This window comes from Carya illinoinensis, chromosome 3 (assembly GCF_018687715.1).
Source record: "Carya illinoinensis cultivar Pawnee chromosome 3, C.illinoinensisPawnee_v1, whole genome shotgun sequence".
Classification (NCBI taxonomy): domain Eukaryota; kingdom Viridiplantae; phylum Streptophyta; class Magnoliopsida; order Fagales; family Juglandaceae; genus Carya; species Carya illinoinensis.
The window spans coordinates 41650346-41711293 of record NC_056754.1 but is presented as its reverse complement, the minus strand read 5'-3'; the positions used below and the strand labels follow the sequence as shown (position 1 = coordinate 41711293).

The 60948-nt window shown below is 34.7% G+C and overlaps 3 protein-coding genes across 7 annotated transcripts in view; all 3 read left to right on the top strand.

The window, feature by feature from the left end:
• Positions 1–23114: 23114 nt before the first annotated feature.
• Positions 23115–27968, top strand: LOC122304262 (protein trichome birefringence-like 16). 4 transcript variants are annotated; one of them, XM_043116424.1, is made up of 6 exons: positions 23115–23186; positions 23958–24109; positions 24606–24779; positions 25179–25364; positions 26000–26195; positions 26636–27968. In XM_043116424.1, the coding sequence occupies exons 2-6, from the start codon at positions 23959–23961 to the stop codon at positions 27462–27464; spliced, it is 1536 nt and encodes a 511-aa protein (XP_042972358.1). In that variant the 5' UTR covers positions 23115–23186; position 23958; the 3' UTR covers positions 27465–27968. The 4 variants fall into 4 exon arrangements, with proteins under 4 accessions (XP_042972358.1, XP_042972357.1, XP_042972355.1 ...); XM_043116423.1 differs by having other exon boundaries at positions 23133–23554; XM_043116421.1 differs by having other exon boundaries at positions 23134–23498.
• A 4705-nt stretch (positions 27969–32673) lies between these two features.
• On the top strand, positions 32674–39544 carry LOC122304261. Its single transcript, XM_043116420.1, has 13 exons — positions 32674–33202; positions 33693–33845; positions 33945–34157; positions 34268–34357; positions 34570–34686; positions 34779–35048; positions 35236–35392; positions 35829–35906; positions 36618–36718; positions 37642–37812; positions 38065–38139; positions 38324–38431; positions 38993–39544. Exons 1-13 carry the CDS (start codon positions 32795–32797, stop codon positions 39341–39343), a joined length of 2292 nt encoding a protein of 763 aa, XP_042972354.1. The 5' UTR covers positions 32674–32794; the 3' UTR covers positions 39344–39544.
• Positions 39545–56256: 16712 nt separating this feature from the next.
• Positions 56257–60948, top strand: part of LOC122304259 (sm-like protein LSM1B) — an 8207-nt gene continuing 3515 nt past the window's right edge. Inside the window, exon 1 of one of the 2 annotated variants that reach the window (XM_043116419.1) lies at positions 56257–56686. In XM_043116419.1, the coding sequence (XP_042972353.1) occupies positions 56645–56686 (42 nt within the window). In that variant the 5' untranslated portion in view covers positions 56257–56644. The remainder of the gene's footprint in view (positions 56687–60948) is intronic. The other variant, XM_043116418.1, reaches the window with a different exon arrangement.

The following is a 60948-nucleotide window of genomic DNA, read 5'->3' as shown; positions in this document are numbered from 1 at the left end:
ATTACAGCCAACGCATGACATGTAATAAAATACTTGGTCAAATTCAATCACATTTATATTCGCCTTTATCCAGAATTTTACTTTCTACATTAAATCATAATCAATTTTTTGAATGAATGTTTGTGTAAATATTTTAATTTATTACTAATAAAATAATATTTACTAATAAAATAATATTTACCGTCATGGATTACAAATCTTTAATCAACTCTGCAATATTGCAATTCTTCACAATTTCCCGAATACCAACAGATGACAGTGGTGCATATGGATATGTCAATGATTTTGCAATGATACTTTTAATTATTAAATCATTATTCTCCACCCTTAAAATTTAGAAAAGAATAATAATGTAAGGAAATGAAATATATAGGTAAATTACATAAATCACATAATTAACTCTAATATAAATGCATTAATATGTAATTGTTAATTTGCGAGGATTACCATTGCTTCATTGCAGCTACCTCAAGAAGAAGATAATTGATTATAAAGGTACTTGATGGACGTGATGACAGAGACAATCTTTGTTAAAATTGAGATCAATATTAGTGCAAGTATATACAGTATGGAAAAATATCTAAACTGTTTTATTATTATAAATAGCGTTATATGATCCAACAGATATTTTTGTTCTAAGTATTATTGGCTTATCTTCAATAATATATGATATTTTCTGACATTCGTCTTGAAAAAATTGACCCCACATAGTCAAACATATGGGGTTCAAGCTACAAAATTGAAATAATAAAATGAATTAATAAAATTTTCATAAAATTAATATTGGAATTCAAGTTTAAAAGAAATGAGGAGTTATAAGAATTTTTTACCTTTAATCAATAACATATATCTCTTGAATTGTTACTGGTTCAAATGTTGTCGTTACCTTTTTAGTTGGCTTAATTTTGATTGCAATAGCTAAAATATATAAATATTTAAATATGAAATGTTAATTTATTGATAATTAATTTATAATAATTTAAATTAAATTACCTATTTTTCCAATCGACCCTCTATAAGCATCTAAGTCCTTGAATGTGACGATCTCATATTTCGGTAAATTTATTTGCTCTTCATTCTGTGGAACATCTTCTATTATTGTTTTCGAGTTCAAAGTCCATTGGTATTTATATTCTTCAATTTTGTACTTTGGATCCACTAGTTTGACATGTGCATTGATGATATAATACGATTGTAAAATTTTTAAAGTGTTGTCTCAGGGGTCAAGATCAGTTCCAAATATTGCAGCATGCACTCGATTTCCCTGGATCAACAAAAATAATAATTGTGATTAATAGTGTATTATATAAAATTTTGAGGATTATTTTACTATACTAATTTTTTTAAATAATTTTTGTATTTTTTTTAAACAAAATATGTTGTAAAGAGATAAATAAATAAATGTAACGTAATTAATATTTTTATATAATATGATAGAATTTAAGAACCTCTAATTTCGAAGAATATTGAAAATTGGAAACATAATAGATGCTAATAAATATCATACATCTTGATCAATTAATGTCAAATTTTGATACTTCACTATTGTGTGTTGGCTTATTCGCTTAGATAACTTTTCTGCAATGATCATCTTAATCTTCCAGTTTTTTGTATTTGGAGTGATATCCTTTTTTGATGTATACACCGTCCACATTTTTTTCCTTTTCAAATACAAAAATATCATATGTATAACTATAACAAATCTTAATTTAAATTCATAAAGTACTAAAACAATTGATGAAGACATTTAATTAAATGACCCAATATTAGACATATAGAGAAAAATATTATAATACACAATAAATCGAAATTATACAATATAATCTAGTTACCTGCATAACATTAATTCAAACATGATAATGTAAGTAATTCTATAAACACAATATTTTTTGTACAATTCTTTTCATGTTGTTCAGTGGACACTAGTCGTAGTAGAATCATCATCACTGCAGATACTGTCTTTGCCCTCGATAAAACTACATATAATTGACTATGTGAAAAAACTGGTTGAGGTAAATAAATCTCAAGATAATCCAATGTCTGCCCTTATGACTTATTTATAGTCATTGCGAAACTTAATCTTATAGGGAATTGTGTGCGTTTGAATGGAAAACCATTATTTTCATCAACATTTGGTAAGAATGGTATCCTTTGAATGAACACTCTTTTTCCGATATGATGTCCAACTGCAATTTTTGCATCTATGACATTTCGCTCAAAAGCCTGACAAATCAAATGGATTCCATTGCATAGTCCTTCTGAAGGATTAATGTTTCTAAGCAGCATGATGGGACAGTTTTTCTTGAGTAATAATTCATGAGGCGGAAGTCCGTTTGGAGTTAGAGTATTTAATAAATCTTCCATAACTGATTATTCAGATGCATCTATTGTCTCATCAAAACTGTAATATCGTTGAATTTCACCTAGGAACCTATGAATCAACAATGCATTTATTTGTCAACATAACCGTTCTTCAGTGTTAATATAGTCCGATTCATCATAGTTGAAATATTTATTAAATATTCATGAATATTGTGAAAAACATCTTCTATCAAATGATCTAAAGAAGTGATATCATCATCATAGAGAATAACCATCATATTCGGAATTTTTATGGTTTCATCAACTATGTTTGGCGGCATTCCGTTGTTTATTTCTAACACATAATTTGAAAAAACTAGATCCAATCTTGCTTGTTCGCATATTTTCAGTTAATTAGAACTTAGTCAATATAGGCCACAAATAGGAATAAACCAAACTGGAATTAACATGTTCTTGTCTTGTTCCTTTACGAATCACGGGTAAAACCTATCAAAAATCTCCACCGAAAACAACAACTTTCCCACCGAATGTTACATTTGAATCATTGATGTCTCATAGGATTTTATCTAATGTTTCAATGTGTTGTTTTCTTGTCATTGGAGCCTCATCCCAAATTATTAATTTTGCTGAACGTAATAGGTTTGCCAGTGCACTTTTTTTGCTGACACAACACGTGCTTCTTTCATCAGTATCAAGTAGAAGTTTAAAACGTGAGTATGCTATTCGACCTCCTGGAAGAATAAATGCAGCAACACCTGATGAAGTAGTTGCAAGTGCTACTAATTCTCTTAATCGTACTGTTGCAAGAAGTGCTTTGTATAGGAATGTTTTCCCTGTCCCATCCAGGCCATCCACAAAGAATGCAACATTTTGGTTTGCAAATACTTTTTCCAGCACTGCATTATAGACATGTTGTTGTTTATTATTAAGATATTGTGATTCGACAATATCCTCTTCTGGAATTTCAACAGCCAATTCATCATCGATTTCTCTAGATTAAAATTCTTCTTCATCGAAGTAAATGTCGTTATCAAGAAGATGGTAAGAATTAATGCATTTTCCCATTAATTCAATTGTAAAAGAGATTGACCTCAATACTTGGGTTCTTACATTTGATATAAAATCTTCTGTTGATTTAAAATCAACTAACATATCTTGCTTAAAACGTTTCCAAACCTCCATCGGATTGGTTGGATTACAATAAACCAATATTGTTGCAAATAACTATCTCAAATTGGATGGCATTTGATATAGAGATGCTCCGTGTAAACAATCTTCTAAGCTATTGTCTCTCTGTAGCAAATCATGCATTGTTGCTGCCTCGCAAAATGTTGGGGTCACAACAGCATCAACTGTCCTAAGATATTCAAACGACAAAGGTCCTCTTACATGGTTTAGCAATATCCGCAGATAATACCTTTTGCCCTCAAATGGATTTGCTATAACAATACGACCTATAACGGTTTTCTTTTTCCGAGGAGTCCAATCTTTGTTTGGTTGGCTCCAAATATAATATTCTAGAAATTCTTTATACAGTAATCTCTTTGCATTCTCGTCTACTCAATTTAATGCAAAGAATTTTGTTAGTATCGATTTTCTAGAACGATTTAAGTTGACAACATTGATTAGATTGTCATTTGCTCGGAAAGTCACTAGGTGTTGATCCTCCAGATATAAATGTAAGTTATATACTGCTGGGTACATTTCATTAATAATAAAGCCATATATTCTCCACATAGCTTCGGGAGGAGCAATACATTGGGCCGATTGGAATTGTCGGATTTCATCAACTTGTTGATTGTTTTGTTCAGAAATCAAGTTGAAAGCAACATGATCATGTCATTTATAAATGTATTTATAGGGATATTTGACTATTATTATCGTAGAACAAATCTCGACATTAATGTAACAATCAAATGTTGCAAGCAGATATGGACTATATGGAACAACCCAACGATTATCTAAGTTTTGGCCTCTGACTTTGACCACTATTCCATTGTTTGAATGACTATATATTAGAAAGCAATCATTTTCAACGATTGTAGCAGATGCATAATTCTTTGGATAATTATTTTAACAACAACCATTTTTTTTCATACAAGCATTTGATGGGTTTAAGACTTCACATAGTCCATACATCATATGTTTTACAACAGCGTTATGAAAGTACAAGTTTGTATTTTTATCAGGTATCTTTGCTGATACAATCTCATCAAAAGATTCAGGTGCATAAACCTTCCAATCCTTTTGTAAGATAATTAAAAAATGCGCATGTAGAAGACCTCTCTTTTGATGATTAATAACGTATACATATGCTGAGACTTTACCAAATATTTGCCTATTGAATAATTGATCATTTAATTCTTCTACTTTTGCACGAAATACTTGAGCAACCAAATCAGGTTGATTCTGACTCTCCTTATGCAGACTTAGTTCATTTGTAATTTCTTGCTAGTTTGGATTGCACATCATTGTTAACAAAATGTATGGTTTGCCAAAGCGCTGAACTAAAGTCATTGCTTCCATATATCTTTTTCTCATGTCTCTTGGAACTCCAATAAATGATGAAGGCAGTATAATCCATTTTCCAACATTAAAAGCGTTTGTTTCTCCAAACGTAATGGTATCAACAATACTTTCATATAACTCTGATCGAATATATTGTTACTTGTTTCTAAAATAATCTAATATTGACATCTCGATCTTAACATACATATTTACTATAAATTGTTGCAATAGTTGACCAAAAAATAGCAAAATTGATATGGCATTCTCTTTGATTTGCAATTTATAGCAATAATATTCACGACATGAAACAATTGGATGTTTCATTTTTCTGTTTAATACTACAAAAGTTGAATGTGAATGAAATGTTACTAAGTTGGACGTATATACTAAATGAAATTTTTGAATATTAATACTGCAATCTAACCCCGTTGTTCTCTTGCAAGTAATTCTTCTGCAATCACTGATTGTTGAGGATTTATTAATCGGTTTGTTTCGTTATATGTAGATTTGCTTCCTCTACTAACCCTTTCAATCCCTTGATGCCAACCAATATCGTCAAAAAGAAATAACAATGGATATTGTAATGGATCATAACACCCAAAATAATATTAAACTATATGACTTCTACCAGAATGGTTACAAAACAAAAATGTCATGTCCTCTTAGTTGATATTCATCATCATTTTCTACCCACATTGCTGCAACTTGGGAAGATGTGAGGGCATTAAATACACGTTGATCTAGGTCAGTATCTGATCTTATATGAATTATTCAATTTTTCAAATCTGGCAAATCACCAAGAGAGCAAAAAAAAAAAAATAGAATATGGATTGATGCGAACAATATCGATGAGTTGAGTTACAATTGATAGATCCATTCTATTTGAATCAGAAATGCAATTTTCTAATTCATGTTTTGTATTATAGAAATACAACTGGAGATAAGAATGACGATTATTTGAAGGAAGCAAATCATTAATATAGTGATAGATCTATCCCTGAGTTCTGAAAATATAGATTCCTCTATTTCTCCTACAAAGATCTTTATCAAATTTCACTCAAAATAATGTAAAAGCAAACTTATTATTATAAGTTCGAATGTATGTCCTAAAAAAAGAATAGAATGACTGTTGAATAAGGAATATGAAAAAATGATTAGAGGACAACCTGCTAGATAAAAAGTTGATTAGAAGATTCAGAGACATTATTTATCGATGAATTAGTCTCTGAATTAATGGCACATACTTCAATAGCAGGAATAACACATACTTCATGAGATGAATCCTCTTCAACGATATCAATATGAACATCAAAAGTTCGTTGTCTCTTTGATACTCTTCGAATAAGACTAAAGTCTTGAATGTTGTCTCTATATTGGACATCATTGTTTGAATATCGAGTAATCGACGTAGTCGTTTGATCACCAATAGATTTATCGAAATTATTTATACAAATCGAGTTCCTTTTGGATGCTTTTTGTTTAGCATATCTTTCTCTTTGTTTTTTACGGATCTATTCCTTTTTCTCTTCTGGTAAATTTTTATAAAAGATTTTTTTCGCGGGTTGTTTTCCATGATCTTCAAAAAATAGTTTACAAACTTAAATTTTACAGAAATTTATATTTTTGTTTGTAAAGTTTTTAAAAAAATTATTTACAGAATCTTACCACTTCTCATTATGTTAATAAAGGAAGTGATTGTTTCAACTGTTGGATACTATTCTACACAATCAAGATGAAAGAAATAAATAACAATTATTTCCTACGCTCAATTAAATAAATAATCAAATGATAAAATACTATGAAATTCGAATCTAACAAAAGCATATTTCAATATCACATACAAAAAATGTTTTAGAAACTATTTGTCAAACTTAATTCCCTATTCCAAGCAACTACCAACTATTTCTCTACTAATTATTTTAAAATATTTCTCTACTAAATTTTTATTTGGATGTTATGATTTTTTAGTTTTTTATTGTTAATTTTTAGAGAAAAAGGGATGATTTGAGTCTGGAGAAAATAAATCAATTAATGTGGCATATGATTTGTATCAATCGGTTTTTTATTATACCTAGATCATTTAAATTTACACATTTTTTTTATTTTTAATTAGTATCTTTTAAAATTTTGTATCTTTCGATTTATATAAATTAATTGTTTGGATTTATATATTAGTGTGTCATCAGTGGATATATATGAACTTAGCTAAATAATAATAATAATAATAAAGCTAGATGTGCGTCAATTAATCAGTAGATGTCATGATTCACTTCTGAGCCCTCTAGTTTGTGTAGATAAATCAATTGAATTTTCTTCTAACTTTAAATTTTGACTCAGAGAGTTTGTATCTTGGGAAAGTAAACAAATATCCCGAATCTTCTTCTTACTTTCACTCTCTCCCTCTCTCTCTCTCGCTCTCTCTGCATTGCTCTCAACTCATCATCTCTCGCCCTCATATGCTCACAATTTCAATGATCGCATCTCTCTATCTATTTTTCCTTCACGAATCTATATTTCCTAATCTAATCAATCTCCTAGGTATACAAAAGATGAAGAGAAGTCTACCATATGGATCGAAGAACTAAAAGTTGTCGTTGTCCCAAGGTCAAGTTCTTTTGCAGACTAAAAGCCTAAATAGGATGTTTGGGACAAACATGGCCACACTAAAATCGCCCTATAGAACGTTTGGGACAAACATGGCCAACATGAAGCAGAGTAATTTCATGGAACATCTTACAACAATCAATAAATCATTAACCATAAACATAAAAAATTTAAAAAATGATAATGATTACAGTATATGGTTTGCATAAAGAAAGAGGTCGAGGTATCAATATCTAACACACTAAAATTATGAAAAGCTGAAATTTAACAAATCTCATCTGCAATACAAATATGGTGAATGTGCAAGTTTCAATCTAGAGGCTTCAATAAGATTTAGAAATCATTTTGACATTTTAGAAATATTTTGGTGTAATAATAGTTAAGTAGAGTATAATAATTTAACCTAATCGAATTGCTTTTAGATTTTTTTTAAAATAAATTTTAAATGTTAGAATGCAATGTTTTTTAAATCGAATTACTTTCTATAATCCCCAAAAATAATAAAATATTTGTTTTAAAATATATTATTCTAATTATGGTTTATTTATTTCTCAATATATAGGAAAGAGTTTTGTTAGGTACAAACATGTTTGTGCACTAATTCATGCACCGATGATCTTTTTTATTTTAAAAAAATATATAAAAAAATTTTTAGAGAAGAAGAAAATCTCTTATCTTATGAAAATTATTTCCGTCTTCAATTCACATCGTTTCATTAAATATATATCTTACATATTAATATCAGTACTCAAATTGATGCATGAAATCTGCTTGCAAGAAGATTTTTCCATAAGGAATTTGGGATTTTTTTATCCAGATTATAAATTAGAATATTATTCTATAGTTATGAATATATTAATAAAAAGTAATACTTATGAGTAATTAAAAAAAAGGTATAAATAAATTTAAATCATAAAATATGTTTTGAAGTTGTTGGCCAAATTTACTCTATAATCCCAAAAAAATAAAATATTTATTTTAAAATATTTTATTTTAATTATGATTTATTTATTTTTCAATATATAGGAAATTCGGGTTTTTTTATTCTAATAAAAATTCATAATTAAAATAATATATTTTTTATGCTAATTATGATTTGATTTTTTATTTATAAGAAATTTGAAATTTTTAATTTTAGTGGGGATGGGTTGGATGTCAAAATTGGCAGATGTTTCAAGAGTAGTAATGAGAAATGTGATTGAAAAATAAAAATGACATTGATGCCACACCAGCTTTTCATGCTTTACTATTGATATGTCAGAGGCATTGGTTGAAAAGTAAAAAATCCATAGAATTTAGAGTTTCAAATTATGGCCGTTTGGTTAGCCAGTTAATTTCATCCATACAATTCAGATGAGATAATTTCATTTAAACTGACTAACTAAACCAGGTACTAAGTTAACTGTATATGTCATATATTTATCATTTCAAAAATAAATAAATAATGCATTAATTTAAAATTTATAAAATAATTTTTTAAGAATTAAATTATTTAATCATCTAATTAGAATAAAAATTTTATTATTGGGATTAAACTATATGTACCAAACAAATTGCTCTACCCTGCCAGCTTTTATTATTTAAAATATCATATATGCATATATATATATATACAAAGATTTAAGTGTACATATAATGCGAGTAAAAAAAAAGATTTTAGTGTACGTATGTATAGTTGTTTTCTAAAAGGGTAGGTATATCTGATAAATATGAATTAATGCATGAGGAAAAGTTATTTCAATTAGCTATGTAGCAGCAATATGGTGCGTACGTACAGATCAGACCATCAATTTTAAGCTTATCCACCAATAGGTCTAAAATATTCAATGAGACTTACAACTGTTCCCTATACCCCGCTACCCCACCCCCATTCGCCCTGCCCTCACATGGGAGAGGGCGAGGAGGGCCCAACCCCGCCCCGCCCCTACATATATATTATATAAAAACATAAATATTTATATATATTCGAAAGCATAAATATATGTTTATATATATAAATATAAATATATTTTTATATTTTACAAATTGTGTATATATAAATATATATTACAATTTGTTAGACTTGTTTACAAGTATGCATTAACAAATTTAAAAACTATATAGTTTAAAATTACTACACTACAACTTACATAAAATATACACTAATAAATTTAAAAATTATATAATTTTTAAATTATAGTCATATTTACAAAATTTAAATTTACAATTTGGATCTGAAAAATATTTTTGATCACTTTTGGATCTAGAAATAATTTTTAAATATAAAAAATAGTAATTTTTTAAAGGAAAAATGAGGCGGGGCGGGACAGGTATTCGCTTTGCACCCTGCCTACCCGCCCCCGAGATGAGGGGTCGGGAGACGGATGGAAAAACCCCACCCCCGTACCATGCGGGCGGGGTGCGGGAGGGGGCTACCTCGCACCGACCCGCACCCCTAGTTTCCTAACAAAGGTCAGAGAGTCCATTTTCAAGCGTGCTAGCCTACGTCAAGGTGGCCTTTGGATTCTTTATATTTGCGTCGGTTTGAAGGAGGGTATTTTAGTCTTTTGTAGGATTTGTGATCATGATGTTCTGGTAGGGATATTTTCCCCATATTAATTTCACTTCACACAAATCTCTCTCTCATCTTCCCGAACTTTCTCTATGAACTCAAACCCCTTTCATTCGCCGTGTAGCTCCTTGCAAAGAGAAAGGAACCACCTCTCTTGGTGAACTTGAGATTCTTTTCCCCTTGCCGATACTCCTACCCAGCCAACGTTAAACTGAAATACCACCCCTTGCCAATAACTCATTTTCACTCTCTTTTCGTTAGCCAATCTTGTTATTGTTTCCTTAGGACTCTTATAGGTTTGTGGGTTTTTTTTTTACTTTCTTCATTTCTATGGTTCTCTGAGTTTGACAAGAAACTTTCCCTTTGTTTTTTGTTTTCTCAAAAAATTTTCAAGTTCCAATTTTTTTACTCCATTCCTGTCTCCATGGTACTCTGAGTTTGCCAAGAAACTCTGCCTCTATTTTCTGTTTTTTTGTTGTGTTTGACAGATCTATATCTATTCCTTTAGATCTGTTAGTTTTCACTTGATTTTTGTTTGGCCCACCATGAAGCCCTTCGTTAATGGTGGAACATCTGGTATGCTCACTACGTGCGTCATCCAACCCATCGATATGATCAAGATGCGTCACGTTCCGTATAGATCAGTTTTCATGTTTTTAATCTCTATTTTTACTAACATCCATTAGAAAGTTATGATCTTTTTGTTTGCAATTTGGATTCTCTTATGGGTTTCAGATCTATGATCTAGTGGTCTTTTTTCCTGGAATTTGTCTTCTATCTTCAGTGGCATAGTATGTTTAAATATTTTATAGATTTGTGCTTTTATTTGTTTGTTTGTGTTTTGATTTGTGTAGGTGAGGATTCAATTGGGCTAGGGATCAGCAGGCCGAGTGGCGAGGACCATGCTTAAGGAGGAGGGCTTTGGTGCCTTTTACAAGGTTTGGATCTATAAACCCACAAAAATCTGCACTTTCTACTTGCAGAAAAAAAAAAGGTTAAATTTGCCATTATTTGAGTTGTTGATGTAGTTTTATAAAGATGCATGCTTTTTCAAGTACATAATTCGGTTTTTATTTTCACAAGATCTATATGAAAATATGGATGTCTATAATGATTTAGTGAAAAACTTGAGTTTCTTATGTTGGTGTGTCATTTGACTGGAGTATGAATTGGTCATTAATTGATAATTATTATCTTAATTGTTTTCAAATGAGCTATAATACAAGGTGGGGATTGTCTTACACTATTAGCTAGTTGTTAACTTTTTGGACAAGTTAGAATTTTGATCATAGATCACATCTGAGTGTTTTTGTTTTCTTTTTATTTTGTCATTGTTCTTTTTTAAGGTTGTTGTTTGTTTCGGTGTAGAGTTGTTTCTAGTGTTGCTTTATTTCCAGTGTAGAGTTGATCTTTTATTGCTTCGCTTTATTTTATTTGTTCTTATTTCTAGTGTTGTAAATATTTTTTTAAAATTTCTATTTTTTAGTATAAATATGCAATTAGTTATATATGGTTTTTTTTAAGCCTTGTTGTTTGTTATGGAGATGAGAGCTTACTGTTTTTTCTTTCTTTATCTTTTTTGGGGCAGGGAGTGAGGGGGTTGGGGGTTTGGAGTGTGTGTCAAGTAGAATTGTGAATGGGCCTCTTGTAAAGGCTTCCTCATTTGGAATTTCAAGAGTTTATGAGAGAAAGGTTTATTTTATTTTTGGGTTTTTTTTTTTTTGAGAAGGGGGGGGGGGGGGGTTTGTGATGTGATACTCATTCTCATACTATCATAGGATGGAATGTCATTAACACGATATCATGTTAATAGATTATGCATGTTTGGCCGATCATGTTAATAGATTCTACATGTTTGGCCTATACACCCATCGTTTTATAAGTTACTTTACAAAAATGCCCCTAATTTAAAACATAAATGTATGAAAGGTTGTAAAAAGTGTTGTATGTATATTATTTTCCTAACTTTCATATATCCAACCGTTGCCATAGGCTATTCCCTTTAGTGCTAGATAATCTCTTGCATGTCTGCCCTTAGTTGACCATAATCGATCTAACTTTCACTTGTGAATGATCCTGCCAGTATTTGATTTTGTTCTTATCTCTCTTTAAGGCATGCTTGAATATAATTGATGTATTAGGTTTGAAGTAATGATAGCTAAACTTGAGTAATAATATTATGTTTCTTGTTTATGAGATATTATGTTTTTGGGATGGAATTGTTGATATTATGTTTTATGCTCCTGTGCATTCAACTGGGTAGAGACACAGTAGTACATATGCTGTTGATTAAGCATATAATCTATTGAGAGCACGAATAAATAAGTTTTCAAGTAGCTAACTTTTGTGCCACATTCCAAACTTCAAATTCTAATTTGCTAAATAATATTGTTGATGATAGTACTATTTTCATGGTTCTACAATCTATTATTATAGGAAGAACCACTTTTCCAAGTACTTTCTGACTTTTTATTACCTCAGTTTTTGGGTTTGATTTTTTGATTATTTCTGCTACATTTTTTTTCTTCTTATTATTGCTTGACTATAGGGATTAGGTTTTATTTGTTTTTGAGTTTTTTTTTTATAAGTTTTTTAATAACTTCTATGGATCTCTAAGTTTTATGATATTAGTTGCTGAGAGCACGAATAAATAAGTTTTCAAGTAGCTGACTTTTGAGCCACATTCCAAACATCAAATTCTAATTTGCTAAATAATCTGAACAAACATATCTAATGCATAGATAGACTATATATAATATAAACACACAACAGGCAATACGACTGACTTTTTTAATATACGTTCAAACCTTTGCACCACTGTATTGCTTTGCCACACCTAATTTGAGAGTGACAGAACACAAATAAGTTTTCTGAATTGAGTTTTGTGATATGTTTTTTAATAAGTTTTATGAATTTCATGGTTTCATGGTATCAGTTCATTTCTTAGAAATATGAACAAACATATGTAATGCATAGCTAAACTTATACTATAAACACACAAAAGAAAGTTAGACTCACTTTTCAATCTTCCTTGAAACCGTAGCATCAATGCACTGAAAGTAATAAAAGGTATTAGTCACTTTTCAAATGTTTGCAGCACTGCACTAAAAGTAATATAAGGGGTTTCTTAAACCCAATTCAATGCCTCTTGGGTTCCTACGAAACATGTCTCTTGGTATTCAAACTTTGAATATAACTACTGCACTGCTTGGCCATTCGGCTACCTCATTAAGTGATTGAAAATTACTAATTTCTCCCTGCCTACACACACTGACATAAAAAGTAACTTATTATAAATTATAAGTTATACTGCATATTATAAATTTATAAGTTATTTCTATTATATGTGATTAAAATCTACCTCCACAGATTTATAACTTATATTTTCTCTCTGTTTGTAGCTTCCATTCATGGACAATATTCACAAATTCAATAGCTGGCAGACGTACAAAAGGGGGAAAAGAGAGCAAATGGGACTGTAGTTTTTCCAAATTGTAACATTATAATAACTGAGATAAAGGATTAAGGACAATAGTCGACAATCAGAGAGAAAAGATTAAGGACAATATCACCCTCTTTGTAATTATTGTCCTTCGACTGAACGACCCTTCCAATAGAAAATGTAGTGATTACCTATGTTACCACTTTCACATTTATCAATTTCTTACAGATTGCAAGTTATTAGATAATGGAATTCAAACGGACACAACATAAATGGTCACAAATGGTGGCTTAACTGCTATTTAACGGGAACAATAAAACTAACGGTAAAACAACATTTTCTATTAAAACAAGAAATTCTATTTTATAGACACTTTTTATATATAGAAGATATAATTTTATTTTATGGAAATATTAATTTTTTTTATATATTATTGGTCTAGATATTGATAATAAAATATTTTATTATGAATCCAATTGTAATTGTGAATTATTTATATAGTTATCTTTATATTATATATGAAATTGTATTAATTGAGTTAAAAATAAATATATAGTCAGCTCAACCCATTTATATGAAGCGGGTTAAACTGTTTGTATCCAAGTTAACCTAATAAAAGTTCATTATTAAATTGGTTAAGTGGATCGTATCGTGTCATCCATTATTTATATGGGTTATGTTAGGGTTTATAGTAGGACATGTTTAATTAAACGAGCCATGTTTGAGTTGACCTATATAATATAATACACATAATTTGATACGATACGAACATGACCTACAAACACGAATTACCACTTTCACTGCAAACTCGGTTAGTATTCTAATCAAATAAAAAAACTGATCCAACAAATAGAAACTATGTCATGATTAATAATAAAAGAAAACATTCTTATTATATAAAATAAGTATTTTAAAAATATATATATATATATACACAAGTTGCATGCAGTGACAAAACTAGGAATTTGTTTCAGGTGGGGCTAAGTAAAGCTAAAAGTATAGCAATATGTTTTTTATTCTATTTCTATACTTTTTTATTTTTATTTTTATTTTTGCAGTATAGAACTATCAGATAGTAAGATCTAAAATAAAAATAAAATACATTTAATACAACCTATGTATTAAAAATATATATCATGTGTCAAAGAACAATATATCATTAAAATAACAAAAAACTATAAGTAAATAATCTATAAGATCAAAATAATTTTGTAAAGGGGGGCCAAATGACATTGCTATAAGCATATTCCTACAACAAGCTAATGGATAAAGGAGAGAAGGTTGGCCAATTTTTTATAATTAAAATTAGGGGTGCTATCCACATGGTGCGAGGCAGGAGGACCCTTTCCCATACCCCATACCATGCGGTGTAGGGATTTTCATCCCCGTCCCCCACCCCCCCGGTAGCGGGGGGTGGGGTTGAAACAGACCGCACCCCACCCTACCCCCTGCTTAACCTCATGACTCCATGGGTCTATAATTTTTTTTTTTTTTTGGTCTAAAATTTTTGTTTAGACCCAAATTATAACGTAATTTAATTTATAAATTAAAATTTATACATTCAAGAAGAATATAAACTCATTCAAAAAGAATATATAACTGATTCTTCCTTGTACTGCTACCCCAATATCTCATCGAGGCTTCTATCATGGTTATATCTTGCTTTGGGATCATTCCTTCGGTCATTCTTTATAACTAAATAGGTTTGATATATATATATTAATATAATGGGTGAGCTCAACAACTCAGTCAGTGAAAGTCAGTACCAATAATGTGAACAGATAAGCAGAATATAATGAGTAGATTACCATAAGCAGATATTAATACACAAATAATATAATGGACATGCAACAATAAACAGGTAGACATTTAATATATAGAAACAAGCTTCATTCCAAATAAGATATTACCAACAATTGCAATAATTATTAATTCAAAATTGAATATAACTTAGTCATAATCGTATGAAAAATATACTGATAACTCAACATTTATTAGCAGACTCATTATTTTCTTCTTTATCTTTTCTTTTCACAAGTTTTCACTTGTATCATTGTTCATTGCTCATTATTCATGGTATCTTGTAATATGCATGTATGGTTTCACTCATTAGTGGGTTGTGTGCCCTTTACACCCCTTCATTACATAGGGTTGTCATCTCACAAGACTTAGGGGTCTCTTGCCAGAGGGTATGCATCTCTTAGGGACTACATCCACCACCCTAGATATTTTGCATTATCCCATAATTAGATATGGTACCAATCTCAAGGCCAGAAAATCTCTGTTTGAGTATTTTAATTAGGGGTGGGCAGGGGGGGCCCGCCCCTATTTTTCCCACCCTCGCATGGGCAGACGGGCTACCCCGCACCACCATGTGGGGGCAGGGGCCCCCGCCCTGCATGGAAGACCACTAGTGGGGGCAAGTTAAATTCAAGTTGATAGACTGCTTTGGCCTCATAGACGAACCTTTATATAGAAGGCCAAGACAATACAATAGTCATACATAAGCAATGTGGGACCTAATGTTAATTAGTTATTGGAGACTTAGCGATAGTTAGCAAAGGCATAGGACCCGCCCATTTTGGCTTAAGTGAATATGGGATCTTATTGTGTGAAGGGCGAAAGGAGATTCTAGAGGTTATACGAGGGATTCTGGCATATGCCCATTTAAAACCTTATGCTATGCATCCAAGTGGAGCTAAGATGCACCGAGATCTCAAGAAATGATATTGGTGGGAAGGGGTGAAGAAGAACATCGTTCAGTTTATCGAGAGATGTGATACTTGTAGTAGGGTGAAGGCAAAACTCGTGGTAGGATATCGCCATGGAGTTGGTGGTAGGATTACTTGACCTGTTATGAGTAAGGATGCAATATCGATCAATTAACCAAGAGTGCTCACTTCTTGCCAGTCACTACTTCTGATACGATAAGTATGCTCATCCAACTATATGTAAGAGAAGTGGTAAGATTACATGGAATTCCTAGGACCATAGTAACGAATCGGGATCCTAAGTTTGCATACAATATTTGCTATCAGACAACTATCCATATGGCCACTTAAGAGGCACGTTATAGGGGGAAATGTAGATCATTTATCTGTTGGGATGAGATAGGAGAAGCCCAGTAACTCAGACCTAAGATAGTCCAAGAGATGATAGAACAAGTCAAGCTCATACGGGCGAGGATGGCTACCGCCCAAACTAGACGGAAGAGTTATGGCGACACTAGGAGGAGATAACTAGCTTTTGATGAAGGAGATTAGATGTACCTCAAGGTATTACCAATGAAAAGTGTTAAGAGATTTGGGCTAAGATGGAAGCTAAGCCCAAGATATATTGGACCCTATCAGATGATGGAAATGTTTGGCCCAATACTATATCAATTTTGGTTGCCAATAGAATACGAATGTATTCACAACGTGTTCCATGTCTCATCGCTTAGGAAAAGTTTTAGGAACTAGAAACCTTGAGTAATTGAATTAAATATAGTTTACTTACAATCAAATCTTACACACAAAGAAAGACTTGTACAAATAGTGGATAGAAAGGAGAAAAGATTGAGGTCATAGATCGTTCCCTTGGTAAAGGTGCAATGGGGGAATGTAGAAAATGGGGAGTTTACCGGAAAAAGCAAGCAGATCATGTAGGAGCAATCTTCATATTTTTTTGAGCCTGATTATGAGCTGTAATGCACTAGTAAAGGGCATTATAGACAAAGCATGATAACAACTACATCTATAAAATGACTATCATTCTACCCAGACCTCAATTCATAAGTGTGAATAATAAGGAAAACATAATGTTTTGGGAGAAAAGAGTTGCCAGGAAGGTAGCCATACCTCCCAAAGTCATGCAATGATTCATAGAAGAACGATGCGAGAAGAAGAGGAGAGAAGACAAACAATGATGATTAGTAGAGGGCCAAAGGTATAATATTTGAAATGTTGGACCATGAAGGCATGGGTGCGACCAGAAGATAGGCATGTCAGAACGTGGTCAGCAAGATGAAGACGTGGGTGAAGATTCACCGAATTCTAGTGAGGATACCAGAGACCACAATCGAAGGACACGGTCGAAGAAGAAGACGGAGGAGGCATGATGAGTCATCTTAAGTCTTGATCTCAAACGATGAAGGTCAGACCAGTGTTTTCATTTCCATTCCATTCAGGCTAGAATGGCCGGATTTTTTCGTGCCAGAAGAGTAACCGACACTAGTTTGGTGGATGTTCCATACCAGCTGAAATTCCAATCATTTTGGTGTTTACCGGCCCATTACGATCGAATTCCAGTATTCTAGCCGAAATAAGCATATGGTCTGAAATATTGATGAATAAGAGTCTTTAAAATAGAGAGATAGGGGAGGAAGGGGAAGAAATAGTCTGTATGAAATCCCTAGAATCATGATTAACAAAACATAGGGCATCCAAAATTAAAACCAAGAAATTGTGATGAAGATTGGGATTTTATATTTTGAAAAGAAATTTTTACAGCTCCTCGTGAAGAACTAGATTACAAGACAAAAAGATATCATAGAAAGACACAAAGGGCTCAAACTCATTGCAATATGAAGTATTAGGCACTAATTCCATGTGAACAAACAAGAATTACAAACAAAAGGTGTAACCATTAAAAAGTGATATCAAAGAGAAAAGAAGTCACGCCCGCCTTCTAAAATTCAAAACCAGCCTCATGTTCACACTCAACTTCCGCCGATGCTAAAAACATGGTCACCTACAAAAAGCACAATCACCTCTCTCTCTCTCTCTCTCTCTCTCTCTCTCTCAAAAAGAATTTTCTCTAATTCTTTCTCCTATCTTTTTGGAGCAATGAGAAAACTCTCTTAACTTTTTTTTTTTTTAAAATAAACTCTCGTAGGGGAGGTTTATATAGTGAGTTTAGTTGAGATGAGATAAGATGAAAGTTGAATAAAACATTGTTAGAATATTATTTTTTGATATCATTTTTGCTTTAGAATTTGAAAAAATTGAATTGTTTATTATTTTGTGTGGGAGTTTTAAAAAATTGTAATGATTTTATGAAATGAAATGAGATAAGTTAAAAGGCTTCTTGTATCCAAACAGCTCCTTTACTGAGCAAGTACACCTGCAAATAAAAATATTCATTATTCTCTCTTAACTCTCTTGAGCAATGTGTACTACCTTAAGTACAAATGAAAAAACCCACTGGCAATTCATCAATTTCTTCGCTTTTTACCATGCTTCATTTATCAGCCTTGAATAAATTTTCACTTTTTATTATATTTTAAATATTTATATTGATATTTTTAAGATTTAGAATGCAATTTTTTTTATATAAAGATTATTTCAAAATGATACAACGAAATGTACCAGTATCAAAATATTACATACTAGTACCTTAACCGAAACGAAATTCAAAAATTTAGGTTAGACTACTAATGCAATTGAGGGAAAGCTCCATCTGTGTTCAAAAGCTATCAGAGTCATGGCAGGTCCCCCATTAGAACTCATCTTCCTTGAAAGGATCAGACAAAGGAGAGCCTTAACTGAATTTTGAGGACAAAATTGTTTATAATGATGGAAAGATGTGAGGGTCCTACCTAACGTGAAAGGGGACAGTCCATTTATTGGAGTTAAAGCAAAAGGCAAAGACGAGAAGTACTCTAATGGTCTTAGGAATAACATCAAGAGACATTGAGTGCAGCTAGTTCAACGTCTGGCAGAGTAAACACTATGGGAATCCAACTGATATGTCCCAGAGTAAGGTAGAGATGAGGAAAACTCGGCCATGACAGACAAGCTATAAAAGTTGTCTATTGTGAAGGCAAGAATGGGGAGCTAAATTGGCTGGTCAACTTGAAAGGAGAGTTACCCACCAAGGCGAGAAAAGATCACTCATCAAAGAGGAACTACATACAACTATTGACATAATCAGTCATGAGAACTTTTCGTGATAACATGAAAGAATTCAGAAAAATGTTAGCAACAAGTATAGAAGCCGACACTCCATCTGAAATGTCATATCTGAAGTGGCTCTGCAATTAAAGGTAAAGGATCAACCAGTCATGTCATTAGGACCCAGAAATATGGACCGACACCACATAGAGAACCCTTGTTCAAAAGAGAACAGAGGAGTTGGTAGACCACAGGGTGTGCAAGACCATGCCCTAGTCACTTGTCTTTGTCATCCTCTAATATGAGAAGATGATGATGAAATACTCCTATTGAAGCATACTTGGAATTAGAGATATGTTAAAAAAGACATCTAACATTTTCACTCTATTTAAAGGATTTAGATGTGGACGAGATGTCACTTTTGAGACCTTATTACCGAAGAACTCGAAAAGGAAACTACTAGGGAAAAGCAAGAAGCAAGGAGACAATGAGAAGACTTTCGATATTGAAAAGTTGGTTAGTTTTTAAGATAGTGCTGGGCAATGAGGGTGACTGTTGTGTGTAAGAGACATTACATCATTTTTTGTAATCTTATTCCCTTTTTCTGTAAGCATAAATAAATATTTCTAGCACTACATTTTGAACTACATTTACTCGCAAATTTCTTATGTTTTCAATGTGTTTTTTGCTTTTAATTGCTTTCTACTACTGATGATGATATTTTGTTGGGAGCCCTGGATACTGAGTGTGTATGTCTATAGTGTTAGCAAGAGTTTATCATCATGGTACGGGAAAAAAAATCCCTTGGAACCATTTTGTGAAGCATTACCACGCACATCACATGAGAAGGAGAATGCCTCGTGAGGAGTGGGGTGGAATGATATCGTACTTGGCCTTACCTATAATCGGTATGTGGGATCCCCCAATGTATCATGTGTTGGTGTTTTCGAATTGATCACGGTTGGGTAGAGTAGCATCTCTAGGGCACTAAGTTTTAGTGTGCCTATGAGCAAGTGTGTGCTTAAGAGTATTGGTGGAAATGCCTATGAGTAAAGAACGATACTTGACCTATTAGTGGTTTTTACAGGTTTTCTATTATATGGAGATAGGTAACTCCTTGCCATAATAGTACTCTTGAGTTTTATTTATTTTGCATAAAGAGAGGGCTATGTCTTGAGAGGGTGATTCCTTGATGTGGCTATATATGAATATGTTTTCATTGAGAGGAATGATTTCTTACCAAGTTTTGACGATGCATGAATCTGCAAGAGATAGGGTGATACCTCCCCATGCACATGCGAGTACTTCCAACATTTACATGAAATCTTTTCATTGCATCTTCGATATCATTTTCTTTCATAATATTCTTGTCGTAGCTGCTTAATCTACATATAGTTTCGTTCTTGAGACCATAGACTGTTATGTGGGTTCAGACCCCGACATGATGCTCGAGGAAGATGAGTCAATCCCACCCAAATCTTGATTGAGGAGACTATTACCCGTTTTAGCACCAGTGTTCACTGTAGCTACTTCATACCTTTTGTAGGATGTTCATAACTGAGCTGAGTGCTCATTTGTAGCTTAGTCGACTGCCTATGGTGGCTAACCCTATATATTCTTGAACTATGTAATGTTTTGAGGATATGAAGGGCGAGAAACCCCTTTGGTATGAAGTCTAGATTTTGGTACATACACACTTGTTTACGTTGTTATTTATTTATTTTTTTTAAGCAAGTGAATAGACTTCATTAAAAAAGTAGAAAAGATGATACATGAGGAGGGGGTGAGGTTCCCCAACAAATGCTCCAGAATAATAACAATAGTGCAAATGAGTGGATAAAAAAACAAAGAAAACGGATTTTAGCAATCAATTTCTTGATCTTTACCCATGTTCTACTAAGAGGACACCGTCTTAAAAGACGGTAATAAGACGTTCACAAAAAAATGCGAACAGCTCCGCTAGAAGCGACGAGGGGGGCAGGTGCACTGTTGTTTGTTGTCTTAAGATGATTTTTGGAAAGATCCGCAATCCTTTCTTCAAGATCACCGGTTAGGGAAAGCAAAAATATAGTAGAAACTATGGCATCGGGTGGATTGATCTGTGGCCAATAAACATCTGCAAACCCGCACACTTGTGAAGGCGTGAGACAGCCATGTGCCAGTGGGAAGAGGATGGGGTGGGCCAGATCTGAAAGATCTTGGTGAGATGAAGCGGCTAGAACGGTGCGTGTAGCCGTTGGAGGCCTCGGAGTGTGGTGACACGTGAAGGCCACGCGCGGAAACAAGCCGGGCGTGAGGACAACGCGCCGAGACTTTTAGCTCGACTTTGTATCTTCCCAGTAGATCAACGGCTTTAGAAAGCAGTGGTGTGGTGTGTGTGGGCTGAAGGAGGCCGGAGAGGAGCAGATATGACCAAAACCAAACCATAGGAGAGAGGAGGAAAAAAATATTACTTTAAAAATATATTCACAGTACAGAAAGGAAAAAGAGAAGGAAAGGAGGGTGAAAACCATAGCTCCACCCTCCTCTCCAGCCATGGCTATCACGAGAATAGAGTTTTCTAAAAAAAAAGTAGACTGTCTCTCTTTAAAAACTGAACTGGCCGCAATGAGAGTCACTTGTTTACGTTGTTATTACAACGTGTTTTATTTATATTTTCATTGCAATTGAACAAATTCTATACACATGTACTTCTCTTTGGATTAGTACACACCTGACCATTCTTCTGGATATTAACCAATAGGCCAACGTCCTTGTTACCATGGTACCTCACTTAATCTTTCACGAAGGACGAGGTGCCACATAAACTTTGGTGACTTGGGACCAATCGAGGTACCCAAAGATGGCTATACAAAGAGCGAGTCACTCCAAAGGCGCTAGACTGCTAGATGGGTTGCCTGAAATAAATTGCTCAAACTATTCAAAATTAAAATTTAAAAAGGAAAATAAATAAATAAATAAAAAGGATGAGAAAAGAAACGAAAACCTGGAAGCAAGGTATTTATTATTGAGTGGGGCTAATTACCGCTAGTACAAATTTTCTTATTTTTTTTAAATATTTTTTTAACATCCTTAATTATTAAGAAGAAATTAAAAAAATTATAATTTTACTGATTTAGTTACACAGATAAGATAAGATAAGATAAAAATTAAAAATTAAATAAAATATTATTATAATAAAATTTTTTAATATTATTTTTATTTTGAGACTTGAAAAAATTAAATTATTTATTATATTTTATGTAAAAATTTAAAAAAATTATAATGATTAGATGAGATGATTTATATAACCAAACAAAATTTTAATAGTTATTTTGTTAACTAATAAAAAAATTAAAATACTTGAACGTTAATTTTAAACGATAATATAAAAGGATTAAACAACATTATTTATTATTATTATTATTATTATTATTATGAACTATTGGCAGTATTGACAGGGGAGAAGGCCATGAAAGATGCTACATATTGAGTCCTTATTTGCGTGTTGATAATTTTTTTTAATTTAATAATTAAGAAATTATTTTTTAATAATATTATAATTTTTTATTTATTTTAAAAGCATATATGATAATTTAAAAAATACATTAAAAAAATACATTTATTGAAACATTTTATAGGGACATTCTATCCGTGGCTTCGGTGCCCTCGAAGGCTATTTATTATTGAGCAATGCTACATACAGTCACTTTTACGTATTATTTGAACATTTCATTAATATGATTGATTGGATTAATTTTTTTTAATATCCAACTAATTATATTATTAGAATGTATAAAAGAATGCATAAAAATAACTTCACAAAGAATTTTTGTTTATTATTTAATAGAAAGAAGAATCAATGAATCAGTACCGTCGTCTTCTCCATCTGTTTAAAAGGTTGCAGGTGCGTGCCTGCCTGAATGTAAACCAAAACTGATTGATTGATTGCTCAACCTGGTTTGCATTTCGTTCCCAAAATCTCCTCTTTCGGAAGGACTTCTTTCCGCTACATTCGCCTGCCCTCTCTCTCTCTCCTTCTCTCTTCTGCGAATTCCTCCATTTTCGAGTTCCATATTTTCTTGGCCGTTTCACAACCATTCTTCCAAAGATCCTTCCTTTTTAGCAACTAATTCTTCAGCCATTATATTTATTTTCCTTTTTTTTTTTTGAATATCTGTACGGATACTCGTGAATTCTGGGCGCCACTGTTCACGAGGTAAATCTCTTCCCGAGAGCGTCCAGAAAATAAAGTAGATTTTCTTCGTTAATTCGGTAAATTCTTTTATTGTTTAGTTTCTTTGATAAAAACCGTTGGGATCCTTTATTGGTTGTTTGGATTCATTTGGTTGAATTTTTACTTAGCTGACCGTTGGCTTCGTACTTCAGAGTCAGATTGTTTCTAATTTTGGTTTTCTTTTGTTTTTTTTTTTTTTCCCCTTTTGATTGGCATTTTATCTGCTTTTGCATGCTATAAAGATGCTCGGAAAATAGCACTAAGAATATCTTTTTTTAGCCTCAGCTTCTGATCTGGGATTTAACGAAAATCGTATCTCATTTGTTTATTAACTTCTTTCCTGTAATTTCCAGTTTCTAAATTCTGAAAAATTACGTGTTAACTTGAAAATAAAGTACTTTATTTGACGGGTTCTGACTATGTTCTGATTTGCATATACAGGATGAAAGGAGGATTCTATGGATTGAGGGGTAGAGAACTCTCTCTAATTACTATTGTTCTTATGTGCACAGCCTTTCTTTTTTGGGCCTGGGAGAAAACGCCGCCTCTCACTAACTTGACGCCACCGGAAACCCGGTTGAGGTTGTCTCCAGGTTCGCCTTCAGATGACATATAAACATAGATGTTACTGTTGTTTCTTTGTACTTATTCGGATAGATGATCCTATTCCATTTGTTATTGCCAATAAATAAAAAAATATTACAAGAAGTTCAAATTAGAACAAAACCCATCAGGATTTGTTGGAAATCTCCCTCGAGATGTGTGAAAGGTTGGTGTTATACATGTTGCACCTTCATGCCTAGACGTAAGGGTTCTTATTTTCGAGCTGCAGTAATTGAGGCTTTGTCAACGGATCCTGTCAAAGAATGATGAAACTCGACATGAATCTTAGTAATTAGCTGAGAAGGATAGGTGATCCTTGTGGAACAAGAGAAGGCTCTCGTTATAGTTCTTTGCATGGAATGAATAGATACACTTTGAACTTAGAAGCTTAAAAGGATACATTGACTAGTAATTATGCTATTGTAATGGTTAGTGTTTATTTTTTTACAATTTTGCATTTTTTTGGTCTTCTCTCATGTTGTGCAGATGATCTTGTGAGTAAGCCTGTAGCCAGCTTGTTGTCGCCAAAATCAAAAGGTGTATCATCGTTTGCGGAAAAAGTGATTGAACAGGTAGCAGCTCCTTTGATTTCTTCACAAAAATCAACCGAAAGGAGTGTGATTAAGAGCAATCCAGTAAACACCACAGATCGGAATGTAGGTAAGATTTTTTTGTTACTTGGTATTTTAGATAAAAAGAATGACAAGTTCTGTAGTACTCTGTTTATTCTTGTTTTATCCTATATTTGATGTTCTCTTTTTGGGGAGACTTAAGACAGTTTTGCTTTGCCACTTGGATATCCCTATATGTGCTTCTTACTGTCAAACTATAATTGCCATCTCACAGCATGACTATTAGTTACTGAAATCTCGTTTTGCTTATATTCTGAATGGTTATATGTATTTAACAATCCTAGATATACTAATTAGTATTTTGAACTTGGTTTGAATCTTCAATTATTTTTCTTGTTCTTCTAAACTTCCATGTCCCCCATCCATACATTTTAGATGCCGTGAATTGTTGGGGTTTTAGTCTTTGTATTTTATTGTGCTTGTGCAGAAATCCTCGCAAGTCTATCAGAAGAAGAAGCAAAAGGCAAACAGATTCAGGAACCACAAACATATGTTGGTGCACAAGGTCCTACAATTCGAACGGAAGTAGAGGGAAATCATAACAAAATGATAGAACAAGTTTCAGAACAACTAGAAGTGGATATGGTAGCACAAGTGACTATAGAAAACCGAGGTAGAATATTCTTTTTATATTTATTATAGTACTTAGCTTTTTCTTAAGAATTCTTTTGTGCTTTCCTCAAACTTACACAAAACTTCTGCAAGAGAATCTACAATGACTAGTTTGTTCTAGATGTGTTACCTTAAGGAATTTGCATCATGTAGTTTTACTTGAATGTGGCATAGTTGAGTTTACCTCATGGTAAGCTAGATATTTATGAGGGTGAGTTTATGCTGGAATTTGTGTCATGAGAGAATTTCATTGACATTGATCTGGAAAATCTTGGGCTGTTTCTTTTTTAAAAGGCTGCCTTTTCAATTTGAGTACCCTGTAACAACAGCAGCTTGTGAGGGAAGCACGCATGACATTTGCATAGAGCAATATGTACTTGGTGCTGAGGTGTTGACACTGTTCTCTTACACAAGTTGACATAATTCTAACATTGTCAAGTTTTACTGTTTTTTACCTTACAATTACATTTAAAGACCTTGATTATTGCATTCCAATTTATGCCTTTACTCAGTTCCATAGCAGAAGAATCAGTCAATTCTTCTGTGATGATATAAATTTCTTCCACATATTTGTTAACAGAAAAATTTTGTATCTTTAACTGATTCATGATTGTTTCTTTACTGACCTTACTCCAGATTGTAACTATGCAAAAGGAAAATGGGTTCCGGATGATAACCGGCCGTTATACTCTGGATTTGGTTGTAAGCAATGGCTATCAGGGATGTGGGCCTGCCGGTTGATGCAACGAACAGATTTTGCCTATGAGAAGCTTCGGTGGCAGCCTAAAAATTGTCAAATGGAAGAATTTGAAGGGTCTAAATTTTTGAGAAAGTATGTTGTGATTTTTAAAATTCAATACAATAGGATAGATTTTCCCATTGTTTTATCAAAATTAGAAGCTTGTTCAATGAAGTCTTTAACTATTTTTGAGGCTTGGTCTTTGTTTTCTGGCCTGGCCTGACCACAAAAACCTGCCAGCAGAAACCAATCTATCATGACCGTTTACCTGTAGCATTTGGTTGACACATATTTTTACTTAACCCTCCAAGAAATAATGTTTGCTGATACTAGTACTTCTCTGGTTCTTAGATGCATTTGCCTTCATTAAAATTACCTTGTATTTTCTTACATGTAAGCAGCCCAGCCCTGCCAAAGGCAGAATTATCTTCATCTCTACACTTAGTTTGGGTTGCTTTATTAAATTATTTTTTTTCTCTTTTTATGCATACCCCAGATACTATACAATATGATGCTTGTATTTGTGTATTCAGGATGCAAGGCAAAACTCTAGCTTTTGTTGGAGACTCATTGGGCAGGCAGCAGTTCCAGTCTTTGATGTGCATGATCACAGGTGGTGAGGAGAGGCATGATGTCATAGATGCGGGTAAGGAATATGGACTAGTCCAAGCTCGTGGTGATACTCGCCCTAGTGGCTGGGTGTATCGGTTCCTGAGCACCAATACGACCATCCTCTACTACTGGTCAGCAAGCCTCTGTGATGTGGAACCCATTGATAAGTCAAACCCAAACACTGATTATGCGATGCATCTTGATAGGCCACCGGCATTCTTGCGTCAATATCTTCACAAATTTGATGTTCTAGTACTCAATACAGGCCACCATTGGAATCGAGGAAAGCTTAAGGCTAACAAGTGGGTTATGCATGTTGGGGGTGTGCAAAATACCGATCGGAAGTTAGCAATGATTTGGGTTGCCAAAAACCTCACAATTCATAGTGTTGTTAATTGGGTGAACTCACAGCTTCCAAAACATCCAGGGTTGAAAGCCTTTTACAGAACCATCTCACCTAGGCATTTTGTTGGTGGGGACTGGAACACAGGAGGGAGCTGTGACAATACCATCCCTATGTCAGTGGGAAAAGAAGTATTACAAGATGAGTCCAGTGATGAGAGTGCTGCGAGTGCAGTGAAAGGAACTGGGATTAAGCTATTGGACATAACGGCTCTTTCCCATCTTAGAGATGAGGGTCATATATCCCGGTTTAGCAGAACAGCCAATCCAGGAGTGCAGGATTGCCTGCATTGGTGTCTACCTGGTGTTCCTGATACGTGGAATGAAATCCTTTTTGCACAAATTTAGTCCAGCGGAATAGTTGCTGAAGAATACTGCAGTGTGCCTTGAAAAGGTTCAGCTCCTCCTCCATCTGGCTTGGATATAGAAGCACCAATCGAATATTCTCAATTCCATGCCATTTCAAGGTAACATGGGATGGTAGTTATCCCGAGGCTGACTTCCTTAATGGGTGCTTATTTGCCGACTTTGTAAGGTTTGTTCTTTCTTTTTCTTTTTCTTTTTGGCGATGTGCAACATTAAGGTCCCCTGCAGTTTTCATGGTTGTAGATGCTTAGTTGACCATTTATTTGTTATGCCTTTTGACGTTATATTTCACTTCCTGAATTGGAGGTTAGCTGAGAAATACCACCACAATCAGGTGTGAGAAGGCCTTTCCTTTGAATGGAATCTTGGATTTCCATGGATTGGTCGATTTTAAATGCCTGTAGGCTGCAGTGGAGTAACAAAAAAGAAATTAGTGCATAGAACGACTGAAAGATACATTTATCGTAGGGTATATTGTTGAGCTTATTTATGAGTGATTTAATTTTGATAAATTATTTAAATGATATTTTATATACTGATCTACAAATTTTGATTTTTCTTTATAATAGTTTATATATCTATATCATAATTGCTAAAGCCACAAACGGGAATCTCCAGTCGGGATTCCGACAGTGGCTTAGTGATTAAGGTAGTGTTTTTATTAATGATGTTGTGTATTTAAAAAAAAAAAAAATTTAAAAGTATTAAAAAATAAATGAAAAAAAATACAAATTTGCACTGTCAGAGTCCCCATGTGTGGCCGTAGAGCCACTCTATATACGTACGCCTGTGTTCATAAGAATTCAAACATGCAATACATAATGTCCTCTTTAACATATTCTAATCATAAATTTATATACTGTACAATCCATTAAAATTTATATTTACGGGTTTAATAAGCCAATTAAGTCGAACTCGAGTTTGAGTTTATCCTAAACGAACAGCTTGTTAAGTAATCTTATTTAGAAAAATGTTAAATTATATTTTAAGAAAAGTTTATAAAAAAACTTGAATTTTCCAAATGTAGCTATTGAAATGTTAAAAATTTAAAATTTAAAATTTAAAATAATCAAATAAATCTTCTACGTAAAATTTTAATACTATTTTCTTGTTTGTGATTCCAACTCTTCGACATGGCCAAAGATTAGTTGACTGGTAGTTTATAAAAAGGAAACAAAATGGGGCACTATGTTCCCATTACAATGTCTAGCTCAAATCAGCTTGAACTTTTGTTGGGTAGGCCATGACTCATAAAGGGAGGAGCGTGATTGGGGTAGGCCATGACTCATAAAAAGGGAGGAGCATAGTTTCCGCACCGAGTCACTGACTTTTAAAACTCTTTTTATCTCATTTTATTTAATTATTATAATTTTTATAAAAATTTCATAGAAAATATAATAAAAAATTTAATTTTTTTAAATTTTAAAATAAAAATAATATTATAAAAATATTTTATTTAATTTTCATCTCATCTCATCTTATCTTAATTCTTTATCAAAACCTCTTCTTCAAAAGAGAGAGATGTTTGCTTAAGAGAGATTATTGAGAAGATTTCCACATTCTTCCATATATTTTCTTTTATAATGACGAAAAAGTAACTAGAAAAAATACTCAATATTTTAAAATATGAATAACATAATATTTTTACCTTAATATAAAATAAAATATCACGACCTTAAAAATATTTATATAAATTAAAATTTTTAATAATGTCATATCATTTTTTATTAGTATCGGACGTTCGAAAAAAAATTTTCGAATAATACCAGAGATGTACAGGTCTTAGACAAAAAGTTTTTTGTAAGTGTACCTCAAGTAATTTAAGAGAAAGCTTTTCCACTCGGATAGTCCTTAAAAATTGTTTCCACTTAAGAGAATTTAAACTTTGGACCTAGAGGAAACATACAGTCAAGACCAAGGCATTTACTACATTTTTTTAAGCGAATGCCTTTACTACTTGAGTTAACTCACAGGGTTATATAACATCATATGTTAAGTTAAGAGCTATACCTACTGGTAATTTTAGGCTATTTAATATTAAAAAAATGATATTTAAGATTAAGTTAGATTAAGATCATAAACAAATGAATAGGAATTAGAGACAATAAGATTATAAATGCCATTTCTAATAGTTCTAAAATTACAATTTCTAATATAAATGCTACATGGACTCTTAACAATGGAAAGTTGCAATGTGTATTATCATCTATTCTCTATGGTTTGGAGTACAAATTATAATTTTTTGGAATTCAAGTGAACATTTCAAATAAAGAAAAAACAAATGGTGCCATTTTGAAGATTCACATTGTAATTTCCCATATTTGAAAAAGAATCATAAGTATTGTTTCATTTGTTGTCTATTTTATCTAAGAGCACTCCCAATAGCTTCTCTATCCTATTCTATAAAATACATTCCCAAAATCCATTTTTCTATTTTACATATTGACTTTTACAATATACCATACATTAGTTTATCTATTTTTTGTTCATCTCATTAAATATTATACTTTTTATTCTTTTTTCTTCATTCTAAATATTTTCTCTAACTACTAATGATATTCTCATATCTTTTGATATTTACAATATCTCTCCATATACAATATCATATAATTATGTTCTATTTTAAATTAATCCAAATTTAGAAGCTAAACCAAAATATAAATTAATTAAAAAAATAAAAAAAATAGATTATATAATGAAAATATTCTCAAAATATATTATGAGAATATCAATTCTTGATAATTATAAAAGAATATTCTTAAGATATTTTTCACTATATTCCGTGAATATAGTTTATCTATAAGTAATAAATGAGACTCAATTTTATTAAAATATCATCACTCAATTGAGCAAAATGAATAATGTCTCAAGTATTATAGAAAATGGTAAAGTTAGTTGGAAGTAATCACAAGTTGGCATAGAAGATGACATTGCCACTGATTGAAATTCTAAAGCTGAAATTTGTTACGAGCTTTTGACAGACACAAGATAGATATTCGAAAAGTCTGAGACCGATTACAAGAGAGGGGTTGAAATGAAAATAAAAAGAACTTGAAAAAATGAGAAATCACATGAGGAGAAAAGAGAAAGTAATTAAAAATATTTACATTTGATGAATAGGATCCTCTACATGTAGAGGGATCATTGTAGCAAAATGTATAATGTTTTTAAAATACAAAATTCAATGGAGTAGCATTTTAAGAACATTTCTTTATATTTTGAAGGAAAATGAATTTTACAAGAGCCGTTGAGAGTGTTCTAAGAATGTTTCTTTTCTAATTGGTCATGTGAAGAAGATTAAATTAGAAATAAAAAGGATATATGTGATGTTTTATTTTAAAAAGAGGACAATAAGGACTTGTTTATATACTTAAAATATCTTAGAATATTTGTAAATAGTAATAAAATACTTTAAATTAAGATGTTTTATTGAATTTTAGAAAATAAGAGATAAAAAATCAAATAAAAATATTATAAAATATAAAGTTAAAAAGTTATTTGAACATAATTTTTTAGTGGAAATGCTATATCCACCAAGGATACCCATCATAAAAAGCTACCGACTTCGTCTTTTTGTTTTACTTAATGGTTAAAGAGGTATTTTTAATAAATTTATGTTTTTTTTTTAAATGTTTAAAAGGGTTTAAAAAATGTTTGAAAAAGAAATTTACACATTTGGTAGCTGTAGCAGTCTCATTTTTTAATATTATTTTTTGTTTTAAAATTTTAAAAAGTAATATTATTTTCGTATTTTGTTCGAGAATTTAAAAAAATTATAATAATTAGATAAAAAATTTGATAATTTGAAATTGAGAAATATTTATGTTTAAAAATAAAATCTCTGAGAATACTTGAGAATATTTGTATTGCCAATCATACCCTAAAACTGCCTATATGTATTTGTTTTAGAAATAGAAACAAAAACCTTCTCAAAAACATTCTCAAATATGTTTCTAATATTCTTACTGAATAAATATTAATAGAAAACCATATTAATGTGCATCTAGTTGGAAAAATTATTAGGAGATCTCAAAAAATGAATAATGCGGTTTTCTCGTTCTAACACGACATGCAATGTACCTAAAAATACTTATAGGAATTAATTAATTTGAATTGATATGGCATGTAATACAAGAATATTGAGAGCAATACGTGTCCGTACTATGAAATATCTAATAATTATTCATACTAATTATACCTTAATTGGTAATTATATTATATTATATATATATATATATATAAGTAATACTAGATACAATTTTAAGATATATAAATTCTGCACACTTTTTTTTAAAATATAATAAAATTTATTATTAAAAAATTAATATTTTCATGTAAATTTTATATTTACCAATTTTTTAAAAAAAGAGTACGTTAGATTTATACCTTTTAAAACTACAAATATCTTATTCATAACTTTAAATAGCTTGACATCCGACAAATTTTGGAAGAAGATTAGCATATTGTCTTGGGTATCATCAAACTCAAAGACTGTGTGGGGGCCCTAATAGAAGTAATCCTATCTCGATTATGAACATACACAAGATTCTCGTTGCTCGATTGGTAAGACGACAAGTCGGACAAAACTACCCGCCATTGTTCAAACAGCTACAAGCTTGCCACAGGGCAACAACATCTAAGGGCTTCAGTTGAGGATATGCATAGATATGGACCCACAAGAAATCAGTTATGCAGTGTATAAAGGGAAATGCTTTGGCCACCGCTGTGGCTCTGGCTGGGTCACTGTTGGTCATTTTTTTTTCTTAATGATTAAGAAAAATTGTTTAATATTATTATAATTTTTTTTATATTTTCTAAAATATTTAAAAATATTAAAAAATAATTTTAAAAAAACAAAAAAAAAATAAAAACTTTTAACTAACGGGCGGTGACTGTAGCATCATCCTATATAAATATCAATTTTATCGTCTTTCTATTTTGATATATTTATTGAGTAATGAAAGCTATAAATTTTAAAAGAAAATTTTCGTATAGATATATTTTAAAAAATAGTTTAAGAGTACTTGACCGTTATGTTAATATAGCCGTTTTCTGTAAACGCGTCATGACAGCATTGGTTGGTCTGCGGTGATTCTAATACCGAACAGCTACGGAAACGAAAAGGTTTTAAAACAAATCTTTTTTTTTTTTCTTTTAAATAAAAAATAAAACGGTCCCTCTCCGATTCGTCCCTTTCTCACGAATCAAATCAATTAATTCGAAAACCCCACTCACGATTACGCAGCTTTGTTACAAAGCACAACCAAAACCCACTCCCAAAGCATTTCTCAAAATCTCGAATATCTCTGAAAATGGCTACGCCTGAGGATTTTGCTAAAGCCGTGGATGACGGTCTCAAGCTCGCAAAGCGCGTTTACTTCGGTAAGGATAGAGCCGTCTCTCCCCCTAAGCCTCCTCCTCCGATGGACAAATCATCTCCGGCGGCTTACTCTTACCTCCTTCCCACCGCGCCGATGGTTTATGCGGTGATATACGACCCGGCTATCGTGGATAACCCGGACGTACCCAGCTACCAGCCCCACGTACACGGTAGGTGCGATCCGCCGGCTCTGATTCCGCTCCAGATGAACAGGATCCACCTTGAGGCCGATTGCGTTCTGGACACTGCGTTCATTACGGTCCATGGTTCTTGGAGGGTCCATTGCGTCATGGGAAGCCGGAGCTGTGATTGTCGCATTGCCGTCCCTATGGGCGAGCAGGTGCGTTTTTTAATTGAAGTTTGACTTTTAAGGTTAGTTGTGAATTCTCGTTGTGTTCTTGGTTTATGTAATTCTTGTAGTCTGGGATTCTTGGTTTCGACATATGATGTAGATATTGGAGAAAAATTATGAAGAGAACGCGAGGTTTTGGTGAAAAGATTTGGTAATTTGTTGTTTTGGAGACCATTTAAGAGATTGTTTTGCTTAATAAGCTTATAAATAAATGATAAGCGTCCGTCTGGAAATTCGGAAGGAAGAAATAGACAACAAACTCTTTATGAACGACTTGGAAAGGAAGCTTCCTTTTGGAATATATTCAGAATCATTGCTAGCAACTCTTTTTATTTTTTTATTTTTTTTTATTTTTTTTTTAATTTTTTATTTTATTTTTAATTTTTAATTTTTGTTTAATTTTTTAATGCATGTCTTTGTTACGATATTATTTTTGCGTTGGTGCTGAGTTTAAGCAATTGTATTATTTGGCTCACAGGGTTCAATTCTAGGTGTTGAGGTGGATGTGCTCAGAAAGTCATACCGTACCCAGCTCTTTGGAACAGAGGACATAGACGGGACCGCAAAAGCTGCTCGAGCTGAAGATTGGGGATTTTTAAAGCCCCATATATTTACCTTAACAATACCACAGGTAAGTAATAACTTTATAAAACAGACTTGGACTATTGATTGTGGATATTTGTTTAGTTTCATTCAACTAAATTTCCCTTTCCCGCCCCTATGTTTCAAGGTTGATGGGGGCACCAATCTATCAATTAAAATGAGTTGGTCTCAGAAATTGTTGTACCGTGATGGCGAGTTCTCCTTGAATATACCATTTACTTTTCCTGAGTATGTCACTCCTGCTGGAAAGAAAATTCAGAAAAAGGAAAAGATACAATTAAACCTGAACGCTGGTGCTGGAACTCAGGTTTTGTGCAAGACAGTCAGTCATCCTTTGAAGGTGCATATTGGATTAAGATTTCACGGGGTTATTTTTAATTTGTCATATCCTTAATGAGTGATGAGATATATTATCGTTTTGGTGTTGCCTTTTTCTTTAATGACTTGTAGGAGACAAGACGCAATGTAGGAAAGTTGGAGTTCTTATACGAATCAGAAGTTTACTCATGGTCAAGCACTGACTTTATGTTCTCTTACACAGTAAGATTCAGATCCAAAGTTTTTTCTCCTTCCACTGCATTTTTTTCCACTGACCATGGACTGCTTATTCAAAGATGGTTTCTTATAATTTAATATACAGAAAATGTCATCTTATCAGAAACACATGCAAGGGTATTTTGGGGAGAATCTGTTGCACTGCGATATTCTATATATTCAATAGTCTTATCATCATTGACATCTACATTTTTCAGGTTCCTTCAAGTCACATATCTGGCGGTGGGTTTTTGCAATCTCCATCTGTGCTTGATATTGATCAAAGAGAGATGTTCTGTGTTTATCTATTTCCTGGAAGTCGGCAGAGTAGGAAGGTTAACATACTACTTTATAATCTATTGCTTTTACCTTATATGCATTTCCATATTTTTATTGTGTATGTTTCTCATCTAAATCAATTTGATAGGTCTTCAGAAAGGAAATAGTATTCGTTATTGATATCAGTGGAAGCATGCAGGGCAAACCACTTGATGATACAAAGAATGCACTATCTGCTGCCCTTTCTAAGCTTGATCCAGAAGATTCTTTTAGCATTATAGCTTTTAATGGAGAGACTTATAAATTTTCAACATTACTAGAATCAGCAACCAAGGAAGCTGTTGAAAGGGCGATTGAGTGGATTAACGTGAACTTCATAGCTGGGGGCGCCACAAATATTTTACTTCCCCTTAACATGGTATCCTTTCGTTTGCACTCACTCAGTTAATTTCTGGATTTCACCAATTGTGGTTTGGATACTTTTCGTAAGTATGTGGGTCTTTTTGTGGTGATACTTACTTTGTGACTTTTTAGAGTTCATGTGACTATTTGAACCCAATTCTAAATGGGAATTATCCAAAATATAAGTTGCTCTTTTATTTCAGGCAATTGAGATGCTATCCAATGTTCGAGGTTCAGTTCCTATCATCTTCCTAGTTACTGATGGGGCTGTTGAGGACGAGAGACACATTTGTGACACAATGAAAAATTGCCTAAAGGATGGAAGACCAATGTGCCCACGTATTTACACTTTCGGCATAGGTAATGGCTTTGTGAATCTTAGGCCATTAAAAAATCTGGAGAATTTTATATAAAATATTTTCCTCTCAATCAAAACATCTTCTTTTAAACATCACAGGTTTCTTTCCTCTCTTAAAAAAGATTTTTATCTAATCGTTCGCTTCAGTTTTCATAACTTGACATAAAAGTTGTCTTCCCAAACATATATTCAATAGATCTTATTACCTTTAAAACTCAATAAAAACATATCTAAAAAATTTCTCAACCTAGACATATTTTCTAGGGTCCCACCACTTTTGGTTATGATGGAAACATATTGTTTCCTCTGCCAGCTTTCGGTGACATTTTGTGATTATTTAAAATACCCCTGTTGTCTGTGCACTAGTATATGTGGGAGTTATGATTTCTTCGTGTTTGTGATGCCATTTAGCTAACTCATAATCTGGAAATATCTCAGGTTTATTCTGCAACCATTATTTCCTGCAAATGCTTGCAACAATTGGCAGGGGCCAATATGATGCTGCTTATGATATAGGTTGGTTCTGTAAATAGAATTTGCAAATTTGAACTTCAATTACTTTCATCCTGGGGGCTTGTGGGCATGGCTGGAGTGACGTAACATTGTGGATGCTGCACTATTAAGAGATTGCATCAAGCAATCAGATGCGTTTTAAATCTCTAAAACTTGGTGTTTAAGTTAGTGCACGTTTCATAGGTCTGGTTGTTGGGCTCTGTTCCCCCATTTTTTTGGCAGTGGCCACCCTTTACATTTTGTACTGATGTCTGCAAGAGATTTGAATTTTAAGTCTTATAGCTTGCTTATGAACTTTGCGCCCTTGTTCTAGGATGATATAAATATTGTGCATGTACAGAAGTCAGAAAGCCCCAGCTACTAAGCACAAGTGCTTGAGCTCCACTCCTTGCAAAAAATGCGGAAGTTTAGGATCATAAGAAAATCAACCCCAAGGGCCCAACTTTGATAGGTACTAGCATTAGGTAATGGCCTTTATGTATGGTGGCATTAAACTCTGACTGACGGATTGCAATCCACCTGGGCAGCTAAGCTAGCAGCGGTCATACTCATCATTTTGGTTTCTATGTTTTGAAAATCTTCACTTTTGGCATCTAAATGTCTTCTTAGTGATCTACATTAGTAAACATTTTTAAATTTAGGCTTCCTATTTGCATCAATAATTCTTGTCCTTTATTTAGTAAACATTGTTGGTTTCTCTTTTTTAATTGTCAGACTCTCTTGAGGATCGATTGCAAAGATCATTCACCAGAGCTTTTTCTCCCATTTTTGCAAATATAACTATTGACAAATGTGATGGTCTTGATGAAGTTGAGGTGAGGCATTTCCCCTTCAAGCGTTCTTAAAATTGTGTTCTTATACTTTTTACAACATAACCGTTAACTACAAAAGTTCCATTGCAAATACTCTTGTTCTCTTTTTTTTGTGCATTGACCATATCTTCTAGGGACCAACTTAGGGTGTCCCTTTCAATGCTAATGGCGATTTATCTTGTGGATAAGACATGTCTTCACTTTATGGTTTGCCATCGTGCTTTCTATTGTTCTACACTTTTTAACACTAACCAATGGTTGTTCATTGTGACATATGGGGTGTAATAGAAAAAATCTATTTGCAAGCCTATATTTTGACACACCCAACACACACCACTGAAGTGGGTCCCACAATGATGAAAAGCACTGGTGTTTAACCTTTTTTATTTTTTATTTTTTTATTATATTTATAATGGGTCTTAGAACAAGTGTAGTGTTGACACACCAAGCTTGCAGGTAGCAAAACCCAGTGTATTATCCACAAACTTTCCCGTCTGTATTTTCTACTTACTAGTTATCTGAAATGATACGTTTCTTATATAAATTCATGGAAAATTCCTTTTATCATCCTCACACTTCACACACCACACTTATTTTAATTTTTTTATTATTTTTTTATAATAAATATGTAGTGTGTAGATGATAAATATAATAATTTAATTAGTTTAATAAGAATAAAATGAAATAAAAAAATAAAAAAATAAAAAATATTATTTTAATATATAAAGTGTGTGGTGTGGGATGATGTGTAGCATTTCCCTAAATTCATATTCTGTGTCATTTTTCTCACATAATCAGCCTTAGACATATTTGTAACATCCTAACATATTTATTTATTTATTTTTTGATAAATCCTAACATATTTATCCTTGTATTAAAAATATGGTATTAGATTTCACTTGACATATCTGCAAATATTGTGACAGGTGTACCCTTCTCATATTGCAGATCTTTCGTCTGAGAACCCATTGATTGTATCTGGCAGATACCGTGGCAAATTCCCTGACACACTTAAAGTTAAAGGTGTCTTAGCTGATTTGAGTAATTTTCTGATTGACTTGAAGATAGAAATGGCCAAGGACATACCTCTTGACAGAGTAAGAAAGCAACTTGTGAGCTTTTGTTCAATTGAACTCTGTTCTCAATTTCTTATTATGCTATTTTGGGCTATTGGATATGGTGAGCTTATGTTCTTGCTATTGGATATGTCATCGGTGCTTTGCCTAGATGCTTATCTGCCTCATGTTTCATGAATGACTTCTATACTTTGAACAGATAGGACCCTTTATTTTTTAGAGCCACAAGGATTATTCAAAGTTTCCATTTATGTTGTGTTTTTCCTGTTACAGGTATTTGCAAAAGAACAGATAGAACTACTAACAGCTCAGGCATGGCTTTCAGAAAATAAACAGCTCGAGGAAAAGGTAGGTTGGATTTTTGCCCTGCACATGCTTCATAGCTGTTTCGCTCTACCTGTAACAGGACACTATGAATTGAGTGCATGACTGGCAATGTCACCGACTATTTCTGCCTATCTTGGCTTATAGCTTTTTATTCTTTGTAATAAAGGAAATAATGTCTTTTATTAATTTATTTATTTTTGTGCAGGTTGCAAAAATGAGCATACGGACTGCCTTTGTATCCGAATATACCTTTATGGCCCTACTTGAGAGCGACCCAGGAAAGATACCTAAAGAATCAGTTGCAGTAAAAGAGGTATGATTCTGCCATTATATCCTACGAGTTTATCTACCTAGCTCTTAAAGCTTTCATGTTGATTGACGTTGTTTTTTTTTTTTTTTTTTTTTCTTATTTTGATGTTTTATTTGCTGGAAATTTGAAGTGAGTTATCCAATTATTGAAACGTAACTGTCAAGGTTTCTTTTTTTGTTAGATTGAGCTCTTTGATGGCATTTCTTTACCCCCATTTGTTTCTGGGCTGGAATTTCACTTCTGGAGTAGCAATTATTCCATGTTAATTTGTCAATGTCATGGTCATGGCTTTTGCCTTTCTTTATCTTTAAATTTCTCTTTTGATTCGGAAGACAAGGACATAATTCCCATTAGATCATGATTTTTTATAGCGTGTGCAGATCCATTAGTTGAATAGAAAATCTTCAGGAGCCATGTTTCTCAGCATCAGTTGTCCATTTGCCTAAAAGCTTGCATAATTTAAATGATGAATGTTGTTGCTCCAAAATCATTTATCTTTGCTTGTTTTTATAAAGCCTTATTTACTGATTTCTAATTGATTTGACCTTGTCATCCTTTAAGCAGATGACAAACAAAAACCAATCTCAGAAAATGGTTGACTTCAAAGGCCAGCAAATGATAATACTGCGAAACCTTGGAATCGGCTTTGGCAACTTGACTGCAACTGCTGACAATATACCTCCAGGATCTGAAGAGCCAAAATTGCCTGAAGCTGCTGAAATATTTGTCAGGGCAGCTTCAAACTGTTGTGGTAGTATGTGTAATCAATGCTGTTGCATGTGCTGCATCCAACTGTGTTCCAAGATGAATAATCAATGTGCAATCGTATTGACACAGCTTTGCACTGGTCTTGCATTTTTTGGCTGTGTTGAATGTTGTACAACTGTGTGCTGTTCTGGAAGTGATGGACGATAGGATCTCCTATTTTTTCCCCTCCCTTAAAAGGGCAATAGGAACTTAAACTTGAATTATTTCATAATTAACAATATATTCTTGATGTTTTATAATGTATAAAAGATTGATTTTACAGGGTCCTGTGCAGGAATACATAAATTAACACAGCACATTGTGATTATTTCAAAGTTAAGACATTTACATTAATTTTGTTTGCTCAAACTTTTGTGATGTTAGCAGAAAGTTCAATTGCAATGTAGTCACAATGTTGAGTGGACTGATTTTTGAATCTTCGTATCACAAGCATGTGTTTACTGCTTTGTCTCAGTTTTTTCCAGCATTTGGTATTAACTCAACTGGGATGGCTTGAATAATTTTCCAGTAAACTGATGTTTCTGTTCTTCAAGCTTTATGATTGGATTAAGAACTTTTTGGCAATTGGGTTCTTCTAGTGGTATGAATTCTTAAATTTCCACCTGGAATTACCCTTAAAAAGCACTAAAAAACATGGACACGAGCTATCTATAATTTCACAGTGAAAAATGAATGGCATGGTGCAGGTTCTAAGTCTAATGCATTTCTCGAACGTAGAACATTATTTCCAGCAAGAGTAAGTTTGTTACCTTTGTGCTTGGACTTGTCGAGGCAGGAGGAGACCCGTGGATCAGAGTTAAAGGGTGGGATTGACCCCAGAAACTAAGTGCAGGGGAATGAAGCACAATGACAGTCTGAATTTTATTCAGTATCAAGGCCTTTCTTATTATCAGGAATGTACATTTTACACTCCCAAACTATCATCCTTTTGAAATGTGGTACTAATACTATCCCTTTTGAGACATTGCATCCATAAACTATAAAATATTTGCAATGGTATATACCAGAAATTTTGTAATGAACGCTTTTTATTAAGATTTAATTTTCGTCCATCTTAATAGATTTGACTATTAAGATGGATGGCAATTAAATCTTAATTGTCTCGGAGAGAGACACAAAGGAGAAGTGAAGTTTTACTTTCGTGATCCCCTATTGGAAGAGGGTGAGGAGACTTGGGGAAGAAAATGACAGATGAAATAGTAAACGTCTGGAATAAGATCTCTCTTTTGGAGGAAGAGAGTTAGTTCAATGGAATGATCCAACCTTGGTAGAAACTGAGAATAAAGGGGAGAATTGTTTGGTGGATAAAATTATTGCAGATAGGAAAATTGAGAAAGATGTTATACATACAACAATGAAGAAAATCTTGAAGTTGAACAAGGGAGTTGTGTTTAGTGAAATCAATATAAATATATCACATAAAATTGGGAAAGATGTTCTGCATTTAGAGTTTGTTGGTTCAAGAGATAAGGAGAAGGTAGAACGTGGGAGAGTGGCATTTTTTTAATTTTTTTTATCAAAGCATTTGAGGTAGGAATTCATGTTCATCAAATAGATTTTGACTCAGAAGCATCATGGATTGAATTACATAAATTGCCACTTTCTTGTAGGAATGGAGAAGTTGGTGGCCAAATAGGAGTCTGGGAAAGGCAGTTGATATAGATGTCTGGGAGGATGCATGGTATACGTTGGGGGAAGCTTTCTATGGTATAGGTTAGGTATGAGGCTGTGGATACCGCTCAATATAAGATGCTTCCACACTATTTTTCGACGCGTGGGATACTGAACCATGAAGACAAACAATATCAAATTAGGAGACCTAGGCAATTTCAGAAGAACGATGGAGGAATGCCGTCTGGAAGTTGGCTCAAAGCTCATCCCCCTGGCCCTAATAGAACCAAGCAAATTACTAAAACCAATGCCCAAAGCAATGGATTGATGTATGAGACTAACAACAGCTTAAGTGCATGGACAAACAAGAGAGATCAACGATCATCGGAAGTAGTGTTTGACTCCAACTACATTACGGGGCTACAAGGAAAGTCCAAAAAAGACGGTGGTCAAGTGGCAAAGAGGAACTTGTACAAAGTAACAAAAAGAGTAAGGGGCAGATGAACAGATGTGTTCAATTAGTCGAGTGGCGACAGCGACAAAGAGGTAAGGGAATGAAGAATATTGAATGTGGAAATAATACCTGTTGGAGGTTGGTTCCCAAACCAGCAAGGGGAAATGATCATCTTAAGTTGGATCTGTCGAGGCTTGGGAACTCATAAACAGTTCATGATCTTGAGGAAGATATAGAAGCCTGAAGTTGTCTTCCTAATGGAGAAAAATGTTGAAAATTGAAATGGGAATCGCTGAAGGTCAATTTGAGGTTTGATGGCTGTTTGAGCCTGTTTCGTTGTGAACCCTGTTGGACGAAGTGGAGGCTCAGCTTTGCATTGGAGGGACGATGCTGACCTTAATATGGAGAATTGCTCAACGAATCATTTCCATGTTAAGGCAACATCTAGCAAAGAGAAAGGAACCTACTTGAATTATTGAGATTTGACCCTCCAAATGCCTGGCTTTCTGGAGGGGATGTCAATAAAATTCTTGAATAGGGTGAAAAAGGAGGACTTCAACTTGCAAGGTAGATGAACTAGTTCAAGGAAGCTCTAGAGAGGTTTGAGCTTAGGGACCTAGGGTTCAAAGGTGAGTAGTTTACGTTGAGTAATAGGATGTCGGATGCAAGCTTCACAAAGGAAATATTGGATAGAAAGATTAAAAGAAAACATACAAATCCACCCTGCGAAGAACTCAGATCATAAGCATCTGTTTGTACATATTCTCTGTGGCAACAAAAGAAGCTGAAGGAGAAGGTACCATTTCAAGTATGAAGCTAGTTGGGCAATTGATGAGGAGTGCAAAGAGGTAGTGGAAACAACATGATGTGAAAGGCCATTGGGTCCTATATGCGTGTCTCAAGTCAGTGGACAACTGAAGATGTGTCAAGTAGCACTAAGAAGGTGGAGTAAATTGAAATTTGGGAAGTATGACAGGAAGTTAGATGAGAAGACAAAAGAACTATAGGAGCTCAGCATATCGGACAGTTTGCTAACAAATTTGCAGAAACCAATTTGGGTGGTCTTAGGCCTTGTTTGGCAATAGAGCTCACATTGTTCTCATCTCATCTCAAGATTTTCTCACAGTTTCCTTCCCGAAACATCACTCACATCCAATTTTTTAACTTCAAATTTTTAACTTTTTCATCTAATCGTTACATAATCATTATAATTTTCTCAAACTTTTATACAAAACACTAAAAATAATACATTTTTTTCAAATTTCAAAACAAAAATGATATTAAAAATTATGTTTAAACAAAATTTGAAATTTATAATATTTTTATTCAAAATTTTCTCTTATTTTCCTAACAATTTTGCTACATACAGTCATTTTTATATATTTTCTATGCACTCCATTAATGCGACAAAATTTAGAATTTATTTTATATTAAAAAAAAGTAATGCAACCAATTACATCAAAGAAGTTCATAAAAAATATGTAAAAGTATATGCACATAGAGTTTTTGTTTTTCAAAACCCAATAAAACTTCTTAACTAAAATCATTTCACTTCTATTAACAAAATTCTTACAATTTTTCATCTCATGTCATTACGGAATGCCCTTAAAACCATATGAATAAGAAGTTCAATTAAACTAACCTAATAAAATAACTACGCGTGCTCTCAACTCGTGGATAGCCATCAAAAGTGCATTGTCATCTCAATTCTACAGAAACTCTAGATTTTTTATGCTTATTTTATTTTCACATAAAAAATCAATTAGATTGCAATTATGTCTGAACAAAAGAAAGATAGTACCATGCAGAAGGAAATAAGAAACAGCCAACTAATTTAATTTATAACTCAAGGATTGATTTTCAGTTAAAAATCTGGCAAAAAAATCATATATAATAGTATTGAAAAAGCAAATATATATGTTCCTGGTCACTTCCATGCTTTCTTCCCCTGGAACTATTTGCCAGAACGCTGCTGTTTTTTCTTCTTCTCTTGTCGAGATCTTGCTACCTTGGCTTTCTTTGCAGCCAAGGGCATAGCCTTCTTGTGCTCCTTCTGCCTATTGCTCAGACCACCCGTCTATCAAATGACAATACGGATTTATCAATACTCGAAAGAAGCTAATGTATGAAGAGGCATCATAGCCTAATACACTTTGTAGTTTGAACAGGAGACATAAAAAGAGTAAGTACAGGATGTTAATAATTTTTTGTCGTCTTTAGAGAGAGAAAACCCTAAGGCACCCAAACCCATAGCCACCCTTCACCCACCCTTACCAACGAGTGACACCTCACCATCGTCACAGACAAGGCCGACAGGCCTCAATAGCTTCACTTAGAATCATTCGACGTCGATCATCCTTCTGGTGAGAAAACCCTAAGGCACCCAAACCTGCCACCACCCTTTACCCACCCTAGACTGGTGATTAGCACCTCACCACCATCACAGACAAGGCTGACGGGCCTCGGCGATTTCACTGAGGGTCATTCAACCTTGGTCCTCCCTCTGACAACCTAGACTTTCGCAAGGTTTTCTCCCTGTCTTTCTTGGATGCGACATTGACTATCAAACTTATGCCTCGCCACCTTGACGGAGATTTGAGAAGAGCCATTCGCAATACCACTAAGAGGACTAAGCGTGTCGAGGCTAGGAGGGTTGCATGCATGGCTCGAGTGGTGAGGCGATGGGCATGCAAGACAAGAGCAACTAGATGAGTTTCATGTGTTGGCCAATTTCTTGATTTTAGGGATTGGATGATAAGATGAAAAGGTTGGATGACAAGAAGGTTGGATGACAAGATGACAAGTTCCTAAAAAATAGGGGTGGAGGTGCCATTCATGGTGGTGGCTGGCCATGATCCTTTTATTTAGAGATTTATTTATTTTTAATATGTTTATATTATTTCCTAGTTTAATTCCTAGTTTATTTTCTAGTTAATTTCCTTTATTTTAAGCATTAGATGTTGTTTATTTAAACTTAGTATTCCTAAAACTTAGGAGTGGATCTAAGAGTGAGATCTATATCTAGATCTAGGTTAAGGGAAGAGAGGGGGAGGCATGTGGCACCAAACCTAGGGAATTCTCTCTCTCTCTCTCTCTCTCTCTCTCTCTCTCTCTCTCTCTCTCTCTCTCTCTATATATATATATATATATATATATATATTTTGCTTTGCATTGTTATTCCATCAACTATTTTATATTATTCAATGTATGAGAATTTTCTCTTCAATTCTTTTGAGAGTTAAGTGCTAGTCCGAGTTACTCTTAATTTCACCAACAAACCAACTTGGATCTTTGTGTTGTCTTGAGGTAACTCTAGATCCAGCCAACCAACAAGCAACATACCCTAGATCTAATCATCCAACATGCCAATTATAATTGAGCGAGAGTGAGGCTTCCATCACACCTCCATAGCCACATACAAGATCGACGGGCTGTAGCGACTCCATAGAGGGCCCGGCGACGACCGGGATTTTGATCTACATTTTATTTTCGTAAGCACAAATATGGTGTAGTACCTATTCTAATTTGTATTAATTATTTTAAGTGTAGATATGGTGTGGTACCTATTCTAATTTGTATTTTATTTTCGTATAACATTTTTTGAGAGATGATATTGTGATTTGGGATCAAATGATGACGATACGCGACCGGGATTTGTCTCGGATGGAAGGTGAAAGGTGGTTGAAGGTGGAGTTTTAAAACTTTCATTTTTTACGAAGGAGAGAGGAAATAGTTTTCACATATCTGAACGTAATAAAATGATGGCTAAGTTCATGTGTTTAGGTGGGATGACCGCTTTGTGGGTGGCTAAGGTGATAGAAGATTGTTTAGAACTCAACTCTCATGAAGGATTCTTCAAGGAGCTAAGGATGGGTAATGGATTTCTCATCATTCAACATCATATTAACGCAAGGGGTAGCTTTATGCAACTCTTATAAATTTGGAATGGTAGGAGAAAAAGTTTGTTGGTGATTCCAAAAGGCGCAAATGGTATTGGATGGAAATGTTTTCTACAATCCATTTCAAGTGTTACTAGGTCCAAAGCCTATTCTGAAGCATGCCTCGGTGTTGAGATCACTGGCAGGTAGTTCGGCCGAGAATAGTTTCGCGGCAAAAGGTAAGGATAAGGCACTTGTAGGAGACAAAGGCTACCAAGTGATATTGGGAGAAGTGTAGGGAGTCTTGTAGGCTGTCAAAGCTCAATTGATGGGAGTTATGGAGTATGTGAGAGATCTCATGATTAATTAGAGGGCTAGATATCTCCCTAGTCAAATTAGACTCGATCCACCTTACAAAGGCCCAAGAACGCAATACCACAAGCCAAGCAAATGAGAAATAAGGGATCGCATCGTATAACCATGTGAAGATATCATCAATATATTCAAACCCTATTAGTTGTGGATTAATGATGTAATCGTCTAGAGAATCTCAGGCCTTCATTAAAAAGGATAGGCATCTAAGATACTCGCCCATGGTGATGTTTCCTTCTACAGTTATCACCTATCAAGGCTTGATATTCAACACCTTCAAAATCATCGGAGAAGATCGTGCGGTTATTCTATTCTTATTAGTCAAGTAAGCATCTATATAACTGGTAGTGACTGGTGATTCAAGGTAATTCTTAGACCCTATTGATTTCATACTTCTCCATCCTAAACATTAACTTAGGCATCAGAGGTGATCCTAACATACCAAGACTCTACACTTCTTTTGGTGCAAGTTGATTAAGTTCGTCAGTGGTGGTACAAAACACTTCCTTAACACCATTGATTGAGAATTGACTATTAAACGAAAACTTAATATGCAGTACAATGCCAATGATTGAATCTTAGTTGATATGTAAATGAAAAAATATAGATAGTTTAAGATATAAATTCAAATTTTATTATTTCATACGTAAGTGAAACATAGTTTTATGAGTAAAAATTTGCAATTCCACAAACATGATAAAAAGAAGCTTGTTATCATAAAAGAATTAGAATACATAAAATAAAAAAAATAAAAAAATAAATTTGTGCAAGGATTTTAAAATTTTTAAATATAGATATATTTTTAAGTTCATAATTCAAGGTTTTTTTTTTATATTTTTCAATTTAGGGTTAACCTATGATTGTTACACACTTTTCCTCAAAAATCATTTATGAAAAACAGAAAAATGATAGACATGCAGCAATTTTTATAATTTTTTTTATATAATTATATTTTAAATGAGTATTCTTATAAAATAACTTATAAAAGTAATATATTTTTATTTTATTTTATAAATACTCTCATTTTAACTATGATTATATAAAAATTGTAAAAAGTATTGTGGTGTAGATTATTGAAAGAGAATAACTTCTGGTTGGTTGTGGTATTCTCTGCTAAATAACACCCTCCAATGAACATATTTAATGTAGGCCTCCATTTGAGCTCCCATCTAACCGCACAGTAGCCTATAATTCACGGGAACAAAAGCGCCCCTCCCCTTGTATAATTCACGGTCCTGGAGTTTACAAATTTTGAATTGGATCTTACAAATTTTGAACTGGATCAGATCAATTCATATATATAGATACATACATATTTAAAAAAAAATGTTTTTAATAATTTAATATAGTATTTTTATATAATATTATATAAGTTGATACAATTTTTATCTAATTTATTATCATTGACCATATAAAATATAAAATAATATATGCTTTCAATTAATGATAAATAATCAATCATGTGATAATTTATGTCATTATATGTAAATAGTTAATACATCATACATTCATACATACTATACTATTTACACTTAATTAAAATAATTAGGTAATTTTTTTAGATACCTAAGTTGTAAGTAAACATGAATAATCTATGTATAATGAAATTATTTGATATTCATTAATCATATATAAAATGTATGACATTATTAATAATTATGCATAATAAAGAGTAAAGTCTATGTTAGTAAATAGTAACTATCAATATCATAAATATAATTATAGTAATTTTTTTTTAATGAGCTAGTTACATAATCAACACTAATAATTCACTTAATTTTAGTTTAGTAATTAAATAATTTTTTATTAATTTATGTGAAAAAAAAATTTAGATCAGATTGAACAAATTGACTGGACCAGTCCAAAGAAAATGATTGACCGAACGGACCGGACCAAACTAATTTACACCCCCGCCCCCAAGACCAAAAATAAGTGAAAAGCTCATTGGCACTTGAGGCTAGGCTCAAGTGTTGCCATGCTTACCATCCGCACCATCCACCTTGTTTCTCTTCCTCAAAGCCCACGCCTTATTGAAAGCAACATCGACAAAGAAAGAGAAGTCAAACAACCCGACTATATTTTGAATAAGAAAAACTCTACATATAGTCAGTTGTGGGGAGTTGAGATGCAATCACTTAAAAAAGCTAGTCCTACTTTCTACCTTCAGTTCACATTTCTTCCTTTAGTTTACCTTTCTTCCCCCCTCTTTCTCTCCCATTTCTTTATCTTTGGCCTCTTTTTTCTTTACCTCTCACCCATACAGCCCCTATTACCTTCTCCGAATAGGGTGTAGTTGCTTTTCCTCTCTTTTCAAGTTTTTGTTGTACTTTTTTTCGATCTTCTTTTTCCGTTCAAGATTCTTTTTCCACTCAAGAATATATTTTCTTTTTCCATTCAAGAATCTATTTTCCTTGATTATGCACGCCGCGCTTTCTCTCTCATCCACAATGTCGCCTTAATCTATTGCCGATGGCTGAGGATCTTGCATGCTTTTCATTTCAGACAACTCCTGTCTATATTGATGTGGATGATGGGAGGGCTAAGATTACCAATGAAGAGCTGCAACAAGGCTATTGTGTCGAGTCCAATGCCAAGAGATTTTCCATTGTATTCATTCTTAAAGAGGAATTTGTCAAAAAAAGTGATGTACTTCTTCTCTTCGTCTAATTCAATCAAATTCCATTTTGAAATTTTGAGACACATTAAGCGATTGAACTGAACATTCCAACTGTACTGAAACTTAGTTGAGTGAACCAAATTTTGGTGTTAAAAAAAATGGTGTAGTTCGTGATAAATTTCCTTGTTAGATTCTAGAGATTGTGTGAGGCAAGCTTTGCTTCTTGCCATATTTCTTTAAAGATCTACCCATGAACAGGAGTAGGAAATGCCGTTCAACATTAGCAACATTTACGCACGAATAGAAATGGACAAGAGACCCAACACCAAAAATCTACCCACACTAGCTTTAGTTGGACGAGAGACCCACCAAGATCTAGAATCTTTTCCAAATTCCATTAAGCTACAACAATTCTTTTGCAGTTCTTCCAAACCCACGAAGACAAAGATCCATTATTTCTTCCCTTTTAATCTTTTTTTATTTTATTTTAAATATCTCAGCTGACGTGGCCAGCCGATTTCCCAACACTTACGCATCCCGACTGTCTATAGAAGAATTGTTCGAATAATGGGAGGCGATGGGATTGGATGAATCACTCCCAGTTGGGTTCTAAGCTTATTTACAATTGGGTTCTTCTGGTAATCAATAAAAGTAGTGCCCATTTTGAGTGGTGATTCTCGGGACAAATCTTCGCTATCCAATTCATGGGAAAATTGATTGACTACAAAAATATTGGAGCATCATCTTGCAGAATTGGCTAATTCTACATTAAGATAGTTAAAATTGTGGTTGAGACGGTTGGAGGGAATGTCACAGGAGAAGAAGCTCCAATTTCTTGGGGGAATTTCTTCTGCTTCGTTAGGAGAAAGGGATTGATGGGTTAGTGATGAGATTAAAGAATTACTCTTGTGACTATGAGTAATACAAGCTCGCAGAAGGGGATTACGAAATCATTTAGTAGTAAAATGGAAAACATGAATTCAAGCGAGAAATAGCTTAACCCACAAAAAAAAAAAAAAAATCATGACTTCAACGTTAGGTGAGTGTAGTTCGAGTGAGAAACGGACCCATGTGGGCAACGACCCATGACCCATGTTGCATTGTAGATGAGCTTTTTCAATACCTCTTGTACAATAGAAAGCAATTTAGGAATATTCTTCAAAGGCCACAATCACGAGCTGGATGGTGTGTGGCACAAGGGAAGACTTTGGTTGTGTGGGCAACGATACACAGGGGAGAACTCGACAGCGTTTGGCATCGGGACTTGACGGCGTGCGGCGGTCTGGAAGCGGTTGGTGGCAAGGAGAGGTTCTCAGGCATAGAGGAGGGAAGGGAAAAAATAAACAGATGAAGCAAAATTAGGGTCTCGACGCCGTGGGCAATTTGGCAGTGAATGGTGGTAAGGAGAAGAGGGAAGGGAAAAAAAAAAAATAAGCGGATGAAGCAAAATCTGGTAGGTTTTGTTTTCTAGGTAAAATTCCATGTGACCATGAAAATTGTTTGGATAATAAAATTCTTTGGGAAGATAAAAAAAAATGATATATTCACAGTAAAATTAGCATATAGAAGAGTGTCAAGGTGTAAGCCTAATTATGTGGAGGGTGGAAGCTCTATTGCTTTTGTTTGGAAGAGAGTTTGGAAATCCATAAGGACCATGAATGCTCCAAGTAAAATAAAGTAGTTTGCATGGAGATTATGTCATGATATCCTTCCTACTACATATTTTCTTAAGAAAAGACATGTAGAAATTGAGGTTTGCTGTCCTTTTTGTAAGAAACAGGTTGAAAGCTCTCATCATGCGATATTCTCTTGTGAGCAAATTCAGGAAGTATGTGTAAGACAATTTCAAACCCTCTTTTTTTTATTTCCATTTACTTCGTGATGTTGATGTGAATCTATGCCATTCGTTGATGAAAGACAATCAGAATGTTGTGAAGTTTTTTACTATTGCATGGAGTCTATAGAATAGACAAAACCTGGCAGTTTTCCAACATAAACATGTTGCTCCAAATATTGTTGTATAAAGTGGATCACATCTATTGCAAAATTTTTAGAAGGTACATTCTCATTGTTTACTAGTGGCTAGAGAAAGATGTTTCCGATGGCAGCAACCACCACTTGGTAGTGTCAAATTAAATGTGGATGGAGTATTGCTTTCTATGTTGAATAAATTAGGTGTGTGTTGTGTTATGCAATCATTCATGTTTTGTTTTAATGGTTGTGTGTAATGTGGTACAAGGAGAGTGTTTTGTTGAAACTATTGAAACTCTTGCTATTTTAAGGGGGTTGCAATTTATTTCTCATATGGGTTTTCTAAGATTAATAGTTGAGACAGATTCACAAACTATTGTCGAAATGTTGAATGCTGAAGAGGAGGTCTTGTTTGAACAGAAGGTAGGGTTGAAAGTTTGAACTGGAAAACCAGAGAACTAGCTCAAATTGGACAGGACGGTCTGATTTTGAACTGGTCTAGTCCAAGACCAGTTCCTAGATTTTAAAAATCGGCTAAATTTGGTCTGGTTCTTGGCTTTTCGACATTGGATTGATATATATATATATATAAATTAATTTTTAATATTATATAAAATATTTTACATATGTATATATAATTTTTATATATAATATATAATTATATATGAAATAATGTTATATTATAATTTATAATTTGAAATTTTAATCTTCAATATATATATATATATAATTTTTATACATAATATATGTCAAGGATACGTTATACCTTAATATTCGGATCAATATCTTGTCCTTAATTCTAGGCTATTCTCTTGTACATATTTATTCTTTCTATTTTTATGTACTTTGTAAATGATAATATATAGAAGAAACACTCACCATGATGAGGTGTGGTGGTTTTTTCAAACATTCACATGATATCAATAGCCCTCTCGGACTAGCCTTCATCGATCCCCCTTGCTTCAGTGGCTGCCGAAAACACCTCCCTCACCCTTCTCCCTTTCAACACCATGATTCACATGGTGGCCATCAAACTCTCCTCCTCCAATTATCTCCTATGGAAGAGCCAGCTTCTTCCTCTCCTTGAAAGCCAAGAACTTCTCGGCCATGTGGATGGAACTCTTGCACCTCCTTCACAGTTTGCTCATGCTGACTCTTAGACGCCAAACATCAAGCACTTGGTGTGGAAAAATACTAATCAGCGCCTCTTGAGTCTTTTGCTCTCCTCCTTCACGGAGGAAGTTATGGCCGAGGTCGGGGGCCTCTCCACCTCATGCGAGGTCTGGTTAGCACTAGAAAATACGTTCAGTCACTGATCAAAAGCCAGAGAAATTCAGCTCAAGGATGACCTTCAATTGATGAGACGTGGGACGCGATTGGTAATCGAATATGCTCGGGCATTCAAGGCCCTTTGTGATCAACTCCACGCCATTGGCAGACTAGTCAATGGCACTAATAAAGTCCACTAGTTCCTCCGTGGCCTTGGTTCGAATTTCACTAGCTTTTCTACCGCCAAAATGGCTCAAACGCCACTGCTCTCCTTTCCCGATTTGGTCTCCAAGGCTGAAAGCTTTGAGCTTTTCCAGAAATCCCTTGACTCCTCTGGTCCACCCACAGCCGCTTTCACAGCCACCAATCGCGGTCAACCTTGCTCAACTTTCAGAAACAAGCCTCGCCATCAATCGGGTCGCAACTCATCTTCCCACCGTGGCAATGGCCGTTCCAACTCTGGGCAGGGCCGCCGTCCGCCACGTTGCCAAATCTACCACTAGGAAGGGCATTACATTGATAAGTGCAACCAGGGGTATGCATAGGGTGGAGAACCTGTTGGCACCATAGCCAACCTTGCCGAGGCCTTTAAGGCCTCCTGCTCTCTTAATGGGCCTGAGCCCAGTGACTGGTACCTAGACACAGGGGCTTCGGCCCACATGACACCAGACCTCTCCCACTTGGATCAAACAAGTAATTATACGGGTAAGGATCATGTAATTCTCGAGAATGGTGCTTCCCTTCCCATTACTCACATTGGTACCATCTCTTCTGCCCCATCTCTTGATTTATTGAATGTATTAGTTGTTTCTCTCTTAACTAAAAATCTCTTGTCAATTAGTAAATTAACATTTGATTTTCTTCTTGCTGTTACATTTACTAATAATTTTTTTTTTCTATCCAGAATTGCCAAATGGGAAGGGTGGTGGCAACCAGTAAAAGAGATGGTGGCCTATATGTGCTGGAGTGTGGAAATTCCTCTTTCATTTTTGTTCTTAAAAATAAGGCTCTTCATGCCTCGTATGATTTATGGCATGCTTGTCTTGGACATGTGAGCCATTATGTTATTTCTTTATTAAATAAAAATGGCCATCTTTATCTCACCTCATTGTTGCATTCTCCTTCATTATGTGACGCGTGTCAAATTGCAAAAAATTATCGCTTGCCTTATTCTCATAATGAACGTCGCTCGTCTCATGTGTTGGATCTTATTTATTGTGATATTTGGGGTTCCTCCCTCGTCAAGTCAACTTCGAGATTTATTTATTATGTGCTATTCATTGATGATTATTCCCGCTTTACTTGGCTCTATCATTTGAAATTAGAATCTGAATTTTATGACCTCTTTATTCACTTTCAAAATCTTGTTGAAAACCAACATTCCACTCGCATCAAAATTTTTCAAAGTGATGGTGGTGCTAAGTTTACAAGCAATCGCTTCAAAGCACACCTTAGCACCTCGGGTATTCATCATCAGCTCTCTTGCCCATATACCCCCGCCCAAAATGGCCACGCTGAAAAAAAACACCAACATGTGATAGAAACCGGTCTGGCCCTCCTTTTCCATTCTCATTTTTCTCCTCGTTTTTGGATTGACGCCTTCAGCACTACAACCTACATCATCCACCGTTTGCCTACACCGTTTCTTGGATGTATGTCTCCCTTTGAGCTTTTCTATGGTTCCTCACCTAATTATGAGAATTTTCATCCTTTTGGTTGTCGTGTTTATCCTTGTCTGCGTGATTATATGTCTCACAAATTTTCTCCTCGCAGCATTCTTTGCATCTTTCTAGGGTACAACGCTTCCCATAAAGGTTTTTGTTGTCTTAATCCCACCACCTCTAAGCTTTATATCACCCACCATGCTCAATTTGATGAAAACCACTTTCCCTCCAGAGATGGCTCCCAGGCCCAACCCGCTTCCTCTCTCCATTTTTTGAATTTTCTTGAACCAAGCATGCCTCATATTGACCCACCTCCGCTGTCTCCTCTGCACCATTCTCTGCCCATTACACCATCCAGATCTAACCTGTGTGTTATTTGTACTGACCCAATGGACAAGTCTTTTCAGGTTACTGACTCTCTTGCAGGTCCTTCTTCCCCGTCTCTGAAGCCTCGCCATCTCCTGTTGCTTCTGATGTTGCTGCTACTCTAGTTCCTTCATTGGGTTCTCATCCCATGCTTACTTGAGCTAAAGTTGGCATCTTCAAGACCCGTCATCCGATGGATCTCAATGTCTTAAGCTCCTCTGGACTTCTCTCTGCTCTTCTTGCCTTCATCGAGCCTAAAGGATTCAAGTTTGCTGTTAAGAATCCTACATGGCTTGCTGCCATGGATGAAGAAGTTCAAGCTCTGTAACATAATCGCACTTGGGTTCTAATTCCTCAACCTACCCACACAAATATTGTTGGTTCCAAATGGGTGTTCCAGACCAAATATTTGCCTGATAGGTCCATTGAGCGTCTCAAGGCTCATCTTGTGGCCAAAGGCTATACTCAGGTACTTGGTTTTGATTACATTGACACTTTCAGTCATGTTATTAAGGCTACTACTGTTCGTGTTGTGCTCTCTCTTACTGTTACCAACACATGGCCTCTCTGCCAACTTGATGTGAAGAATGCATTCCTCAATGACACTCTCACTGAAAATGTCTATATGGAACAGCCTCCTGGGTACATTGATCCCTGGTACCTGAATCATGTTTGTCAGTTGAAGAAAGCTCTCTATGGCCTCAAACAAGTAGTGTTTCAGCTCTTTTCTTCTCACCCTTGGGTTTTCTTGCAGCGGTGCAGACACCTCTCTTTTTGTCTTTCATCAACAGTCTGACATTATTATCTACTCTTATATGTTGATGATATTATCATTACTGGTAACCACTCTTCTCTTCTTGATATCTTCGCTTGCAAGCTCAATTCTGAGTTTGCTACTAAGGATTTGGGCTCTCTTACCTATTTTTTTGGTCTGGAAGCCACTTCCACTACTGATAGTCTTTTTATCGGTCAACTGAAATATGCTAGGGATATTCTGACTCGTACCCAGTTACTTGACAGCAAGCCTGTTCACACTCCTATGGTTGTCTCTCAGCATCTGACTAGCGATGGTCCTGCCTTCTCGGACCCCACTTTCTATCGATCCCTAGTTAGTGCCCTTCAGTACTTAACCATCACTCGTCCTGACATTGTTCATGCTGTCAACTCTGTTAGTCAGTTTCTGCATGCCCATACTGCAGATCACTTTCTTGCGGTCAAGCACATCTTATGTTATGTCAAGGGCACACTTCACTTTGGTCTTACTTTTCGACCTTTTGTTGCTCATGGTGCCCTATTTGCTTACTTTGACGCTGATTGGGCCAGTTGTCCCGATACTCGCCGTTCTATCTCGGGCTACTATATTTATTTGGCGATAATCTGGTTTCTTAGAATGCTAAAAAGCAACCCACTGACTCTCGTTCTAGTTGTGAATCTGAGTATCGTGCCCTTGCCACTACTACAGCTGAACTCCTTTGGCTCACCCATCTACTTCACGATCTTAAGGTTCCCATTTCACTGAAGCCTATTCTCCTGTGTGACAACAAAAGTACGATCTTCTTAAACTCCAACCCCGTTTCCCACAAACGGGCCAAGCATGTTGAATTAGATTATTATTTTCTTCGAGAACTTATTGTTGCTGGTAAATTTCGCACTCAATATGTGCCCTCTCATCTACAGGTTGCCGACCTCTTCACCAAAAGTGTTTCTCGCCCTCTCTTTGACTTCTTTCATACCAAGTTTTATGTCTGTTCAAATTTGATGCTCAGCTTGCCCCGCGGGGGGGGGGGGGGGGGGTGTGTGGTCAAGGATAAGTTACCTTAATTAGCTACTTTAATATTCGGCTCAATATCTTGTACTTAATTCTAGGCTATTCTTTTGTACGTAATTATTCTTTCTATTTTTATGTACTTTGTAAATGGCAATATATAGAAGAAACACTCACCACGATGAGCTGTGGTGGTTTTTGCAAACATTCATAATATATATATATATATATATAATTACATTGGCATTTGATTAAAATTGAAAAACTAAATTGAACCGGACTGAAACTGGTAAAACCAAAAGTATCGGTTTAAGAGGGTAACAGGTCTGAGATCGGTTTTTAAAAATATAAACTGGTTTTGTTCCAAAATTTGTATAAAATCGGACTGAACAGAATTGATTATACCCCTAACAGAGGGCTATACTTGCTAATATTATGAGTTTCACTATAGGTTTTCAAGCTGTTAAATTCTGTTATACCCCTCGTGAAGCAAATTTTGTAGCACATACATTGGCTAGAAGTTGTAAACATATGGAGGATACCAAATTGTGGAGGCATTCTATCCCTTATATTATTAGGAGTGTGTTACTCTTGAAAATGTAATATATATCTATTTATATAAAGAATTCCATGTGACCGGTCTCATCTCTTTAATGTTGTGATGCGCTGAGGCGATTCTATTTGTGGGTGCTAAATGGCCTTTTCCATCTCACCTCCTCCATAACGTATTTTCAAAATGTATCATCTTTGCACATCATATATTGTATTTTTTTATTATGTTTTCTGTTATTAAATATGTATTATATAGATTATTAATAAAAGAATTTAATTAGTTTAAGAAGAATATAACTAATAAAAAATATAATATATAGAAACGATGAATAGCAAATTCGGTTAAAATAGAAATAATTGACTCGAGTCTACCTGTGATTGACATTTACACCATGAATGATTAAATTAAGACCCAGTGGATCTGATCCATTGCTGGGCATCACCCTCAATAAATTAGGACCAATCCAACGGCCCAGAGCATCTAATGCATAATTATAAAGGAGCCCAATTCACTCTACCCTCTAAGAAATATATTTTAATGGTTTACCGAAAGGTCAAAGGCCGTAGGCTGAATGGGATGCCTAATTTTGTTTTGTTTTTACGCTGTCACGAAGGGATGAGTCTGGAAAAGCTGAAATCCTTGAGCAAAGATTTCAAGCCAAGTTTGGTGAGGCAAAAGTCCAAACCTAACACTCCTGAATGTCGCAGACTCTAAGCTGATATGGGTTGGTGCTGAAATTGCGTTTGGTTGTGGTTTTGTGGAGTTTGGAGAGTTAGTTTTGAGCGTGCGGCTTTCGTATTTTCTGGATCTTTTCCTTGGAGGGGGTGGTTTGGAAGCCAATGCCACTTTGAGGAGACTTTGGAGGACTTGTTGGGTGTTTATTGAAGTGAACGGAAAAGAGAGAGCTCCATGTCTTGGGCTGGCCCTGATGATGTCTTGCTCTCCACCTCTCTTGCTAGCTATCTTGACAGTACTTTCCCTCCTCCTTTTTCTCTCTCTGTGTTTGTGTGTATGAAGGTTGGATTTGAAACCAAATGCGATTGGGTTCTTTATTTATTTTTTGAAAATTTAATCGCCTTAAGAAGTTTTCTTTCCTCTTGTTATTATTGGTGAAATTATATTATAGAATTCAAGGAAATAGGTTCCTTACTTAGTCCCTTTGTGACTTATAGATTCTTTGTGCACTCTCTTGTCGAGATTTTATCAGTTTTTAATTTTAGGGAAGGACGGAACTTCTGATAATGTTGATGTTTACAGTGGTTTCTCTTTTAGATTTTCTTTCCTTCTTTCCATTAATGACAGCTACGATTTTGGATTTCTCAAAAACTACAAAAAAACTACAATTTTGGTGTCTGAACTGAGGGATTATAGATTTATAGTATGATAGGATTATAGTATCATAGGATTAAAGTATCATTATCCTTATAGTATTTTGAATTCCCAATTTACTAACACACCCTGAGCAATTGTGGTAACGGTCTGACATTTTTGTTAGTGCTTTCAATGGAAAAACAAATCTATTGTCAGAAAAGTATAACAAAGGGGGAAACTACTATGACAGAGTTTGGAGAGGATGAATATATGATTCTCATTATATTGCAAGTAATACAAGCAGTGTATATATACACGTTTGGAATAACTGATTCTGGTATGGACAAAATAGCAAGCAGCTGATATGTGCTGCTGTACAAAGAAATATTTCAGAGGTTGTTACAAAGGCATCTTGGCAGAGCACTACACTTTACACAGACCAAAAATCAGCACACAACACAACCTAGGCTACGTTACTCCTGAGTCTTCTGGAAGATTAGCTGCTGAGGTGGAAATTGATTGATGAGTCATCTTTGAGCTGGAGGAGAGGGTAGTCTGCTCAATACGCCCCCGTGAACCGATCGGTGTATCCACAACCGTGAGGCTCATTCTTAACAAGTGAAACTGAGATGAGACTATAGGCTTAGTGGGAATGTTAGCCACTTGCTCCTTTGATAGAAGAAATGTAACCTGGAGGGTTTTTGCAGCTACTCAATCACAAACAAAATGGAAGACTATTTCCATATGTTTGGTGCGAGAATGAAGAACGGGATTGACGGGAAGATATATTGCACCAAGGTTATCACACCAAAGTAATGGAGGTTTAGGGAGAAAAACATGAAGCTCTTTGAGGAGAGATTGTATCCAAATCAGTTCGGCTGTTGTGTTTGCAAGAGATTTATACTCAGCATCGGTCCTTGATCGAGCAATAGTGTGTTTTTTTAGAGAGCTCCAAGAAACTAGATTTCGACCAAGGAAAATACAAAAGCCACCGGTAGAGTGGCGGTCATCTGGGCAACCTACCCAATCTGCATAAAAAAATGCTTGAAGCTGGAGAGTAGAGGATTTGTGAATGAAGAGGCCGAAATTGATTGTTTGCTTGAGATATCTAAGGAGGCATTTAACTGCTTGCCAATGGGAGTGTTTCGGATTGTGCATGAATTGACAAATTTGATTGACTGAGAAAGCAATTTCTGGACAAGTCAAAGAGAAGTATTGGAGGCTTCCAACAACATTTCTATAAAGAGTGGGGTCAGAAAATGAAGGTGTATCAAAAAGAGAAAGCTGACTCAAAGCTGCCATTGGAGAGGTGACACCATTGGCAGTAAGCATGTTAGTTCTAGATAGGATGTCATGAATGTACTTCCTTTGTGAGAGATGAATGCCATCAGACAGGTATGTGATTTCAAGTCCAAGGAAATAAGACAATTTGCCTAAGTCTTTAATGGGAAAAACTGAAGCAAGGAATGCAATGAGGAGATCAATCTGTGAGGAATGGGAGCTAGTGACAACTATGTCATCAACATAGATTAAAATAAAAATGGTGATAGACTAAGAGGAGTAAACAAATAATGAGGGGTCTGGTTTTGATGGAGTAAGACCGTAATCACATAAACATGAACTAAGCTTTGTGAACCAAGCTCGAGGAGCTTGCTTAAGGCCATAGATGGCCTTTTGCAGACAGCAAACATACTTAGGGTGGTTGGGATGAGTGAAACCTATGGGTTGAGCCATGTAAACGGTTTAAGTGAGGTCTCCATGAAGAGAGGCATTTTGAATGTTTAGTTGACAAAGTGGCCAACCATGGGAGACAGCTAAGGATAACACAAGCCAAATGGTTGTGGGCTTTACAACAGGACTAAAAATTTTGGAATAATCAATACCTTTCTGTTGGTGAAACCCTTTGACAACGAGGCGTGCTTTCCATCGTTCGATTGTGCCATCTGCTCTATTCTTGGTTCCAAACACCCACCTGCAACCAACAATGTTACAAGAAGAGGGAGGGGGAACAAGAGTCCAAGTATGACTTTGATAAGAGCTTGAAACTCAGCAGACATGGCGTTGCGCCATTCTTGAAAACGGGCGGCAACAATGTATGGTGATGGTTCTTCTAGAATTTCAAGGGAGGTGCTGAGGCATTGGCGAGTGGAGGGGTAAGGGATAAGGCCATTTGTGAAAGTCTTGGGTTTGGAAGAATTTGTTTTGGATCTGGTAATGATGGGAGGTTTGGGTAGAGGAGGAGGATGATCTGGAGGGAGAGACGGAACAGAGGAAGTTACGGGAAGGGGGTTGTGTGTCGAGAAAGATCAGGCAGAGGAGTTGGTGGATGGGGATGAAGGTACTAATGGTGGGGTTATTTGGGAAGATGGGCTTGGAGAGGGGAATGAGGGTGGTGGGCCGAGAATTGAGGGAAGATAAGTGGGAGAATTTGAGTTGTTTGGTGGTGATTGATTTTGGACCAATGAGGACTGAGAAGAGAAAGGAAATGAGTTTTCGTTGAAGACTACATCCTGGGATATATACATGCGATCAGATGATAGGTCGAGGCATTTATATCCTTTGTGCATGGGATTGTAGCCAAGAAAAAGGCATGGGATGGATTGAAAATGCATTTTGTGATTGTTATATGGCCGAAGGTAGGGCCAGCATTCAGAACCAAAAATTTTGAGGAAAGAATAATCTAGTTCTTCATTGTAGAGAAGAAGGTGAGGTGATTTGTTTTTAAGTTGGTGGGGGGGAGAAAATTAATGAGTAAGCAACGGTTTGAAAAGCGTCAGTCCAAAATTTGTAAGGTAAGGAAGCCGTTGCTAAGAGTGCAAGTTCAGTTTCAATGATGTGGCGATGTTTTCTCTCAACTACACCATTTGTTGGTGAGTATGAGGACATGATAGGCGAAGCATGATTCCTTGAGAATTGAGTGCACGGGTTAGGGGTCGAAATTCACCACCCCAACCACTTTGAACAATTTTGATTTTATTGTTGAAAAGTCGCTCAACATATTGTTGAAAATGAAGGAAAGTAGGGGCGGCATCACCTTTAGAGGCAAGTGAATGGAACCACATATAACGACTATAATCATCAACACAAGAAATGTAATACCAAAAACCATCTCTTGATATATAAGGGGATGGACCCCAAACATCTACGTAAATCAATGTAAAGGTGCTGGAGACCTATGAACAGAATTTTTAAATGATAATTGCCGACACTTGGCAAGAGGACAACTAGTGCAAAAGAAACTGGGTTGAGAGGGAAGAAATGGCAAGCTCTTGGTGTGTAAAATATGTGAGACAAGCGGAAGAGAGGGATGGCCAAGACGGTGATGCCAGTGAGCAACGGTGGTCCTTTCTCCAACAATAGCAACGTGTTCTGACTTGGGAGTGGTTGGAGAAGGAAAAACATAGAGGCCATTATGTGTTGGGCCTTTGAGCAGAGGAGTTCCCGTCCGCTTGTCCTTCACAAGGAAAAAAGAGTCATGAAACTCAAAAAACACTAAGTTGTCACAGCAAAATTGATTCACAGATATGAGATTTTTTGTAATCTGAGGAACATAAAGCAGATTACGAAGAAGAAATTTAGAATTAGAAGTTAAGAATTGAGAATCGCCAAAATGAGTCACAGAAAAAGCATTGCCATCGCCAATTTTAATTTGTTCAGCTCCTGAGTATGGTTCGGCAGAGAGGTTGAGATTTTGCATATGTGAAGTGAGGTGGTTTGTAGCGGCTGAATTAGGATACCACTGGCTATCAGAGAGGGATTGAGTGCTGGTATAGTTAGTGGAAAAAGATTTTGAAGGGTCAGACTGATATGCTTGATCGAACCTGTGGTAACATTGTAGTGCAACGTGACCAACCTTGTTGCACAACTGACAAGTGGGTTTGTTAGAAGATTGGGAGGAAGGCTGAAAGGATTGAGAGGAGC

Excerpts from the sequence above, each read along its gene's own strand:
- LOC122304261 (XM_043116420.1), top strand. The coding sequence starts at position 32,795 with ATGGCTACGCCTGAGGATTTTGCTAAAGCCGTGGATGACGGTCTCAAG. Across the intron at positions 33,846-33,944 it reads TTACCTTAACAATACCACAG|GTTGATGGGGGCACCAATCT; the intron begins GTAAGTAATAAC and ends CTATGTTTCAAG. Across the intron at positions 35,393-35,828 it reads TATTTACACTTTCGGCATAG|GTTTATTCTGCAACCATTAT; the intron begins GTAATGGCTTTG and ends GAAATATCTCAG.
- LOC122304262 (XM_043116424.1), top strand. The coding sequence starts at position 23,959 with ATGAAAGGAGGATTCTATGGATTGAGGGGTAGAGAACTCTCTCTAATT. Across the intron at positions 24,110-24,605 it reads CCGGTTGAGGTTGTCTCCAG|ATGATCTTGTGAGTAAGCCT; the intron begins GTTCGCCTTCAG and ends CATGTTGTGCAG. Across the intron at positions 24,780-25,178 it reads CACCACAGATCGGAATGTAG|AAATCCTCGCAAGTCTATCA; the intron begins GTAAGATTTTTT and ends GTGCTTGTGCAG.